The sequence below is a fragment of the Ixodes scapularis genome, unplaced genomic scaffold (genome assembly GCF_016920785.2).
Source record: "Ixodes scapularis isolate PalLabHiFi unplaced genomic scaffold, ASM1692078v2 PGA_scaffold0__279_contigs__length_252992795, whole genome shotgun sequence".
NCBI classification, from domain to species: Eukaryota; Metazoa; Arthropoda; class Arachnida; order Ixodida; family Ixodidae; genus Ixodes; species Ixodes scapularis.
This window is the reverse complement of record NW_024609835.1, coordinates 214,958,923-215,031,011: the sequence shown is the minus strand read 5'-3', so window position 1 is coordinate 215,031,011 and position 72,089 is coordinate 214,958,923. Positions and strand designations below refer to the sequence as shown.

The window sequence follows — 72,089 nt, the reverse complement described above, 5'->3', positions numbered from 1 at the left end:
TGTCTTGCGCCAGAAGGAGGGGCAACGGTTTAAGGTAATTGCCTACGCGTCAAGGCTTATGACAGAGACCGAACGTCGATATGCACAAATAGAAAAGAGGGCTTGTCACTCGTGTGGGCCAGTGAAAAGTTTCGAGACTACCTCGTAGGAAGAGTCTTCACTCTCGAAACTCATCACAAGTCTCTCATCTCACTTTTTGGGTCCAAAGCACTCGATGACTTGACACCAAGGTTACAAAGGAAGGTTATGCGACTCATGCGTTTCACGTATGTCATCGTCTATGTCCCCGGCAAGGATCTAACGGCAGCCCACGCTCTGTCAATGTCGCCTATTTCACAATCGGAGCCTTTCGGCTGCGAAAATGAGATCGATGGCTACATCAAACACATCGTCTCCTCTATGCCGCTGACATCATACAGTGTTCAGCAGGTACCCAGTGAACAACAGAAAGACAGAGTATGCGCGCGGCTTCGTCAACGCATTCTAACAGGGTGGCCAAGAAGAAGAGATCTCGAGCAAGAGCTCAGACCCTTTTGGAAAGATAAAGACAACATCTCGCTCGTTGACGACGTAATAGTTCGTACGTCTGGAGTGATAATCCCTGAGAAAATGCGCGACACCGTCCTTCGCCAACTTCATGAAGGTCGTTTCGGGATTGACAAATGCAAAGGACGGGCAAGGGATTCTGTTTGGGGGCCTAGAATTGACTCTGATATTGAGCGGCTCATCAAAAACTGTCACGTATGCCTCAAACAGAGTGTCAACCGCAAAATGCCTCTTCTGCAAACAGAATTCCCACAGCGTCCCTGGGAAAGAATAGCAATGGATCTGTTCTTCTGGAACGGAGCCTGGTGGCTAATCATAACTGACTATTTTTCACGGTACCCAGAACTGGTCCGCCTTGGTGGTCTCTCATCGGGAACTGTGATCACCCATTGCAAGTCTATTTTTGCGAGGCGGCATGGGATACCGGACGTGGTGGTATCTGACAACGAACCGCAGTTCGCTAATCACGAATTTGATGAATTCGCAAAGGATTATGGTTTTCGCCACATCACTTCCAGTCCAAGGTACCCTCAAAGCAATGGAATGGCAGAAGCCGCGGTCAAAATAATAAAGTCGACTCTGAAGAAAACAGAAGACCCGTACAAGACCCTACTCGCTTACAGAACAAGTCCATTGAAAAATGGATACAGTCCGGCGGAACTCCTGGTGGGCCAGAGGTTACGAACAAATCTCCCGGTCTCGTCTAGCGGCCACGTTCCCTGCCTTCCAGATCTCAACAACGTAAGAAAATTTGAAATGTCTCAGCGACGAAAACAAAAAGAAGACTTCGACCGCCGGCATTGTGTCCGAGACTTAGTCGACTTTGACGAGAGAACTGACGTGTGGGTAGTCGACATGCAACGACAAGGAGACGTCCAAAGCACTGCAAATGAACCCAGATCATACTGGATCGACACTGACGCCGGACACTCTATCTGCAGAAACAGAACACACCTGATTCCCTTACCCAGTCAGGCTTCTGGATCAGAAGTACAGGTACCCGAGAATGTGCAAGAAGACTATGCTGATTCACCAGAGGCTGGGCCTCATTGGGCCGATGGCGGCCACGCTCACACAAAAAGTGGAAGATGTTTTCGAGTACCAAAGAGGTATCAAGAACAATGAACGATGCAGGTGTGACTTAGAAGGAGAAAGGTGTGAGTGTTTGTTGTGAGACTTAGGAGGGGAGATGTGTGATTGGTTGTTGGTGTGAGACTTAGTAGGGGAGATGCGTGAGGTAATGCACCTCTCGTATCGGTTTGGCCGACACGAGGGAAGAGGAAGAAGTGAAGAAAGGGCTTTTTGCGTGCCTGACTCCATGTTGAAAGCTTGCCCTTTTCCCACATCGAACATTCAGACGTTGTAGGTGTTCCTGTTTAGAGTAGAAGGAGTCACGATCTCATCTTCAACGCTTTCGGGTAGCTGAGGTGTGGGGTCCATGCCGGACGTTTGTCAGAATGAGTCACTTGAGATAAGCGTGCCGCAGTTCCAGCTGAACCGTTCGACTTGTGAACAACGCACGTGACTGTTGCTCTCGAGAAAAGAAATTCCCTTTCAAAAGAACATTTAAACATGTTTATTTTAAGACGGTAATCAAGTGTAAAATAATGCATTTGTTGAAGTTGATTTAGGTACGTTATTGCGTTAATGGAGAATTTAGTGCAGAGTTGCCTTTGAGACCTGGCAATGTTGTTCCTCTTTCTTTATCAAATCACTGAAGGCGTCACTATCGTATAGTACAATTAACAATAGACCGATCTCACCGGTCAGTTTGAATACGCCACCGCTGCCGCAATGCATCGAGAGAACTTTAGTCTTTTTGCACGTGCAACAACCTCGCTGGAGCACTGCGCGTGTAAGGCACGAGAAGGTCCGAGCCCCCGCGTGCACGGCTGTCTGCCTCCTGAAAACTAAAGTTATGGCGGCATCACGCATGCGCCGAACGCTTAGTGTGATCGGTCTGTTGGAGGCGACACCCGCTCTTGAAAACGCACTGAGCCTGAATTCAGCTTCCACTCCCACCCCCCCTGGTTCGATACGGAAGAGCCGTGTACCGGGGTTTTTCTTCTGCTTTACGCACGTTTCAGACCCCAGGCTGGCAGTTGTACTGCACTTTCTAATTTTTTTTTTTATTTATAGTGGGTAGCAGTGTGGCATCTTTTTTTAGCAAACAACACTCCTGCTTTCTAAACAACTAACAAATATTTCTTTTTTTATGCTGACGGGATATCGTTGGCTCGCTCTTACTACAGGGGCTCTGAGTGGGGTAGTTGGCTCACCGCGCCCGCTTACTGAGGTGGTTAATGTCTAAATTGAGAGATGATGCTCCGATCGACTCCTCCTGAAGCTTTCATCCGTGCTTCTGTAATCGCGTGCTTACCAGCTCGTGAGTGCGTCAGTGTTTTCTTTGACAGATAGCTCGGATGATACGAAAGAATCGCAGTAACTGCATCGGCCGAAAGCAATGGTTTCTCACGCTGAACGTGCACCTCCTCACCAATATTGACGTGCATATAATCTCTAAATCCGTACTGTAGCTCAAAATGTAATTTGCGCAAAGCAGATGGTCTCATCCAACGTCTAGTCTGCTCGATACAAGCTCTTATCCCACAGTTTTCGCCACTCCTACTCTTCCGGTACCCCGAACAAAGATACCTTGGTCAAGTCCTCCACGCTAGCATGTCCCGTTTTACAGCCAAGTGGAAAACGGTAATTCCACCGGCGATTTCAAATTCTTGCATTTGACTCGAAGATACGAAACCGCAAGGCAACAGTATAATTGCAGTGACCTCATGGCGAAGGCACGCGGACGAGCACACGCGAACTGCAATCAACCACTCAACGCCAACACCTATAGTCGGTTGCAAGCTAAGAACAATCTTTTAGCTCCACCCACAAGCGCATTGCGCCCATCTAAAGTGCCTCCACCATCGAGAAAGTAGTTCGCTAGCAACGTTACTTTTTCTTCCTCCAGGAAACGTGTCTTAAACTACTACAATATTTACTTAATTCATTCAGGACATTTAAATAAGTTAGAATACGTTTTGTCAACTAAATAGCTGTTTAGTAAAGAAAGAAAGTCATGTACAATGTACCGTCTTCCCATTTCATTTTCTGTCCAAGATACTTTCTAACATACCGTCTTCCAGCTCTCAGCAGTGCTAATTCTCGCGCCCGCTTCGAAATTTTCGTTGGCGATAGCGTCGCTGGATTCTCACGTTGTCGCGCAAAAACTGCTGCAAACGCAAGCCGATACCTTTAAGATTTCGTGGCGTAACCTCGGGCACGTAAAACACGGTGCAAAAAAGCAGAATAATTGTCACGAGAAACTAGCGTCGCGTTGCTAAGGCCAGCAGCCATGTTGAGTTTTTTTTTTTTTTTTTTTCAAAAGGATCGCGATTGGTCCACGGAATCGTGGCGTCATGAAAACGATTGGCTGGCGTTTCTCGGCGTAGGATTACATTTTCCTCTGAGAGGCATTTCCGGTTTTTTCTTAGCTTGCAACCGACTATACAGCCTTTAAGGAGCTGAGCTTAGAGTATCGGCAGGTATCGGCACTCTACTTCCGATATTGTTGTTGGCGCCACCATTTTGGTGCTTTTGCAGATTAAATGCAACCGCCGATTATTATTATTAAGAAGTTCGATTTTCTGAGGATCTTTGTCGGTGTTAGGAAGCTCATGCAATATAGCTTTGCTATGTGGCGAACCATTTAAACATTTATGGAAGACGCAGAAGCGTTTCTATTGATTTCGTATGAAGCTTCAGGTAACTGGCAACCATGATTTTAAGCCACAAGATGGGTAAGTGTCGTTACTCTGGAGCGGAGCTTATTTACCCCCGAATTCAGGAAGGTTCCTTTCCTTAGATGAGCGCCTTTCCTTTCGTAAGTGGCCACACTTATGAATCATGAATCAACCTTACCTTAGGTTGGCTCCTTTACTCAAAGGTTTCCTTAGACGTTTCCTTATGAACGAAGGAAGCGACGTAGCTACCGTCGATGCTTCCTTTCCTTTTCTACTTGCGACATGGCGACGTTTCGGGAGCTCGATGATTACGACGATTTCGAGAGTGTTGTCGATCATTGGTGAAGGGCAGCCGAATTGTGCAATGGAGAAATCTACCCGGTGCCACTTATCGTGCGTTCTTGGCTCAGGGATAGGCGAAACCCTATGGAGGTTTACAGTGACCGGGAATTCAAGGCACGCTATGGCCTCTCCAAATTGACGGTGCGAGAACTGCTGTGCCCTTTGTGCATTCGTCCGAGCACCGACAATTGCGGGAAACCTCTCTCGCCTATGCTCCCGCTGTTAGTGGCACTGCGTTTTTATGGGGCAGGTACCTTTGAAACAGACATCGGCGATCTGCTTAACATGTCCCAGCTCACTGTGTGTTGCGTCGTCGGCAACATCACCGACATAATCACACGGGAACTCTTCCCAAAAGTGGTTCAGTTTTCCGATGCTATTGGGCGCCGGCAGCGTAACGCACGCTTTTTACAAGATCGGAATGTTTCCGGGAGTGACCGGCAGCATTGATTGCACGCAAGTGAGGATAAAGAGCAGTAAAGTTGACATTTGGGCTAGTCGGTAGTCTAACCTATTGAGGTATTTAGCGCACATTATGAAGACCTTTGCTGAGTACAGACCCGGCCTTCAGTTTACATTTGAGGTGCCCAAAGAAAACGTACTTCAGTACCTGGATCTTTCGCTCCTCCTGGTGGACACCCATGTTTGTTGGTCGTACAGCCCACGATCCAAGAAAGCCATTCTACAGGGTGAAACAAGGAGGCGCCAGGCTCTTTAAATGGACGGAAAATTCGGTTTCTTAACCTATCGCGATACGACTTTGTGCAGCGCTGCCCACTGATGGTGCATTTTTATGTAAAATCTGCGAAGAGCGTACCTACCCGTGGAAAATGTAAAGAAAGAAAAAGACTTAGCTCCTATGGAAACGCAGCGACGCCACCGGTCTGCAAACAACACGGCGCCGTTTCGCACGGGAGACAAGAGATGGCGCAACAAACGTCGCCAACGAACGAGCATACGGCGCCGAGAGCAGGCCTTTTTAGCAGACGATCTTTTCGACTCAAAAGCGGCGCGCGTTCCGCAGGCGGCGACAGTCGCAGAAACAAAAAAGTCAGGTGCTCCAACAGCAAGGAACTGCAGTTCCTTGTCTGCAAAAGGGCCGGCCCTCGGCGTCGTCTGCTCGTTCGTTGGCGGCGTTTGTTGCGTCATCTCTTGTCTCCCGTGCGAAACGGCGCCGTGTTGTTTGCAGACCGGTGGCGTCGTTGCGTTTCCATAGGAGCTAAGCCTTTTTCTCTCTTTACTTTTTCCTCAGGTAAGTTCGCTCTATGCATATTTTACAAAAAAAAATGCACTATTTGTGGGCAACGCTGCACAAAGCCGTAGCGTGATAGGTTAAGAAACCGAATTTTCCGGTCGATTTAAAGAGCCTGGCGCCTCCTTGTTTCACCCTGTAGACTACGGCTCGGCTCCCTCAAAAATCATCAAGAGGAGCATAGCTCTAACGTTTCTGGGCTCGGCACTAAAGAAGTCTTGTCTTCATACTATGTCATCCAGCGTCACTATGCAAGTAGAGAGGCTAAGAAAAACCGGCTATTCGTCAGCCCTACTGGCTGATGTGGCAAACGCTCTGGTGAAGAAGGCTAAAGGCTTCCAGTCCAACAAGACCAGTGTCAAGAAAACAAGGCCAGTAGTAATATCATACCTGCACAGTATGACCGATAATTAAAAAAAAAACGTTGCTAGCCGCTATGGGATCAGAGTATAGAGTGCCTTCATACACACGCGCGCTTTGGCTTGAGTGGTGACATCTCGGCCATTTTTCCGCCCAATCGTTCTTTCTATGCATTTTGAAGTGCGCGCAATACGGTGTCACTCAGCACGAGCGCGTAGCTTTGGCTAATGCATAGACGCCATTTTACCGCCCAAGTCACGCACCAAGTGCGCGAGAGCGTCACGCGCTGGCACATTCAGGGCAACAATGGATGTCTTCACCCTGAGACAGACAGACATGTAGGCACCCTATCAGAGTAGTTCTTTCAGCACCACAACAATAGAGAGTTTTAGTAAACCGTTTTCATCTTCCGCTCCGCTCTGAGGGTGCCAAACTGCGCATGCGCGGCCCGCTTCGCCGGAATGGAAAGCGCAGGTCCAAAAACGCGTTTTAATAGAGCGTTTTTCTTCAGCGTAAGAGCGTTTTGAGCGGGTTCGAAACATTTGCTTGCGTAGCCCCACAAGTGGACGTTTATAGTACTAATAAGACAAAAAAACCTAAGCGTTAACACCAAGAGAGTAAAAGGGAGCGTGATTGTAGAGGTAGTAAAAACGAAGGCGACAATAATAAACACAAAAGAGTAGGCACACACCTGAAGAAATATTAAGCTATAAAATATAAATATAATCGTTCCACCTTGTGTGCGAGTAAAGCCGAAGGTATAAGCATGAGCATGTTGCTCTAAACGGTACTTGCACTGCACGAGCGCGTGTGCTTATCAAGGACGCTGAAAGGCCGGCACTCGCTGTTGTAGCTTCTGCTCCACTCGAATTAAAACTTTAACAGATTTACTTATTCGAAGTAGAAAAATAAGAGAAAAGGACGAAGTTTGCGCATTGCGAGTACATCCTTTTGCGTAGTACGAGTACAGTGTTGCTCAAGGCTAGCAAGGCATCTGCACGATGAATCCCCGCTGTTCTCAAGGAAGGAGACTTCTACTAACGAGATTAAGCTGGCGAGACATCGAATCTATGAATCGTATCCCTGGTGCCATCAAGCGCCGAAACTTCCTTTCCGAACGCAGTTTGCTGGATATTTCCAACGTAGAAAAGAAACCCTTTGGGAAGCTATCCTGCTTAAAGAAGGACCTGCCTGTTCTGCATGCGGGCCTCCAAATACCAGCACCCGACAGATCGGCGCAGGGTGTTGCCAATCATGCGAGACGCTTTGCATGGTTCTTCCTCGACTGGCCTATCCCAACCGTCTGTTCGTACTTTGATGAGCGTTTGGACGGAACTTGTCGGTGTTCTTCGTTTCTGTGAACCTCATCGTGGGTCACATCAACGAGAGGTTCGGCCACCTGCTCGCTGATATGAACAAACATAGGTGGTTGACTCTGGCGAAACTGGAGCTGTGCTCACAGGTGAGACCCTGCATGGTTTGTGTAAATTTTGCGTTTTCATTGTTTCTAGCACAGCTGCTCTGTGTGGTGAAAAGTTACTTATTTCTATACGCCAAAGGTGTACATGGGCAGTGTCAGGACAAGTCACGACGAGCGCGTTCGTAATCTGTGAGCATTAGTAGGCCACTTTTATGAGCCCTCTTTGCTCTACTTTACGCTCTGCGAGAAGCATCGTCCCCACCGCGTATGCGTGGCCCGCTCTGAGTTGGAGCGTATAGTTAGCGGAGTGAGCGTGCGCTCCGCTTCACAAGTTCTAGAGCGGGCTGTCCTCAGCGTCCTTAGCGTGATCGCTTAGATCTCAAGATGGCTGCACTTACTCAATACGCGTCGATGTTTTTCACCGTTACCTCAGCTTGAAAGAGGTCGAATCAAGAAGAAAAGCGTACGCCCCACGCGTAAAAAGTAAACCATTCGATTTGAGTTCTATGTAACACAAAACAGCATAATCAAACGAAGTGAACGAGTATCACTTTGCAACCAGCACGGCGTCGGTAAAGTCGCCGCGTTTTGTGGACGTCCTATGGCTATGCAGTCAGATGTACGGGTGCGCGTGCTTGAACGCCGATTATATCTGTGCATGCGCCCTCCTGTCGAAAATGCCACTGAAAGTTGACCATGAGCATAGCGCTCGCATGCTGCACCAAAGAAACCATTCCCTCTCAGCTTTATTGATTCACACTCGCTCGCAACTTTTGAATTGTTTAAATTTCCTCAAGAAATGTTTGCATTGGATTTCCTTGGTAGATTTAGAAAATAATAGAAACTTGAATGCAGCCTTTTTAAAAGTGCAACCCATGGTGCCGCTAGTCTTCGAGGCCGCGTTATTTTGGCCAAGTGTCTAGGGAGCAAGAGAGCTACGTCATTGTTTGACGCGGATGCGAGTCTAAATGTATTAGACAATACTGAATATGAGATGGGTTCTAGTCACAAGTCTCGCACTAAAAGCGATGCCCAAAATATGGCGGCCGAATATGTTACCCGGTGGTGTTTTGAAAAGAGTTACCAATAACGGTCGAAAGAATATTCCACGTCAATTTTTTGTCTGGTGAAAACCAGACAGGCATAAACAATGCAAAATTTAGCAAACGCAACCCTGGACTTCTAAGCAATAGTGGTAGATTAGAACAGTTTTCAGAAGTTTCGTTTTGAATTCCGGCGTAGCGGGCCTCGCATGCACAGTTTGACTGCCTCAAACCTTAGCAGAATTCAGGAACAACTATATATATATATATATATTAATTTACGATACCCAGTTTTTTAAAACCCTACAATGGAAATACCCTTTATCTTAGAGGAGTGACAAGTCCCATATCACATGTTTTGGTAGTGTTTAAATACTGCCGTGTTGTAAGAGTGTTTTTCTTTGTCTTTTTTATTAGGCCGTCAAGGACAAGGGAACACCCCTGAACAACTGTTGGGGTTTTGTTGACCGCACAGCATGCCCACATGCCGTCCATCAAAAAAAGTCAGAAGAAGACCACAAGAGGGTGCTCGTCGTGAAGCACCAGGCAGTGATGTGCGCAGACGGCATAATTTGACGGCTGGACGAAACCTACAAAGACCACGGGCATTTTTTTGTTTGTTTAATATTAGAATGCATAAAATTATCACAGTAAATCATATTCAAGCTTTTGTACTGAGCGAAATACCTGTCCAACAGGGCTGAAAGGCATCTAGAAATATCTTAATAAAAAAACGTTTACTAACGACTCCCATTTTACTTCTCAGATGTGCGTGTGAATATTGCATCTAACCAAATTACTGTGTTACTGTTGAATTCAGCATGGTAAGAGTAGCCTATGTTTCGTGGCCTTCTATTCCAAGAAAAGACCGTAGCACAAGTGAGGCAGAAACTAGGCAGGAGCTTAAAGGGGCGGTGCAACGATTTTATGATTAAAAGAATTTGCATCTCGTCATTTATACGTTGTTTATCGTGTCCCGGAGGATAGAGAAAACATTTCCTTCATTAAAAATGTCGCGATTCCGCTGCATAATCGCAAAGCAAAAGTCGAGCTTTTTCCCCCACCTGCAGCCCCAAGTGGCAGCCGAAGGAACTACGGCGGAAAGATTACGTGACCTCGCTCGGCTCTAAGCTGCAGCATAGCGCCCGCTAATGTACGCAGAGAGAAGGAGGGGAAGCGTCCTCCGAGATAGCACACGGGAAGCTACACGGCACTCCGAATGACGTCACTGGGAGTGCGACCAGGTGTGACCCTGAAGACTGGGAGTGAGTTGAGGGGTGCCCGAAATACCAATCTTTATCTTTTTTTTACGCAAAAACTAGGACACGCAGGCGAAATCGGTTTTCTGTTCTTTACTTCAGAAGTGTCAGGGGGCAACTTCCAGAAATCTTTGACCGAAGTCCGAAAATCGTTGCACCGCCCCTTTAAGCTGAAAAACGCGCTTCCATAAACACACAAAACAAATAAAAAGAAGTGCATAGTCAAGCAAAATGGTTTCATGTCACCCCCTAAGGCAGATATATACACTGCACTCCCCTGTTAATACGAACACGAAAAAAATCGCTTTTATTTGCAGTTTATTTCTTTGACAGCTATAGAAAAAGCTGAAAATTTGTCACTCAGATTAGTGCCCCAAACGAGCGCTTTATTCCACACCAATAGGCAAATGTCAGCCCCTCGAATTTAAGGTGAAAAATGAAAACAAGATATTGAATGCTCCCGCTAACAGTGTCGCGCAGTGTACATAAACACCAAGGCACCATATCACAAACCGAAGCATACGAAGAAGAAAAGACTCATTTCATTGGGAAAAAAAAAGTAGAGATATAAATGGAGCACTCGCTTTCGCTAATTTTCACTGTCTTGCTGCCTGAAGTAACCAAACAAAATATCTGTCCGTTTGCCGACTGCTTTAGTCTTTGGTCTTTAACCTTTAATTTTTGGCTCTGGAGAGCCGCGGCACCGCGGAAAGCAGCAGCCCGTACCACCGAGGCCCGCGGTGCCGCGTCTAGGGAACATGGTAGTGCCAGTATATACGTGCAATATGACGACGATATGGGCTGTTGGTATTAGGGAGGGTGGCAGTCCGATGTGAGCAGCGAGCTATGAGCAGTCCGATGTGAGCAGCGAGCTATGAGGATCTTGCACGCCGTTCGATCAGTGCATGAAGGAGCACCAGGAACATAATGGCGCTATTGCTCACTGGGGTCCACTGGGGTCAAAGAATCATGCTCCAAGGTAGTAGTCCAACCGAAGTAGATCGAAGCTGCCGCCTCCGAGGAACCGAGGCCCAGGGCTCAGATTGAGACACCGCCGTCGCCCGGTGTGTCATCCTCTCAACGTCGTCGTCGTCATCCCGCATAGAAAAATCGAGCCCGCTGGCTTAGACAAGGCAGCACCTGTTCCCACCGTTCAGGGGCCGTGAAAGGATTGCGGCCAGCGATTTCTTGAAGCAGCCAGAGGTTGTTGACCACCGTGAAACGTTTTCTGGGGGACGCCTTTTCAAACAAAGTCTGCGCAGCTTCTTAGTGCAGCGAGGTTCATAAGGGTCAAGCGCGCTCCCAAGCATGATTTCAAATAGCGAGTACCCAAGTTTCCACAAGAGCACCATCTAGTGAACCTTTACTGAGAGTGGAACGTACTTCTTAAAATGGCGACGATAGCGGAGCTGACGCTCCACGCTCAAATCCCAGAGCGGGTCGCGCATGCGCGATGGCGACTCCGCTTTCCATAGAGCGGAGCGGGAAACCGAAAACGGTCTACTAAAACTCTCTAATGAGTCAAATTTGCCCTAGAGTGAATGTGCATGCTGAGGGTACCACAAAACCCACGTGAACCAAGAAGCATGCAAACACATTTTTTCCATGCGCTTCGGGCGTCGTATATAAAATACATCTTTTGTGTGGCAAGAGCTACATAGGCCAAGCGGGCAGATGCCTCAATAACCGACTCCGAGGGCATGGTTACCCCTTGAAGGCTACGGTGGGTGGAAATCTTCCTCTTCATTGCAGGGAATGCAGGTGCAGACCATTATTCCTTGAGACCAACATCTTGGGGAAAAACAAAGGCAAATTGACCCGCGAGGTATTGAAGGCCTTCTACATATTTCGTGAGGACAGGAACTGTATTAGCGTTGAATCCGTAACTCTATGAAACAAGGAAAGGGAATTCCTTGAACAAACAATGAAGGGCCCACACGAGCCTGGATGAACTGGCCGCTATCATTCACGGGGTTGTGGTAGATGCACGAGTCCACGGCGGATTATTTGTTTGTTTTTTTTTCTCTTCCTTTCTTGTCAGTAAACGTAGTTGTGAGTAGCGCTCTTTTCTGTCCTGTTCTTCTTGTCTCCACCTTCTGGGCTAAATACCTTAATATGTGCGGATAAAGATTCCGGCGGCGACGACGCTGAAGTATTCTGTAACCGGAAAGGGTACTTCTCCATCAACGTGCAGGAAAGAGCGACTCAAGAAGTTTTGCGATGTGCGCTAACGTCTCTTCATATCTTTTTGTTAATTTTTATGTGCTCGTAAAAAGCGCACATATGTCCCGCGTCATTAATTGTACTTTTTAAAGATGCTGCTATAAAAGTAGTGTTGAAGCAGGGAAGCACTCACTTGATTTTTTTAACCAACCAAACACACACCCAGACCTGTGTTAAGTAACTTCCACTGAGTAGTTTATTTTGCATGTCCACATCGAAAGGGAAATGTCTGCAAACTTCTTAATATTTCTATTTGACACATCAATATTTTAAATTTTTACACAAGCCAAATTTAGGTAACAAAAGAGTTCCAACCTTCAGTGTCAAGATGTTACTCATTTCAAGGAAAAAAATAACTCGCCATTTATTCCCAGTGTGTATCTGCATCTATAGGCCATCACAGGACCCGAACTCCAGTTCTTCGACGTCGTCGCAAGCTGGCCTGGCTTCGCCCACGACAGTACGATTTTTGACAACTGTAGAACCAAGGTCCTCTACGAGGAATCAGTAATGACCGGGGTGCTTCTTGGGAAAATGAGCTATGCCTGCACGCCGTATTTGGTGACCCCACTTGCAGATCCAGGCAAGGCAGGCAGCCCTCATGACAAGTAAGCTGTTCGCGCTACACCCCAGTAGTAAAATAGGTGTCAGGACTGCACAGCTTATTTATGCGTATAAAGTTTTTATGCTTATATGCTGGCATTTTCGTACGAAGCTCAGGACGGAGGTGACGATGCGCTCGTGAGTATGCAGAATTGGAGTCCAAAGTCGTGATTCCTACATCTTCTCATCAATCATGCATTGGTAGGCTATACTCTGCTTCATTCCACTCTCGACTCCAGCTACAAGCTACTGCAAGCTTATAAAAATAGAATGTGATGGGAATTAAGCTCACAGGAAATGAAGACAACTGGAAGGAACACATGAGTTGCCAGTACCGAACTTGTCCTGTCGTGAGTGTGTGATCCTTCCGCTTTCTTCGTTTTTAAAGTTGTTAATTCCTATCATGGTAAATTCTTATACACAATGTGAACTTTTATTTCGACGAGCTAACACAAGAATAGAACCATAAGCGGCATTCCAGAAATTTAAATCTGCGACTACACACTGACAAGTAAGAGTAACAAGGAAAGGAAGGCATAACGGGACAAAAAAGGAACACATGCTACACGAGCCGTAGTGCCCCTTTTTTGTCCTGCGTCTTCGGTGCTATTACGTCTGTCATTCATATACGTTGCGTCTTTCAGCTCAATTTAAAATTTGCACTTTTATGTGTGGCCAAGATAAAGTTTCGTCTGTTTTATCGCAACACAGAAGGAACCTGAGAATACAAGACTACTTTCACCAACTTGGGGAACTTGCCTATACACAAAACGAAATTTCGTATGCAGGTACAACAAGGCCCAGATTAAAATTCGAAATAGCATTGAGAGGGTATTCGGGCTTTGGAACTGGCGATTTTCATGCCTCGACATGAGGCTTCAACACAAGTCCGAGCTATCTGCAGGCATCCTCACGGCCTGCGCCGCTCTCTACAACCTGGGACGGCAACTGTTGGACCCTTCTCCGCTAGCTGTGCCCCTGCCCCCACTTCCAAAGCCCCGGCGCAAAAGGCCCTTGCAACCGCTGCCCCGGCTTCCGGCCGAGACAGGAACACATTTGAGAAACGCAATTATTGTTAGGCACTTCACTTAAGTTCTTGTACCCTCTTTCGGTGTCCCCCAAGGATCAAACCGAAGGTCACTTCTTTTTATTATTTTTATCAATGAGATCAACTTGAGCGTAAACAGTGTGGATACTTTTATATGCGGATGACATCAAACTTTTTATGAAAATTCAATCACAAGATGACTGTGCTTTTTTACAGGATGACGTATTACGGATTTTTGCAGGGTGCTCTGAAATGTTTTACTTTTTAGCCCAGTAAAGCCCCAGTTAAAACCAATGTACTCACGGTGTGTAGAATACGCAAAAAACATTTCTTACCCGTACACACTTGGCAATCGTACTTTTCGATGGGTTGAACAAGTACTTGACCTTGGCGTGTATTTTGATAGCAATCTTTCTTTTTTAAGCCATGTTACTCAGATTGCTGCTTCAGCTTTTCGAGTGATGGGAATGATATCACCTGAGACGCGTAAATTTTCCAATTTTTTATGTGTCGTCCGCTTATTTTGCTCCTTGTTGCTAGTTAGAGCTGCGTTTTGCAGCTGTATGGAATTCGCTGACTGCAGCTGATGTAAAGCGAATTGAATGGATTCAAAAACGATTTGTTCCAATTGTTGACAGGTATTTTTGGGAGGAGATGTTATTACGACTATGAGTACGTTCTCAGAGAACTTTCCTTGCGCAACTTGTTAAAAAGACGGAGTGCTCGTGATGTTTTAATTTTACATAAAGTTTTTCGCGGCCATGCAGATAATGAATTGGTGACATCGCTGGTATTTCATGTTCCGGGTCGTGCTATTAGAGGAACGAGTGTATTTTATCTTTCTGTGCATTCGCAATTATCACCATTGGTGCGGATGCAAATTTGTGGTAATGAATTGTCGCCTCATAATGATGTTTTTTTAAGTTTTTTTTTTATTTTTTAAAGGAGATCTTGATTTATGCCGTTTCGGCTATTGACCCACACCATATTTTGTAACAGTGGCAGACATCTTTATGAAATTTTCTTTCGTATTATATATTATGTGTCACCAAATTATAACCTATTGGTTGTTCTGGGGCACGAATAAAATAATGCATGATTATTATTAATATTATTATAATTAACTTGGCCAGTGTGTTTGCGGCCATGTGCTTTAAAGCTGCCATCAGGCAACACAAGCAATCAGGGAAAGAACGTACCTCAAAGATTCTTGTCTCATGAGCAAGGCTTTCATCCTGGCTGAAGGTACGGGTAAACATCTTTTCCAGTGACCCATGCCACGGCATATATTGTTAAGTATGTAACTCTCGTAGGATGCTCTTGTGGAATGCCATTTTTTGAAGAAATCTTGAACGAATTAAAGTTCTGAAAACAAAGGGTATATAACTGTTTATTTATTTATTTATTTTTTTGCCCAAACAATGTTTCACGAAACGATTATATTTGTGGCCTCTAAGTTTTGAATTTCTTTACCTTAGCAATCTTAAGCAGGACGATCCTATTTCGTTTCTAATTCTCTTCACTTTATGCTTATGCTCATTTAACCTCATTTCGTGGTCGGCTTTTAGGATCTTAAGGCGGAGGTCATGTTCTTCGTCCTTCCTCTCTTGGTCCCGCCTGAGATGACCGAGCCGAACATCTTGTTCAGCAGCTAGCGTGCGCTCCAGCACTCCAAAGCGCCCTACAATGCGGGTAGGCGCCTCCCGGTGGGGACTTCCCTGGCGATCACTCGCTGCTGCAGATGATGCAGCTGCAGCTGTGAGGTGCACCGTTGCTGCGAGGGGCACTCCAGCTATGGGGGTGGCACCACCACTAGGCACCACAGAGTCTTGGCTCTCTGGCTCACCCATAGCAGAATCTGCACACAGTATGAAAAACAAAGAATACATTCACATCACATGATGATCTCTAATATGTGAAGTCTGCTGAAAAACTAAAAACTTCATGGATTTAAAAAAGTTCGAGGCTCTATTCGCTAAAGTGACAAGGTACGCAGGACATCCGTTTTCAACACTAATTTGACTTACAACACTAATTAAGGTTACATATTGAAGTGCAAGATACCCTTTTCCCTGACTTAACACGAAACCCATTGGTCAGGTTTGTGGTTCTCCTTAGGGCCACTGCCTTTGGGAGTTCCACGTTCGCGGCGAGACGCTCTACCGCGAAGCGGGTTCGTGCTCACGTGGCATGCTGCTCGTTGAGCGCAAACAGACACCAGTCACGTTGGTAACGGTGATAAACTGTTTATTTACAATGAAACAAAATAACAACAACACAGCGGCTATAAGCTGGTGAATGCCGTCGGTGTGGAGATCGCCCACGGCCGAACGGTCGTTCACAAATGTACAAAGGACCGGGTAAACGCTCACCGGTGCATCGGACGGTTCCCCGTTGTCGCCGCCGCCGAATCCCAGGAAGACGAGGCCAGCGAGACTGCTGTCCGCTGGTTTTAAGATAACGGCGGGGGCGAAGTGGCCAATCAATGAGCGACGCGTCGATCTCCTTTGTGCGGGGGTTCGTCACGGAAATTGCCCCAAGGGGGAGAGGAGGAAGCCACTCACAGTGGTAAGCAGCGCCACCTCTCGCTACGTCGGCGCGGCCGCCACGGCGTGCCAAGACGCTGACGCGACAGAATGTTGAGGGATCACAATCCCCACACTCCCCCCTCCTTAGCCAATAGTCACCCGCAAACGGGTGGACCAACACAAACACACAACAACTAGACTAAAATAAGAAAAAAAAAAGAAAAAGGCCGCCACGGGACACAACAGCCCGGCTCATTGGTCCATGGTCCAAAAGTTCGTACAGCGGTCCCTCACCGGCGGTACAGCTCCCAGCTGCAGTCGATCGGTTGCGTCAACCCGTGACGGTCGCGCACTTGGCGGGTCACCTCCTGAGCGCCCAGGCCGGGGTGGGGCGTCGAGCCCAAAGTGACGAATGTCCCACAGCAGCATTCCGCCGAACGCTCAGACGTCGTACTTGAGGGGCGCCCTTGGACTTTTGGTGGTAGACATCCGTCTCGGAGTCCCTACTGCTTTTGGAGAGTCCGGAGTCGGCAACCCAGCAGCCGTGTCCGTCGACGAGCTCGTTCCGGGCGAGCAGGTCCCGGAGGATTATCTCTCGGCTGCCGATGTAGTGCGTGCCCTACGAGCCCTGCTGGGCGAACTGCGCCAGGTCCCTGGGCCCCGGGGACTTGTACGGGACGAACGGGAACAGCTGGTCCCTGGTCGGCGAGCTTTCCGACCGCGGCGCGGGTCCCGAAGATGATGAGCGGGCCGCCCCTGGCCTGATGTCGATCTTGACGGCCCACGAAAACGACGGGTTGCTGGTTTGGCCCGCGGCCGACTGGGGTAGCGGGGCTGCCTGACGAGTCACGAGCAGCCGTGGTCCCTGGACGCCGCTGAACTGCCGCAGCCAGGAGACAGCAGCTCACGAACGGCGCGAAGCAAAGCCTGGAGGCCCTCTTCGTAGGTGCGGAACGTACTGCGGTAGAATGACCTCTTGGTCTCCGACCGCTTGTGACGACGCTCGCACCGCGCTCTTGTGTTGACATGGAGCACACGTGAGCGTAGGTGGCAGTAACTGACCAATGGCAGTTACGCGTACCCTTTCCCTCGGAAGCCGTGTTTGGGGGATTCCCCTACGGGTTGATCCGGGAGCGAACGCTGAGGTGACGTGGTCACTGCTTGCCAGTAAACAATGGTGTCTGGCGCGTTCGCGAAGGCAGCAGGTGTATTGTGCTTTGCACTTCCCTTAATGTGACATTTCGCCGCTTACAGGGGCTGCCTCTACGAAAACTTCGGATAATAGTTCCTCCGTCTACGCAGATTGTAGCGAGACGCCTGTTGTTCATCGTCGGCGTTATCTCGCGCTGCGTGTGCATGTTTCTGCGGGGGCTGAGTTTTCTCGTTGGCCCCGTTTTCCCTCTCATGGTAGGGTTTCAGATCGCACACATGTACCGGCCCACCGACTTTTCTTGATTGCAAGTTTGTCAGCTTGTACACGAGTGGGGAGAGAAGTTCCTGCACTCGGTACGGGCCACACCACTTCGGAGCCAATGCGGCCGAGAAGCCTTTGCTGGCATCACTCAGAACATGGTTCCGTGTGAGGACGAGATCGCCCACTTTGTAGCGGAGATCTCGATGCGAGCGGTCGTACTGAGCTTTTTGTTTCGCTCGCGCTACCCCGAGATTGCGACGCGCCTCCGAGAAGGCTTCCGTCATCCGAGTTTGTAGCTGCCGCGCGTGGTCCGTTTGCGTCGGCTGCGCGTGTTCCACCCCGGCGCTCCCCCCTAGGACACGGTCCATGGGGTTCGGAAGCTCTCTCCCGAATGTGAGGAAAGCGGGGGTGAAACCCGTCGAACGGTTGAGAGTGGTCCGAAGTGCGAACCCGATCTCGGGGATATATGCGTCCCAGTCACGGTGCCTTTCCGTGAAGGCGGCCAGCATTGCTTTGATGTTTCTGTTACATCGCTCCGTGATATTCGACTGCGGGTGGTACGGCGTGGTTGTTCTGTGCTTTATGCCAAGGGCCTTGCACGCGTCCACGAATACGTTCCCGACGAAGTAGCTCGCTCGATCAGTCAAAAGAGCTTCGGGGAACCCAAAACGGGTGAAAACCTCCATGAGCTTCTCTGTGATCGCTCGGGCTGTCAGCTTACGGAGCGGAAAAAGTTCCGTCCATTTGCTGGAGTGGTCAGTTACAACCAGTAGATACTGGTGTCCTTTAGGGCCCCTCGGTAGGGGGCCGACCACGTCGCAGGCTGCCAGAGACCATGATTGCTGGCTCGGAATCGGTTGCATTAGGCCCGGCGGTTTGCCGCCTCTCGGTTTGAAGCTTTGGCAAGTGTGGCAGGTGCGGGCATAACGGAATACGTCCCGTTTCATGCCCGGCCAGGTGGCGATGCGACATAACTTTGTGTAAGTCTTGGAGCCGCTCGCGTGTCCGGCCAAGTGCGAGTCGTGATAGTAGCGCAAAACTGCGTTTCTCAGACTGCGGGGTACCACTACCTTGAACGCCTCGTCGGAGTCGTTCTCGGAGGGTATGTACCTCAGCAAGAGCCCGTCATTGCTCAGCAGATATGAATCCTCCGTGCCCGCACCAATACCAGATACGTCCCGGCACTCGGCGCCTACTACAATACCAGTAGTGTTGCGCCCGGCGGTCGCACCGCCCGCCTCCACGGCGTCCGACTCTTCCGCGAGTCCGTCGATCACCTTTCGACAAAACGGATCGTTCTGCTGGGCTTTCAGAAGCTCTTCTTTGCTGAACACGATTCCCACGGCGCTCACTGCGTCTAGGTGGTTGATCGTCTCGTCCGGGGTGGTCAGATCTGCTGCCTCCCTTTGGGACTGAGTCACGGCTTCGCCTGACAATGTGGATGTCGTTGGCTCGGCCTGGGTCTTTGCGGAAATTTGTGTGCAGTCTACGGGGGCTCGTGACAATGCGTCCGCCACCACGTTTGTGCTGCCTTTCCGGTACCGCACGACGTAGTCGTATTTTTGCAGCCTCAAAGCCCATCTTGCCAAGCGACCAGCGGGTTCGCGAAGTCGGGAGAGCCATATTAGGCTTTGGTGATCTGTTTCGATCACGAAAGTGGTCCCGTCGACATAAATGTCGAAACGCCGGAGTGCAAAGACGATGGCCAAGCACTCTTGTTCGCATGTGCTGTAGTTCCTTTCCGCCGGCGTCAACGAGCGGCTGGCGAAGGCCACCGGTCGGAGTACACCTTCGTGCTGTTGGAGCAGGACCGCGCCCAAGCCAAGATTGCTGGCATCTGTTTGGATCAGAAAGGGCTTGTTCAAGTCGGGTAGCTTGAGTTCAGCTGTGTCCGCGAGCGCTCGGGAGGTGCGGCGAAAGGCCGCTTCCTGCTCGGGACCCCAGCTCCAACTCACGGACTTTCGCAATAGGCGTGTCAGTGGTGCTTGAAGCGTCGCGCAGTTTGGGATGAATTGGCGATAGAAGTTCACCATTCCCAGGTAGCGACGGAGGGAGCTCACGTCGGTTGGCGCAGGAAACTCCAGGATTGGCTGTAGTTTGTCGGGGTGTGGCGCAAGGCGCCCGCGATCCAGTTCGAACCCGAGCAAGGCGATGCGGGTTTCGGCTATTTGAGCCTTTTCGGGGTTCAGGGTCATTCCCGCGGCTTTTAGCCGGTCGAGTACGTCCTCGAGATGACGTAGGTGATCTTCGAAGGTATTGGAGTAGACGACAATGTCGTCGAGATAGGCCATTGCGTGTTTCCATTTGGTTTCTCCCAGTACTCGGTCGATCAATCGCTGGAACGTCATTGGCGCTCCGCACAGACCGAAGGGCATTCGCGTGAATTCGAAAAGCCCGCGGTGACAACAGAAGGCTGTTTTTGCCTCGTCACCTGGCTCCATCCGAACCTGGAGGTAGCCTCGGCTAGCGTCCTGGGTGGCGAAGTACCGCACACTGCCCAAGTTGGACAGAATCGAGTCGATGCTCGGTAGCGGCTAGGCGTCCTTTCGTGTGACGTCGTTCAGACGGCGGTAGTCCACGCAAAGACGTGAGCTGCCGTCTTTCTTCGGGACCAACACCACGGGGAATGCCCAGGGGCTGTTAGATCGCCGGACAACTTCGGTGTGGGTCATTTCGTCCAGGGCACGGTCGATGGCTTTTCGTTTAGCCAAGCTTACGGGTCGCGCGTTCTGCCTTCTTGGCAGTTCGTCGCCCGTGTCAATGCGATGTCGCACTTCGTTTGTGCAGCCCGGTCGGTCCGTGAACATTACGTCATAGCGGCGCAACAACGACGACAGTCGGGCTTTTTCTCGCCCTCACACGCTGCATGATTGCGTGAGCAGTGGGTGCGTCATTTCCCCGATGGGGGCGGCGCTCGCTGCCATCGGCGCTGGACTCGGTGTCTTGGGGTCAATGACCCGGTTTAGGGAGTCCCTCGCTTCCTCTCGACGGTTCGTCGCGTGCGCCAATGGTGGCGTTGGCGGTATGGGCGGGGGTTCGCAGAAGGGTTTCAGGGGTGCAAACGTGCCCTCCCGATAGCCTGTGCTGCTGACGTCGATTACAATGCCTGTTTTGGCAAGGAAGTCTCTGCCCAAAATAATGGGCACCGATAGGCCAGGGAGATGAACGAAGCGTTGTCGTCTTACTCGATTCTCCCATCTCGCGACCAGCCGCGCGGTACCAGCCGAAAGGGCGGTTCCGCAGGCTAGGCGAAAGGCAGTGTTGCATTCTCGGAGTCGGACAGAATTCTGTCGGAGGTGAGTCAACACTTCGTCGCCGAACATCGAAGCGCTTGCTCCGGTGTCGAGGAGTGCCTTGAATGCCTTGCAGGCGATCGTTACAGAAATGAACGGGGCCGGCGTGCCGGTCGGGAAGCCTATTCTGTAGGCGGTCGGCAAAAGAGTGGCCATGGGACCCTCTGATTCTTTGTTAGCCACCGGTCCGTCCGTCCAAGGGCCGTTTACCGGTGGCTTTGCTCGTTTCCCGCACGGTGCGATTCCGTGTTCGGCCACTCCGGGCACTGGCGAGCGAGATGACCGGGGCGATTGCACCGAAAACATCTTCTGTCGTGGCCTCGCTGGGGGTTCCGCCGTGCGTTTTGGTTTTCGCCGGCTCTGTCGTAGCGTGCATTGGCTCGCTGAGATTGAGGGATCCTCGTTTCCTCCTGCCTCGCTGCCTCGCTGGGGCGCGAGTCGGTGGTTTTGAACTGCGGCGTCGGCAGGCTTGTTCGTCTACCGTAGGAGTACGGGTCGAGCGCACGATCTGAGATTGCGTACGTGTCTCGGCCCCGATCTTCCGCATAGTCTGCGGAATCGTAGCGCCTTGGTGCTCGAGATGGCGTGTCCCCGCTCCACGCGCAGCGCGGTTCGAGGGCCGCTGACGCTGGAGGCGGAGGCCGGTACGCACGGGCAGCGAGAATGTCTCCCTGAAGGCGCCGGGCCTCGGAGGCGAGCTCGTTGAGGTCGCGGAAACGGCTGCCTCGAAGATACGCAGCGAAAGTCGGGTGGCTTTGACGTATGACGCGTTCCACTCGCTCTGCATTGGGAGCTGAGGGTTCTGCGAGCTCGAAAAGCTCTTGCATGGCTCGTACGAACTCCAGCAGGGACTCGTCCGGATGCTGGGTTCGCTGTTCGAGCTCCCGCCGCATCCTTCTCTCGTAGTCGACGGGAAGGAATTCGCGGCGGAACGCCTCTCGGAACTGATCGAGCGTTCCGGGTTGGTCACCGACAAGTCGGAACCAGCGGGCGGCTTCGTCGACGAGCGCGATTGGCAGTATGCGCTCAAGTATTTCACGATCGGACATTCCCATCGCGCGTTGGTACTTCCGTAAATCGTCAAGGAAGTCCGTAGCGCTCGCTCTGTCTGCGTAACCCCGATAAGTCGGGACGGGAATTCGGACCGGAGGTCGTTGCGCCTGTGGTGCGAGTGTTGTCATTCGCAACGCACCTGTCAGACTCTCAATCACACGTGCCGCGTTTTCGAGCAATGTGTGATGAGGCGCCGCAGCGGTTTCTCCGTGGGGAGACCGGTAGGCTTCGCTTTGTGCCGGCGGCGGAACACGTGCGTTCGGGGAACATCCGGGAGCGATGGCGCCCGTCCGCAATGGCGTCGGAACCACGCTCGGCTCCAGGAGTGCGTCGTAGGGCGCTTCACGTCGGAGGGTTGGCGTTTAGGCTTCCCGTTGAAGTGGGGGCCGCGCGAATGCGTCGGCCAGTCGCCAGCGTGAGCAAATCCGAGAAGTCGGTCTGCATTGTCACGGTAAGCGCTGGTTGCGCGAGGACTCGTCACTCGGCAGCAGTCGCCACACACAGACGTACCAGGGTTCTGGTCGTCAGCCCTTTTATTGGGCGCCAAATTATGGTTCTCCTTAGGGCCACTGCCTTTGGGAGTTCCACGTTCGCGGCGAGACGCTCTACCGCGAAGCGGGTTCGTGCTCGCGTGGCATGCTGCTCGTTGAGCGCAAACAGACACCAGTCACGTTGGTAACGGTGATAAACTGTTTATTTACAATGAAACAAAATAACAACAACACAGCGGCTATAAGCTGGTGAACGCCGTCGGTGTGGAGATCGCCCACGGCCGAACGGTCGTTCACAAATGTACAAAGGACGGGGTAAACGCTCACCGGTGCATCGGACGGTTCCCCGTTGTCGCCGCCGCCGAATCCCAGGAAGACGAGGCCAGCGAGACTGCTGTCCGCTGGTTTTAAGATAACGGCGGGGGCGAAGTGGCCAATCAAGGAGCGACACGTCGATCTCCTTTGTGCGGGGGTTCGTCACGGAAATCGCCCCAAGGGGGAGAGGAGGAAGCCACTCACAGTGGTAAGCAGCGCCACCTCTCGCTACGTCGGCGCGTCCGCCACGGCGTGCCAAAACGCTGACGCGACAGAATGTTGAGGGATCACAATCCCCACAGGTTTCAGCTTTGAAATCAGCTGTTCTCTATGAACTTACATCTCTTGGTTCTAAATTATTTTTACCTTCCTCTCTTCCTCCGTCACCATACCGGACAAGTTTTACAACTGTATCGGAAAGTGTCTATTCTTCGGCGATTTGGTATGAATATTGTATTGAAGTCAGACTCGTAATATTTGTATTGGTTATTTGTACTATTAACATTATTTCTTTTGAAAAGTTTTCAAACTGTACCTTAACCGGCGTCATCTAAAATGTTTAGGGTGCACTGTTCGGAACAGCGAAAGCCTCATCATGGATTGTTGACATTTCATCTAAGGTAGCTGCTCATGAAGCATATCGTTAACCCTACAATGCGACAGTGTGGGCCTTGATATTCACTATTTTACAGCGTTACAGCGTGTTCAGTTGTGACCTGTCAAAAAACTACTTTTGTAGAATTATTCATATGTACTCAATGGACTTTCTATGCATTCATTCAATTCACACAGGTGAAAGGTCGGCTTTCTGCAGCTTGTATGCCGATAAGTGAACATCTCGCACGGTAGTCATCAGAAGATTTTGTACCAGCGAAAAAAGTAGAGTGTAGGAAAAAGCTTGGCAGATGTCGATCAGTGGACAAAGTGCTTTTTCACAGCACTTTCGATTGAATATTCCTTTCGGTGTGACAGGTCACGCGAGCTATCTCGTTCGCAAAACAAGCTCAGAAGTTACGCTAACATTTATAAAAATACGGATGGCAGTAGCATTGGCAGAAAAATATGTCAAGGGTGTTGTAAGGGATGTATATCTGGTACCAGTTGTGCTGATTTTGGTTTAAGTAAGACGACCTTTTATGAATAGAGACATTTTAGTACTTGTTATTCTACTTTACTTTCCTTCCATAATCCACTAGCCAAAATTGCAAGTTATCTTGGTCATAAATGCACAACCTAGTAAAATATCACTTGCAAACTAATTATCGAGCCTCAATCTGATTTGCGTTTGCGCAAACCACCGGCAAAAAGAAATTGTACCGAAAACAGTGGAATAAACGGAGAGCAATGCGACCAAGCATGTAGACTTTTCTATGCGTGTGCTTTATTTCTTCCCTCTGCGATCAATCTCTATTCAGTTATGCTTCTCCGAAGTATCTACTGGACTGAGGGACGTGTGCCTCTCAGTCCAGGGTAGCTAAACTCGTGGAGCAAAACATTCTTCGCTTTTCGACGTAGCGGGGGGAGTGACCAAAAGAACGCCCCAAAATTTCCTCCTCCCTACGCGCGCTCAATTCGCAACTTTTGACGAAAAATCCCCTGCGATCCCTAGGCGGTGCACGAGAGCACGACACAGCGCAGGGAGGCAAGCGTTCACGCCGCTCGCTGTGCGTTGTCTTTGAGCTCTCTAGTGCCAACAGTCCCGTCATGCCTCGCCTAGGCAAGGAGCGAGAGCAGACGACGAGAGTTCGTCTGCTACGATGCGGCATTCGCACAGCGGAACTGAAAGAAAAAGTTGGTTTTCTGCTCGAAATCGCGTCCCGTGGGCCACAAACTCAAACGCGAGCTTGAATTGTAAGCGTCTGATATTTCACGAAGAGAGGAATTGACGGCCCGTGTTTTATTTCTAAAATTTGAGCCGTTTTGTAGCCGTACAGACGCTGAAACCTACCAGTGTGTAATGAAAGGCCCAGGACAACCACAGAGGCCGCGAGATCTAGCATCATTTCGGTATGGATGAAAAGTTGAAAATTTTTCGACAAAGCTCCCACAGCAGAAACCTGTGACGCATTCACTCAGCATCCGGGAAGGCTAAACATGGAGACGTTGCCCCAGACTCAAGCAAAGTTATATTTGAACAGCCGCTATCTTGCCCCGTCATATTTTTTTTTTTAGAAAGCTCTCGTTCTGAGTGCTTTCACCAGGGAAATAAAAAGTCTTACGAAACTTATTGCTAGATGTTCCAAAGAACTAGATTTAAGCCGTATCCTTTCAGTGGTTCACTCATAATACTATGCTCAAAACGAAGCAAGCTTTTGCGCGTACAGTGCCATCAATTTTCTCAAGTGTATGCTGTTTTGTAGTCAGCTGGTTTCGGAAACTTACGCCGTCTGTAGATATCTCTGACAGCCGAGTTGCTTAAGTGGCAGTCATCTCAAATGTAAGTTTAACGTTGCAGCAACCAACGTTTATATAGATAGACGATGGCAGCGACTGCACTCTCGCATTCCCACCCATCACGTCGAACAAAAAGGCGCTAGTTTCGGTTTGATGTCGGTACTTTTCTACAACATCTATCGCGACAGCATCAGTCTGCACTCGGTGCATTCGGCAAGTTTGATAGGGGCCTGTTCTCCGTGCAGCACTCAGCGGGTGTGATGCATTAGAACTCTCACAGTGCAAGTCTGGATCGCGAATCGGGAGCCCGTCACTGGCCTCACCGGCGGCCATTGCTTGACGACAGGCAATACGCCGCGTCCTGTCTAGTTCTCCCTTCGTTGTCGTTCTTGTTGCTTTGGCCTATTACACCATGACGCAATACATGCAAGTCTACGGGAGAAACACACAAAACTTGGAAGCTTGTACGCGGTGCTCGAGGGCGAACATTTTATGGCGTGCTCTGATGATTATGTCGGGTTCTTGGAGATCAAATAGACATTCGTCAAGTGTTTGAACATCGATTAAAAAATAGGCCGGAGCACGATTGACTTTAACGACGTCGCTTGCTTCGGTTGCTAAATAAATGGCACGTTCAGCGACTGAACGGCACGCTCCGAGTTTCAGTTGGTCACGGAAGCCCTCACAGCAGTTGAAAGAAAAAGCTTTCACCATGAAGTACTATGTACAAGCGGTTAAAACGATGCGAATGTCCCCAGTAAAGGCCTTCCAACTTATTGTTTGCTGAGTTTTGATGACTCCGAAATCACGGATGACTCTACAATAACTCTCGGTAGCCTTTGTCTTGTTAAACACATCACAATTACCACCCGACAAAGTCGCCCTTGACCCTCAACCACACAACATTTAGTTAAACAAGATTGGTATTCTAACGCGTTTAATATTCTTGCCCACAATATTAACTGTTATTTGCGGAAAAACGATATAAGTTTCATGGTAGAACAACCTACTAATGTAATAAAATTAAGTTTTTCCGTTTCTCCTATAGCACGCATAAGATTGTGTCGAGCGATGACTGCCCGTGGTGCCGCTCGACCCCAGCAAAACAGGCCTCTAGCCGCGATCTAGCCTCCTTAGAAATCAGTGGTGCCAGGGCTATTAGACATAAATCGTTTATTTGCATCGGAACACCCATACATGCCGGATGCCGGGACGAGGGGCAAAACCGTGCATCCGGCCAATATCGAAGCCGGTTTGCGGCCGAAATTACTTTGACACTCGCCAAGAAGCAACGTGTTGTTTCGGCGACTTATTTGTGTAATTTATTTGTTCAGTCATATTATTGGGTCCCGGGCCACTGTGTACACCCCCCAAAAATGTACTGTGGTAATTACACCTTGACGTGAAGCAGGCACGTAGCCAGAATTTTGTTTAAGGGGGGGGGGGGGGGGGGGGGGGGGCAACGCTATGACAAAGTGCTCAATGAGGGGGAGGGAGGAGAGGAGGCCCCAGCAAAATGGAAGATTTCGGGGGGGTGGGGGGGGGGGCTTTGGAGCCCCCCCCCACCCCCCTCCTGGCTACGTGCCTGACGAGAAGGGGTATTGTAGTTTTGCATCTTTATAAAGAGGTGTTGTGCATTATCACACGTTTTAAGAAACGTGTTTAAAAAATCACTCATTTTTGAAGGTGTGAGGTTTAGATTTTTCCATACGGTCTATTGCTACACTTATTAGGGTGTTAGTTATGGGACACCTCACTTAAATGTATAGCCTGACGAGAAGGGTTATTGTAGTTTTAGATCTTTATGAAAAGGTGTGGTGAATTATCACACGTTTTAAGAGACGTGTTTAAAAATCACTCATTTTTGAAGGGGTACTCCGCCGTTTTCTTTATAGTCCCCGATTTGCCTAAAAGATTGCTAGACACACCAACAAATATCGCTGAACTAGTAACCCGAATATTTGGACAAAATAACTTTTTTTCGCGCAGTTAAAGAATTTACAATTTTGGTCCTCATCGTGTTTTTCAAAGTGAAAAGCTCTACTGGCAACATTGAAAAAGTGACGTCATGGGTGGGCAGGAGTTCACTCTTTGGGCTGTAGACTTTGTTCCCAACAGATTACGAACAGTTTTATGGTGTCAAATGGATGCTTTGGAAGGTTGCTCTAGCTCCCGCGCAGCAGCACGATACAAATGCTCGGCATGGTTCAATTTCAGACTACCCGCTCGAACCGCAAGCCAGCCCACCCGTGACGTCAGGGCAATGAAAAGCGCGGGTATATGCGAATCTTCGTTTTGGCGTCATTTTCATTTGCCGATTTTACAATAACTATTTTGAATTTCGCGATACTAAATAACATACCGAAAAGAGTTAAAGAGGGCGTTTTCGAAGATATAATTAGTTGGGGGTGCTGGAAGAATCGACGGAGTTCCCCTTTATAGGTGTGAGGTTTACATTTTTTATAAGGTACATTGCTACGCTTATTAGGGTGTTAGTTATGGGACAACCGACCTAAATGTATAGCCTGACGAGAAGGGGTATTGTAGTTTTAAATCTTTATAAAAAGGTGTAGTGCATTATCACACGTTTTAAGAAACGTGTTTAAAAAATCACACGTTTTTAACGGTGTGAGGTTTACATTTCTTTTAGAAGGTCCATCGCTACACTTATTAGGGTGTCAGTTATGGGACACCCCACTTACATGTATAAAGGTGTGAAAATGTTTAATATGTATATACCTCTAACGTAAAAAAAATCTCTTTCACGTGATTACATCGCGTGCCGACGAAACGATCTGTCAATGACACGCCATTCGATGAATTGATTTGACCGCCAATGAGTGATGACTGCCAGTAGAATTTCGGGGAAATAATTCTGCCGGCTGCCGGGAGACTCGATCCTACCCAAGAATTACCCCGATTCTTGTTTGTTTCCCAACATTCTGAATTGTATACGAGCTTATAACCTCTTCGGATATTACAGAAAAAACGAAAAAAAAACAAAACGATGGCAGCCGCGAAAACTCAGACAGCCCGGCTCACAGTCATGTGGGAGACTGACAGGTGCTCGTCAGTCGCAGCCATGCCTTGAAAGCTACCGATTCCGAAGAACCGGAGCGCGCAGAGAACTTATGGTTTCACGGTCCGAGGCGGCGAAGGAAGCTCGTTGCTGAGTCAACGCACAACGGCTTTCGATAGCCGGTACTGTCGCCGAAAGTCGTCGTTGGGGAGTTGAGGGCGTCCCCGGTGATCTCAGTAGCGACGCCGACGGTGGCGGAAGATAAGCTCGGCCGCAGCGTACGGCACCGCCATGTTGACAATGTTTAACTTCGCCTCGATTCCGAAGCGAAGATCTCGAGCTCAAACCACGGTTCTCGCAAAGTTCGGAAACGTCACTTTGACGTCAGCAACAACTTCGACAAACGAGGTTTCTTTTTTACACAAACTTCGGAGGGATTTTGAGTGACACCAGGTCACCTAGGGACAATCTGCAAAGCATTGATTTTAGCTTGGCGCTGGGATGTAGGGATAAACGGGCGCTACCCCAGGCAGCACACTTGCCCGGACAAGCTGGGGCCAGGATTGGGCCTTGGCCGTAGTTGACTGGACCGGGACCGCCCAGGGAATTCGGTGAACTGCCAGCCTGGCGTCTCACCGTATTTCCCGGCCACCGGTATGCCACGGAACTCCCAGGGAAGGGATTTCCTTGGAGTTCCTTGTCTTTTCTTGGTCCGAGCAGACCAGTGTAGACAGGCGGCCGCCAACATTGGCGCTTCAGTGTGTTCCTTGGCCCCAGGATTTTACGGAACTGCCAGGGAAGTGATTTCCTTGGCGTTTCTTGTATTTTCTTGGCCCGAGCCGACCAGGGTAGACAGGCGGCCATCAACATTGAAGTCTTAGTGGCGCTTCAGCGTGTTCATTGGCCCCGGGATTCTATGTAACTGCCAGGGAAGTGATTTCCTTGGCGTTTCTTGTATTGTCCTGATCCGAGCCGACCAGGGTAGACAGGCAGCTACCAACAATTAGGGATTCTGTGGCGCTTCACTGTATTCACTAACCCCAGGATTCCACGGAACTGCCGGGGAGTGGTTTCGGGTGTCGTTTACTATTGCAAGATTCAGCGCGTCAAGGAACGACGAGCAATTATTGTGGTTCACTATTTTTCTAGCGTGAGCTTTCTTTTTATCGAGCCCTGAAGTACTCGATACGGCCACTTTTATTCACATCAACTTAAAATGGGTTTTTACGTTGCGCTTAAATTTGACTTTTAGGCTACGATCACATAGCCCGTGTCATAGCTTCGTCCACGAGTTTCTGCGCTTGGATCTTTGGCCAGGACCCGTTTCCTCCTTTTCTTTTTAAGAATTCTGCGTATGTCGGCGTGACTCGTCGGGCTTTATTGACACGGCCGTGCCGACAGTACATCGCAACCGCAAGCAGGGTTCTTAAAACTGCACCATGTCTCATTTCACAAGAAGAGGAAACTGTTGCACTGCATGTGCAAATTAGAAAAGACAATAGAACACATTTCGTCAGATTCCAGAGGCCGTTGTTTATTCCAAAACAAATTAACTAATCGCGAATCAGATGGCGCTTCAAGAAAATAACTTGAAAAAAAAAAAAAAGAATTCTACTCAACTAAATCTGCCTACCTTGCAGCAGCGTTCAACACGCGTGTTCGATTTTCCGTTCACTCGACCCCGAGTTCTTTCCAGACTGAAAAGATTGACCGGGTGCCTGAGTCAAATTGATCGTCTCAACTTTAAATAAACAACAAAAATCACTTTCACATGCTACGGAATTGCAGCCTGGCGGTGCGTTTTATTCGCGAAAGCGAACTTGCCTCAGAAACTTGAAGCAAAAAATGCTTTCTAAAACCGACATGTGCTAAGCCTTTAGTTTTTTTTCAAATGAAACACGACACGCGAAACTTCGACACGAGAAAGGCTTAGATGTTGGCTGGTATTTAGGCAAGACTGCTTTAGCTGCACCCACGTCAAGACTTAGTGACGCAGTATGAGAAACTGATTCTTAGTATTTATTTAAAGTGGGAACTATCCATCTAACTCACCTCAAACCGCCGCCACACGTGGGATGCGGTCCGCACGGACCGCACCACAAAGTTGCGAAAGCCTTGGCCAAGCGTCGCGTACTGCAAAATGTATGTGCAGGTGGCACTAGTAATGAGGCACATAAAAAAGCTTATTCCACGTAACATCGCATACACTGATCAGTGATCGCATTAATGCCACTGATGCGTACAACGTAAGGAATGTACACAAAATAAGGGATACCGCAAATGTATATATTGGTTTACATTTTTATTTTTATCTCTAAATTAAGCAAGCCGGATTTTAATCCGCGTTTGGATAGGTTCCACGTGGGCTCATGCTTATCAGAATTGGTAAATACGAAATAGGCTTTGCACGGGTGGTCAAAACATAGATCTACCCTGCCATCTATTACATAACAGAAAATACGTGGCAATAATGGACCTTTTGTAGAAATACGCGGTGCACATGGGCGGAGTATTTGATGCGCCTGGGTTCGAAAGTATCTAGTACTAAACAATCCGCCATCTTGCTTTTCTCGCCTCTGCGCGCCTTGGAGACCATCGAGACTCAAGTTTTGATGTTGCGAACAAGGTGAACACGAGTCATCGTACTGACGACGCCCGTTCTAGATTACGACGTGCACCGCATTCATGCCGGTGAACTGTGTAGCCTTCGGCTGTCGGAACTATTATCGCCCGGGTTGTGGAACTAGCTTTTTTCTCTTCCCGTGTGCTCAGCTTCATCCCGTTAAGCGGGCAGCCTGGATTCGTGCCGTCAGGAGTCCGACAAGTCCGACCCCTCCAAGAACTGAAAGCCGAGTCAGCTGTCCAGACTATGTAGCGCCCATTTTATTACAGGTAAGTTGACTTGTAATTTTTGCAAGCGATAGAGCTCTGCGTTAGACAAGGCACACCCGGACTATGTCCCTACACTGTTTAGCTACTCGCGTCCACGGCCGTCAGCCCTCGGTCGGTTTCAACACTGGTCCTCCAGATCATCAACCCAAGGTGAGAACTTTTAGTTGGCAATCAGGTCAGCTGAACATGAAAAAAACAAGTACACGAAGGAAAGAACTGGGCAAAGACAACGCTGACTATCAACTGAATTTTACTTTGTCTTCTTCCCGGCCTAGGCCCTTTTTTTCTTTCTTTTTCTTCGTCTAACGGCAGAATAAACACTTATAAAAACCTTTTAGCCTACTATTCACCGGGGTGTGGCAGACCGCAATGTTCTCCCTTTTCTTCGATGGCCAAGGCCTCCAACACTTCACGCGCGAAGGAGTTCTTGTTCCTATGAAGGACGGTTATGCTGGTGAGCTCGGCATCGCATCCACAGGTCCGGCAATGAGCTGACAAACGTCCTGCTGATGTGCTTCTCACCGAAGCTCCGTGCTCCCTTGCTCTATCATTTATACATCGGCCAGTTTGGCCGATGTATAAATGCGAGCAGCGAAAGAAAACGTAATAGCAGCAAAAAGAAAACGAACCGGTAGCACACAAGAAGCCTAACGTGGACGTTGTTTTCTCTACAAATACTCTCCAACCAGTGCACCTCAGGTTCGTCCATCACCCCATAGGTGGCACCACATATTCGCCAAAAGGTCCGTTCTTTTGTTCTATGGCTCTTTATTCTCTCTCCCACCACAAATGCAAGCGAAGGAGGGCTCGTGAAGGTGTCAATTTGGTGTCAACATCGACCTCGATCGCATTGCTTTTGCTCGCGCTGACCGTGAAACAAAGTGTAGGACATGTGGGGCACGTTTCGGCGGTGAAAGCGTCAACGTGTTCAGAACTACTTTGTTCTGCGTTGTCAAGGTTAGCCCGTAACTTCCGCAGGGCTCCAATTTTGTCGAAGCTAGGGTGAGCACGTGCAAATGAGAGGCAACACGAAGCCTCGTCGGCGTGCTCTTGTTCTTAGTTTTCTGAATGCGCTGATCACGTGCGTTGAAAACAGCCTGTAGCTATGGCTCCGGGGAAAAATTAGGGTGCGTGTATGTTTATACAGCCTAAAATTTGGTCTGCCTCAACGGCCGACGAGTCTCCCAGCAGTAGATGAGAAATTTAGCCAGTTCAGTACAACCGATAGCGCGGGGTCTTTAACGTGCATCACACAGCAGTGATACACGACCGCGCGCCGGTAGGATGTTCATCCAGATCGAAACGGGCAGGGCGCGGTTTGAACCCAGGATGCCTGGGTTCTGTACCGCGAGATTTCGCTCCCCGTGCTCCGAGCTGGTGTGCTCTAGCCCACTCGGCCGCCGATACTCCCTATGGCTCCGGAGATAAACATGTCTTTTTTGTAGACGCGCACAGCAAGTTAGCAACTACATTACACCGCTGTATGCACTGCGAGCTGTAGCAGTTTGGAAAGTGCACGAAAAAAAAAACAAAAAAAAAACATTCTCGGTTACAGGTCAAAAGTAAACGCTAGGGAGGGGGTCACCTCCTCTCGAGCGTTCGCTCTGCAAAAGTGGAAAGAGATGGGAGGAGTTTTCACTACATGTCACTAACTATAATTAACGCGCTTCATCTCAGAACTGAAAGTCATGCACAGCAAATCCTACGCGAAGCACAACATGCACGCCTCCTTCTATTTGTGTCTAAGTTTATGAGGCAAAAAAACTAGCGACGCAGCCAGGAATATTTTCCAAGGGGGGGTGCGACCCTGGAAGCTTTTCCCGCCTCCCTTCTGCCTACGTCACTGGTGTATTGTCGGCTGTACGTAATTTTGAATTTCTCAAAACAACCTGCTTTACTGAGCCGCGAAACACGGCCTGTAATTCAAACCAAACAAAAAACAAAAAAAAAGAAAGAAAGAAGAGAAAAGTATATTTTATAACAAAAACTTAAGACAATTATCCAGTGAATAATTAAGGAATTACATGTCTTCACAAATAATAAATAAAGTTGAATTAAAATACTGAACACCGTATGTTTGAAGGACCAGATGGACATAAAGTTATGTAGATTTCAGTCAGCAAACAACGGTTATAAAGAAACGTATAACAGGAGAAGAAGCTAGGAAATTATGTCTGCTCACCTTCGATTGACTTTAAAGTTCGTACAGAGCACGATAATTGCAGTAATGTCCACGGTAGTGACATCGGCCACAGATAATGAACTGGTATAGAGTGGGGTAGAAACCGAAACTATTCCGTCGTATTTCAATCCTTGGCTCTGTGCCAATCCAAAGCCACAGCAGCTTCCGGTGCTTCCGGTTTCTTGTTCGCCTGAGGGGAGACAAAGGACAGAGTGCGTCGGTCGATTGAAGTTTAGCCACTTTCATATTCATATTGAATGCTACAAGAATATCCAAATATGCTAGATCATCTTCCGGACACCGTAGCTCACGTTGCCACCGTAATTCGGATGATTTTTCACTTTTTTCGACGATTTCATCGGATAAAGTGGAATCGTCTCAGCACTAGCCGGCGGCGGCGGCGGCGCCGCCGCCGCTGCCGCTGCTATTTTGAGAATTCCGTGAATGCTCTGTGACATCGGAGCACTGCAGAGACTCTGATTAGATCGTTTCTAAAATGCGCGTTGCTATCAGAGTGAACTTTTCTTTGTTTCCAAACGCTCAGATACGGATCTTAAAACAAACGCAATGCGTGTGTTCGGAAGGGCGACACTCGTGAAGAATTGGGTGGTTTTTACTTTGGTGTGTCGTCTCGTCCTTTCTCACGCTAGCGACAGCATTGAGTTCTGCCCAGTATTTTGAAACTCCCGGTCTGCGCGCACTGGGTTTTCGCGCCGCGTACAGCGGGATGGTGCGGTTCGAGTGGCGGTTTGGCGCTGGCGTCTGGCGGATTGATATAGACACGCTCCCCAGGTAGCACACTTGCTTGGTTTAGCTGGGGCCAGGGTTGGCACTTAGTTGTGATAGCTAGGCCACGACTGCCCAGCAATTTACGTCTGTATGCCTGCCTGGCGTTTCATAGTCTTTCCTTGCTCCAGAATGCCACGGAACTGCCAGGGAACGCTTTCCCTGGTTGACCAATCAATTTCCTTGGTCATTGATGGCCAGTGTAAACAGGCCGCTGCCAGTATTTGATGTACCCTGGCTGTCTATTGATTTTCCTCGGTCAGAGATGGCCAGGGTAGCAATGCCTCTGCCAAGCTTTGGGGTTCCATGGTAGTTCGCAGGAATTCCCTGGTCCGCGCAACGCAAGCAACAGCCAATATTCGGGCATGTTGCCAGGTCAAAAATAGGGTGAGCCAAGGAATGTCAGGGAATTGCCGCTATGCAACGTTCCGTGGCTCAAGCTCATATTTTATCGGACCCAGAATGCCCACTGAAAGCCACTGTTACTCATAGTTCGTTTAACTTTTTCCATTTTTTTTTTAAAATTCGTATGAGCGTTCTCTTAACATATTTTTGGTGCTTTGTGGCAAGAGCCCTCGCACTAGAAAGTGACGTTTGAGTGCAAGAAGTCTGTTTTAGCTTAAGAAATAAAGAAGAACACGCTTTCCCCATTGAAAAAAAAAATCTTTTTGGAAACAGTTTGGATATGAACAGGCCAAACCCGAAATTAACTGGTTGTAGTGAAATTGCACCGGAGAAATTGGAAATAAAACTATCGAAATTGGTCCCACTCGAACTTTATCATTTCCCCGCTTTTTACCGCGGCCTTTATCTACCCTGGCTTGCACGGAGAAGCCGCTTCAAGCGCAAGTGCCCGAGGCGGGGTGCCTGGAAAAGCGCGGGAAAGATCCCGCACCCTCCAGATGAATCATGCGCCTGGAATGCGCCAGTCCCCCGGGACCAGGGATGATGCAGTCTCCCTGCGCGCAGCGCGGGAAAGAAGAGCTGCTCACGTGCAAGGACAGGGAGCGCGCGGGCCAATCAGCGCGGCTCTCGCGTCCGCTGGAAGCGCCAGTTTTGAGACGGCGGCCGGCGAAGTTCCGAAAACCAAAAAAAGAAAGAAAAAAACCCGGATCTGGCGTTAGTAACGCGAACTTGGGTCTTTGTTCGCGCTGCTGTTCTGCTCGGGGAGGTTGCAAGATAGTTTGCCGGTGCCTTGAGTGCTGCCTCTGCCGATGGTTCCTGTGGCTGATGACGTCCTCCGCCTGACTTCGCCTGAGTTCCGCTCACTCGCGGGCGAAATGGCTGCATCCCAGAACGGCGTGTTCGGAATTCGCTGCGTCCTCATTGCAGCGCGGGCACTGGCTGTCTCTGTCTCGGCGCCAGCGAGCCAGGTAAGCAGGCTCGACCATTTATATTCATTTTCATAATCAGGGTCAAGTGAATCCGAACGTTTTTGCAACCCCATTTGGAACAGCCATGCTAGTAATACAACCGCCAGTGTATACATTCAGCTTCAGAGATCCTCTACCGGAGTGGTTAACCAATGTGGTAGAGGATCCTGCTGTTGTTGCTCCTTCCTGCCTTCCTAGTCTGTCGTCCGCTATGCAACGTAAAGGCTGAACCGCATGTAAGCGATTAAGCGAGCGACCAGAGTCGGCGACGAGCGGCGGAGATATCCCACGGTCGCTTGTCGCATCGCTCGGTTTTTGGATTTCTAGAAATCGTCGCTCATCGCCTTGGTCGCTTGCTCCCGTCACTTTCATGCGGTTTGCCGCGTCGCGCGAGTGACCGAACGACAGTGAAGCGGATTGTCGTCGCTTGTCTCGTGGCTCGTCAAATCTCTTACATGCGATTTCTACTTAATTGCCGCGAGACTGGCACCACATGTACGATTGGCACAAGCTTCCATATTCCCTCTCATACTGTTTATGATAGTGCATATTTTTTTATTAGTGGCATTAGTTATTAACCATTTTAGAAGAGACGGGTGCAAATAAATCTGCCTTGATTCTAATTACTGATGTTTATTCTTTTTTCAGATGCCTTGCGGTACTATGTTAGCCACCACCGGAACCCCGACACTCCAGAAGGTGTGGAGAATCTCGCCAACCGCCTGGGACACATGAATAATATAATGCCAATCTTTTTGCATTGTACATATGTTTTTATGTTTATTTTTGCAGCCTGTAGTATGTATTTTAGTGGAAATAAATTGAATTTTATTAATTTACGACGTGTGTTGTCAATATGACCAGTTAAACTGGTTTAACTGCATGGTGAATTTCTATTGTCTAGCCAAGCTTGGCTGACCACCCGGCCACTAACCTGGCCCATGCTGTATATACAATAAAGAGCCAAGCTTGGGGTACCACTGAGCTTCCCGCCTGGCCCTGGCCATAATTCCAGTGGTGAGCCAGTCCATGGTTACACAGGGAACTGCCGGTGGTCGCCAGACTGGCATACCAGGATGGAGCTGCCTAGCGCCATGGTGCAAAACAATCTAGGCCCAGTGAAACTTCCCTGGCTACCCAGTCTGGCTCAAGCTTGAGCCGGTCGTAATGTGCTGCTTGGGTCCTAGCTGGGCGTCGTCGTCGTGCTCGTAAACGGCGTGTGCCTCGCGCTGGCCTGCGGCGCCTGGCGTTGGGTTTGAGGTGCGCGGGCCTCAGGGGCAAATCCAAAACTCCGATTTTTTTTTTTTTCTGTGGGGGGGGGGGGGGGGCGGAAAAATTTTAAGGATACTATGCTCCCATTCTTTCTTTTGCAAGGGGGTCCACCCATATCAAATTGCCCTCTGAGAGGGGCAAGGGAGGGGGGTCAACTTTGTTTGGGAAAGAAGGAAAAAAGGGGGGGGGGGGCGGCCGCCCCCCCCCTCCCTCGGATCCGCCACTGGCGGGCGTAGAGTTTCTTAATTGTGTTGACCGGAACCTGTTAATCTCATCGTTCTTGTTTTCTCCCTTGTTGCCTGTTTGTTATTTTAATAATCTTGCTTTGGTTGATTGACTAGCAGACGCTCGTGCGCACGGGCCCCTGCATATTTGTCCAGCCTTGCAAGCCACCCAAAGTATTACTGTCGCAAATAAAGATTATTGTTGCTTGCCTTAGAGACGTTTTAATTTACCCCGGCATCATTCGTAACTTGTAGAACTCGTGGGTGCAGAAGTAGTTTACATGGCTGAGGAAAGGGGTTGAATGATTTGATTAAAATGCTCTGATCTGGTATAGAATGTTTAGCGGTACAAGGGTTGCAATGGAAACGCACGCATCTGGCAGGCACTCTCGCATGTACTGTGGAGACACATACAAATCAAGGAGATCCAGCTTTGAATGTGATGGGTTTTAAGTACCTAAGGTTCTGGCAAAGCTAAAGGGAGTCTCTTAAAATATTTGTGGAAAGACTCAATGCTGGATACAATTTTAGTCTAAAAGGTGGCCCACACTGTTGCACCCAACTAGGACTGAGTCCGACACAACCAGTCTTTAAGCCTCTTTTGACGGATTATGACCATGCCGCACAGCAGTAATGGCAATCGTAAGCGGCTTAAAACCCTGTTTTGATCAACTCTGTCGTAGTCATTTGCAACAGTGTGAACCAGCTTTAACGCCTCTAAAGGCCCGTTCACACTCTTGTGACAGAGTAAGACCGAGAGAGACCAGACCGGTTTTTAAGCCTCTTGCGATCTCTTGGGACCAGCTTCGCTGCAGCGCATCCGGTCCTAAGACGTCGCAAGAGGCTTAAAAACCAATCTGGTCTCTCTCGATCGTACTTGGTCCCATATATGTGAACGGCGCTTTAGGTGCATGCACAAACAGTAGCTTCAGGATAAGCTTGTGCAATGCACTGACCCCAAAGGATTTCGATCACATCCCCGGTGTTGATATTTTATCTGTGTCCCTGCACTGCATAACACGTCAAGAGGCTTTTTAATTGATGTGCGTGTGCCTATCAAGCGAGCTGTGCTATTTTTAAGTGGTGTTTAATTTCTTTTTAGCTTCCCGGGATTTCTTAAAGTACCAGTAGGTATCGAAGCTCTACACGCACACTGTTCCTAGTACAATTACGTCATGAAGAAGCTCATTTTCCTTATTTGGTTGAGTTTAATGGCGCTATCATGTATCATCATGGTATTTGCACTGTCGACAACAAGAAAAGCGTAATGTTGGCACTTGTTCTTTTGTTGATCTGTGAAGCAAGTTCTGGTTTCTTTTTGTTCCAGAATGTCAGTCTGATTTTTATTCATGGTGTTGCAGGAAGTCTGTATGATGGGAAGAAAAAACTGCAGGTGGCTAGAAGCTGCCGAGGAGCTGCTAGTCTGATTAGCAGCCATCAACTCAGCAAAGACCCGCAGGCGAATCAGCCCCACCCGTTTCTCTGCTGTCATTCGAGACAGGATGCTTTGTAAAAGGTAAAACAAGGCCCATGTACCGCTTCTGCAGGGTTCTGCTGGTATTTATCTGACATTTAGTTATTCTAAACAAAAATTACCATTACAAACTGTAATATACCGAGCAAGCACCCACTCTAAATTGGGGATGATCCTTGAGAGCTGGGGGATAGGGTAGGTAATAAAGCAAAGGTGCACATGGTCGGGTGGTCCCTTGGTCCGACCACGGAATTACGAATCACTGCCATTAGCAAAGGTAGTTGACTGCGCAAACACGTAAAAACAAAGCGTCCGTTTGTTTTTTCTTTTGTTTTTTTCATTACAAAGAAGCACCTTAAAAATTATTGCTTACGCATTTGCTTGTTTTTATCACTAAAGCCTTAAATTTATTCTTCTGAGTTAGAACAAAAAAGCAACCCATCTTTTCTTGAGCACAACTTTCTTTGGCAATGAAGAGAGAGCTAGGAAGGGGAAGGGGGGAGGCAGGCGGTGCTAATGGTTCTGTATTAGCTCACCAAATAGTTTAGTTTTTTTTTGGTCTAGGTTTTAGTTTGGGTTTTGGCGTGTCAACCACGCAGTTGCTACTGTGCATCTTTTTGTATGAGGATTGTGGTTGAGGGAGGTGAACCGCGATCGCCAAGGATGCAGGCATATTCACATCTATTTCTCAGTTTCACTCATTTTTTAACGTGAGCCCACACTTTGACTGAAGCACTCAGACAGACTTGCAAGGTAAATTTCACCGTGGTCAATCTCCTAGAATTTTATTTGTCTCGCATCTAACGAAGATAGGCTGCGTCGATCAGGGAGAGCTGCAAATTTCATAATCGTAGATAAGCACCGGAAAAACAGACAGAAACAAAAAGTTGGTGTGAACACTGGCGCACTCGCAACTAACATTTATTCAAAACACTATTTCTTATATAGCCGTGAAAAACGTCAGTCATGACTACAACTGGTGTAACCCTCTATCAAGAAACTCGTATTCTTTTGCCGATAAGGTTATGAATGTGTCACTTGTACACCTCGAGCCTTTGGTTTTAATCTCAAACGCCTGGTGTAGCTCTCTAGATGCTTTATCTTGGTATCTGGCCAAAAATTTGGTATCATCTAATGACTGGGAGCAAAAGCAGCGTCTGCAATGTGTGGCGAGATGTCCTGATGGAGGTTGCTCGTGTTGCCACCTCATGTTCGTGGGCGCAATCATTAATACATAGGCCTCTCTGACCTGTGTACACAGAACCACGTGACATTGGAATTTCGCACACAACTCTGGTCGTGCATTCTGTGAATTTTTTGCTGTGTTTAGTTTTGCATTTGTCTCTTCCGAGGGCCGCGGCTGCAGCAACCACGCACATCAGCTGCTGCCCTTGTTTCCCGTCATTTGATGTCACCAAAGGTTTGGCCAGATACCCATATAAAGTATCTAGAAAGCTGCACGAGACGTTGGAGATCATAGAAAAAGGCACGAGTTGTACAAGTGACAGATCCATAACCTTATCAGCAAAAGAATATGAATTCCTTGATAGAGGTCAACACTGGTTGTAGTCATGACTGACATTTTTCACGGCTATGTAAAAGATTGTATTTTCAATAAATGGTAATTGCGAGTGTGCCAGTGTTTACGTCAACTTCTTGTCCCCGTCTATTTTTTGGCGCTTCTCTATGGTCATGAACCAACTGACCCAAATAGCCACATGAACAAATTTCATCAGTGCTGCTGCGTTTTGAGGTCATTAATACGTAAACTCTTCTGGTCTTCAAAAATTATTGGGGGGGGGGGGGGGCGGGATATGCCGAAATACGAGCACGCACACTTCACGACGCCAAGTCGCATTCCATTTGGATCGCATTCAGTTATGGCTTGCCCCAGGGGTCGCTGGCATACCACAGCTCAGAACATGTGTAAAGAAAGATTGCGCTGCAGAACCCAAGACTCCTGAGCTTGATCTTCACCCCTGCTCACTCACACCAGTGAGCTCGCTAACCAACCGGTTGACGGAAACAACTAAGAGTCCCGGTTCCCACTGCCCCACTTTTCGTACACGTCGCAGTCCACTTGCTTGCTTGTTTTGTTTTAACATTTATTGGTTGCCAAACTTTGTAAAAATCCCACACGTCAAACAAATGGGCGAGCTCACAGAGTGTACCAGCAATACACCACACTGATGATGCCCAAAGATGCACATGATCAAGATACCATCTTTATTTTGTAGGGAGCTAGAAAACCTAGGGTGAACTTAAACCAAGAAAACACAAAATAGCTAAAGAGAAAATGCTATAGGTTTCGCACATCCTGGCTAATGTTATGCTGACATTCTAAAGTCAAAGCTAAACAGAACAATTTTACTTATTTTTTTTAATTGGTTAAGTTCCACGCAGCAAATTATTATGCTTGAAATATATTCAGCTATGCAGTGAAATGGTGTCCTTTGGCTCTCTAGCTTTAGCTCCATTGCCACGGAACGTTGTTCCTTTTCTCTCCTGGTTTGCCGTTCTACTTGTTCTATCCCCATGCTCTCTGCCAGTAGCGGAGATAAACGCCCATGGCAAACGCGCGCTTGATGTCTCTTTCATATATTTTTTTTTTAAAGGGACCATGAAATGATTTTAAAATAGAATTTCATCCACCGCACGTCGGAAAAGGTGTGAGAAGAAACACAAAAATAGGGAGCCAAAAAAAATATTTTCTATATAACTTTTAAAAGGAAACTGGACTCTTTTGCGCCTTCTTTCCTTCGAAAGCTCTCTGCCTTTTCACTACGATGCATCTGCGGAAACGGAGCATGTCAGCCGAATCCACGTCGCCTATTGAGTAAGAGCCTACATCACCAGCACTGCGATCGTAAACAATAAATAGCCGGCGAATGTTTCCTAAACGTTTTGTTAAATAATATTCAGATCCACATTTTGTAGCATAATTAGAGATGTGTGGCGAAAATTGCCAAATTTGACAATGCTGAGAACCAAGCGCCATCTATCGTGTGGTAAACGAAGCAACTACTGCGCGTGCGCAGTAGGGCAGGGCCGACCTCAGTTACTTGGGTCGTGACGACCGACGAACGTTTATTTCCTTTGATTTCCTTCCTCTCAAAACTCTGACTGACTGAACGTTTATTTTTCTACGTGTTCTTCTCGCGCGTGCCGACTTCAAGCAGCAAGAAAAAAAGTACTTCAGACCACGACGAACAAGAACGCTGGACCCACAAACACCCGAGAAAAGCGACAATGGCCACGAATCCACCGACTCCGACGAAGCGAGCTGCTCAGAATATAGGCCTAGCAGGCACTCCGACTCCGCGCAGCGTTGCTTCGTCGCAAGACCGTCTGCCTACGACCGGCTGGCGTGCTGAATTAAATATGCCCGCGCTACCCTTGTGGACCCTTCCCGTATTATAGTCTGATCGCTGACTTTAATTTTAGATTAAGAGGTGAGGTCAATCTCTTCCCCTTGTTTTCCGAGGCAGTGTTGACGAACACTCGTCGAAACGGGACTCTCGTCGATTCTATCTTCTTGTTTTCTGTGATATAGAGCTGAAATAAACGCCGTATGGATTACCTTCATAACACGGTATTTACACTTTGTTATTGCTATGCTATTTTTATTCTGACAGACTGCACGTCATTGTCGAGCTATAACTGTTCGTGGGAGGTGGACGTGCAACGCCGGTCCAACCTTTCTTTGCCGAGTGTCGCGTCAGTATCGAGTTGCAATCGTAAAAGGTCGGTCCCAAAGCGCTTACCAACAGCGCGAAAACAGCACTTCCATCAAACGCGCGCGTCCGCTCCGAGTGTGAACAGGTATTTACGTGGTTCTTGCTGACACTCGTAGTTCGAACGTATTTTTTTTAACGTCGGCTAGCTGCCGGAAACAGCTCTGAGGCCGCGAAAAACGCCGCGGCAATTTGTTTCCATCTCCGTCGCTTTGCCAACGACTGCCACGGGCCGCCTTTTACCAACAATAACAGTTGGGTTGACTTCTGGAGTCTTCACCGGAAGACTCGCTGCACTTCCCAACAGGGATACCGGCGTATGGGACTAGTTCCATGCTGTCGCTGTAGCGCAACATATCTCATTGAATTTCGCTCAGCTGCGATACGGCGATGGGAGGCGCCGATTCAGAAAATACGTCGATGACATCAGCGCTGTAAAACCTACCGGCGCACCCCAACTCGTCGCCGCTAACGCTCCCATTCTCCTGCTGCCGTGAGAACTTCCGGTTCCGGAAACAGCGTACGTCACGGCTTTGTTTTGCGGTCAGTTGGAGAGAAAGAAAAGTCGATATTTCATTAATTTTTTGTGTAGAAGTTAATAAACCGAGACGAAAACTGATGTCTGTTCGGCATTCAGTGAACATTGACGGTTTAATGTAAAAGCTATCTGGCAAAAGTAAAAAGGTCATTTCATGGTCCCTTTAAATAGGGGAATAGGCTTTCATATGTCCTCTGATGAGTTGACATGCTTCAAAAGTAGGGGTTGAGCGCTTACTCTGTCATGGGTGGATGCTCGGTGTTTTACGGTAGTTTGATGTTGTGTGTTACTAGAATAAATTGGGCTTTAGTATAGTTACCGCATATCTATACAGGTAATTCATGCAGTTTTTATTGACCATTAGTACCCAACTCAACCTTGTGCAGGGTGTCTATGAGCTGAAAAATTGGTAATGTTGAGGAATTCGGCGATTGGAAAAGTGAAGATTTCCACCCTAATCAGCATCGATCAGGGAAATTCAGCCTTCCTTTCTCTGAATGTCAGCAATAGACACGTGTGGTGTGACACATGCACAATTCAACTCAGCAACTTGGCCGGCCTGCCAACATAAATCTCTGCTGGAAATTAGAGTCTTGGTAGAATCCAGAGATATAACGTCATATCGAAATGTATGAACAAGGCAAACATCAATACTCTCAATAAACTGCTGCTTATGGCAGATTTGTGGAATGGCTTCATAGTGCGAGAGCTTGCTCTATAGTTACCCCAGTTGCTCCTCAATGGACTTTCTAGGGGATCTTTTCCGGGTTGTGAACATCATGGCACTTGAGGTAGTTTCTGCTGGGAGTATCCCTCAGCTTGACAGTCAATAGAAGCTTTGTTAGCCAGGATTTTGAATGTTGCGATAACAGTGACTGTTGCATTAGCTGATATATTTTTTGCCAGAAGTTGTACGACCAACCGCCAGGATTGCAACATCCGACATCATGACATGCCGTCTCCTGCGGTGTCATTTAGTTTTCTCGCTTAGAGACCACTTTTGGTACATGGGTGGTATAGAACGCTAAACACACCAGTTGGAGGCACATTCCAGACCGTACCGTAGCATCTGCTGCTGAGATGTTCTTATGGCAGTTATAATTTCCAATATTGTTTCTTTTGTTCTTCTGTGGGAGCTTACGTAGGTGGCACTGTGTACAGAGGGCAGAGTGGCTGACAGTGAGCTGCCCAAGCAAGCTGCTGGCTCTCGTGACCGTCTCCGAAAGCCTGTGGATGGGCTAAATCACAGACGTGCCTGGACATTTATAAATGGTAAACACAATCTACACTACCTTTGAATTATGCCTTGGTCTAATGGCTGTAGCTTGGATGCCGTGGTTGGCTGCTAGAATTGAACTGGGTAGTGTTAAGCGACACATGTCATCAAGTAGGCACACGCTGGGACGGTTATCCACAAACGCTGCTTTCCAGTCCGTGAGCCACCAAAGACTCAGCCAAAGAGATCCCGAGTCACCCATGATTTCATGTTTCATACGTATATGATGGTTTTACTGTAAGAGCTCTTCATACTATTTGGCATTCTAAAGTTTTCCATCACTAAGGGTACATTGTTGTGGTGCCATCCGTGTTGGTTTTCAAAAGCTGTGTAATCTGGGCCTCGTTCTGTTAGCTGCCATGAAAACTGTGAATCGCTTGCCAGTTATGCTTTTGCCGTTGCCGGCAAATTTTCTAGGCAAGGCATTTAACTATTTCTGGCTTTATACTTGGCTTCACTTGATCGTTGAGCCACTGACTTTCTGTTTCGACGCTGGCATTGCCACCACAATTGTCCCATCACATACACTGGCACTACTGCCCCTTACAAAACGTACAGCCGTTTGCATTCATCTATCCATACCCTAGATGGTCTTTTTTCCTATGCCATGGTGGCTCTTAAGGTAATCTAGCTCTCCACTTGCATTGAAGTTCTTCACATCAAGTTAAAAGGAATCTTTCACATTCTTTTAGAAGATACTTCACTTCAAGGGTAAAATAAGCATTTCACATTCCTTTAGAAGGTTGGTCTCAATATAGGAATGTTGCTTGCCCCGACATCTCTACACCACCTCTGTAGTGATTTCTCGATGTCTTAATATGCAGTGCATCGGAACGCGTTCTGTCGCGCTTTTATGTCGCACCGTTTCTTGAGCACCCAAAGTGCTTTGAAAGATCTTGTGGGCTCCAGTGACACAAGACTTCTTGTCTCCTTCTCCACATGCCTTATTATTTTGAGCTTTGTTGCAAATGTCAACTTTGCCCTCTAGACATTCAGAGCCATGACAACTGTCACAGAATTCAGCGTTGTTTTTTTTTTGCTGGTTTTGGTTTTAAGCAAAAATGCGCGACCGCCGAAAGCACAAGCTCAGAGGAAGGAAACAAAAAGAAAGAAGGAGGGACCCGCGCACGGTGTGGTTGTGGTGGAACGCGAAGCAAGGCATCGGCGCTATGGCTAGTGGAACGGCGAGCAAGGCTTCGGAGGTTTGGGTGGTCGAACCTCGAGCAAGGCTTCGTCAAGATTGTTGGTGGGCCCCGAGCAAGTCTTCGACAATGTCATTGTGCTTATGAGTGAGCACTGTTTGGCACTGTAGCACCCAAGGCACCACCGACATCTTGGGATCATGATTGGACTCTCCTCCGCACTGTATGGCATCTTTGATTTGGCTTCCGTTCCTTTTCTTATGCTTTCGAAGCTTTTGTGTCTTTCTTGCCACGGTTACGAAAAGTGGAACGCTTGCAAGATATGTTTTTTTTCCTTTATTTATTTCTTTTATTTTACGACTGTGCGCGTCCTGTGCACGTTTTCTTTACTTTTGAATTTCATTACTATTAAATAATGTTCCGTAACGCCAGGTTTGACTCACTCTCAATTCCCACCGCCTCTCAGAAAGTCCATCGCCTGGGTGTGGCCCTAGCACCTAGACAGCGGTTCAATAGACCCTTTGCAAAACATACAGCGCCACGACGGCAGGGAATTTTGGGAACCCTCGGTAGAGATCACGCGCTTTCCCGTTGTGCCTCCGCGATTGCGCGCTCGTCCCGGCAGCTACCGCTAGCAGCCGCTGCAGCCATCCCTCCCATCTGCCGAGTCGTGCGTCGTCGGCGGCGTACCGTATCTGTGGCAGCGTAAAGGCACCGAGACAGGTGAACTTATTTAAATACGTTATTTGTCGTAACTTACCTTCACGTATTAAAGTGTCACCGAATCCATTTAATTTGCATCGCAACTGTTGCAGGTTTTGACCAGGTTCGACAAAGCGTTGGTGCAGCCGACGACAGAGCCGGTACAGAGGAGAGGGACGAGGAAGGGGCAGCCGTTGTTCGTCGCTCGCACGACTAAGTCGCTCCAAAAATCGTTGCCGTGGTAACCTGTGCCTGCTCGTGTAAGCCACATGGTCACGTGGTGGCGGGAGGAGGGGCATACCGAGGATTCCCATCAATCGTCGTGCGCTGACTTTCGGGATTTTTGCAAAGGATCTATTTAAATTACAAGTTTGTTTATGGGATCTTTTCCAACCGAACCTGTGACAAACTTGTGACAGGTTCGAGTCCTGTCCTGGATGCCAGTTTGTCACAGGTTCGGTTGGAAAATATGCCATAAACAAACAAACTTGTAATTTGAATTGTACCGCTGTCCAGGTGCCAAGGCATTGCCTATGCGATCGACTTCCTTAGAGGGTGTAGGAATTGAGAGTGAGTCGTGTCTTGCGTTCCGGAACACTATTTATTAGTAATGAAATTCAAAAGGAAAGGAAAGGTGCACAGAACGCACACACAGTCGTAAAAAAAAGTAAAAAAGGAAAACAACATATCTTGCAAGCCTTCAAATCTTCGTAAACGCGGCAAAAAAATCACAAAAGCTTCGAAAGCGTAACGAAGGGAACAGAAGCCAAATCAAAGATGCCATACAGTTCGGAGCAGGAAAGTCCAATCATGGTCCCAAGATGTCGGTGGTGGTCCGGTCCCTTGTGCCACCAGTCGGAGCCGAGAAGTCGTAGTGGCTTGGGTGCTTCTAGTGCCGAACAGCCCTCACTCACAAGCGCACGCACATCGTCGAGGCTTGCTCAGGGCCCACCAACCATCTTGACGAAGCCTTGTTCAGGGTTCGACTACCCACACCACTGAAGCCTTGCTTGTTATTCCACCAGCCATAATGCCGACGGCTAGCTTCGCGCAGCTTCCACCTTATTTCTTTTTTTCTTTTTCTTCCCTTCTGTGCTCGTGTTTTCAGCGCTTGCGTATCTTACTCAAAACGCAAACCAACAAAGAACAACTAAAATCGTTGAATTCTGTGACAACATGTAGGCCTATTTGATGGTTGGTTCTAATGTCAAATACCTATGATTGTCCACATTGGATATCATTTGCCTGTGGTGCGTTCTGCAGTCACAAACATCTGTCATGCCACCACTACGCATTGGTGTTCGGTGGAGAAGCCTGCTACGGGACTTCAGAGCATGCAGTCATTAATTTCAACACTAGGGAAATTGATACTGAGGTCTCATGAAAATGGACACCTCCATTCCTACCCAAAAGCGTCCATAATGTGAGCTGTGCATAACAACAGTACAAAATGCAGGTATTTACCCGGTTGGTTCCCGAGAGTGCATGGTTTCTATATAGCAGAGTATCCACGTTACTCAGACATGGTAATAAACCCTAGACTCAGGAACACAGAAGGGGACGAACACAACGAAGTCCCCTTCTGCGTTCCTGAGTCTCGGGTTTTATTACCATGAATCATCACCAGCTCGCTTGTTTTTTAAGTATTATTGCAGTTATTGAGACATGACGGTTTACCCACCCTGCCCGAGTCCTACTAGAGTGACAAAGAGAAACACCTGACACCGATACGCCTCAAGACAGGATAATACGCCAAAAAACACGGAGTAAATGAAGGAAGATCTGGTGATAGGAAGTAACACTTGCTATCAGAACACTGTAAACCTGATACGCAGTATGTGATTTTACTTGCGATTTAGCTGTTGCAACGTCACTCATGCAGCAAAATTAAAGCATAGGGGAAGCTGCAGTGCCTGCAGCTTCCCCTATGCTTTGTTTTTGTCTTGTAGCAGCCCATGACACTAGTCTTTTTCTAAGTTGGACTTGCACTCAGAATGGTCACAGTGAACTGCTAGCTGACCATTGGCATAAGATACCAGGTAACAACTCTTGTCTGAGTGCACCTTAGTGTCATTGTCTGACAGAATTTCACTCTCTGTAGAACCAGTGGGGCTGGTTCCTAAGGGAGTGCATTTTGACCTTACAGTGTTCTGCCAGCAGATGTCAGTTTTTATTTGTGTATATATATTTTTTTAACTAAACCATTCAGTTGAAAATTATGCCGTGTCCTGTCCAGGTCTTTCTTCGTTTTGTCTGTGTTTTTGGCATATTATTCAGTAGTGAACAACCAACTAGCCCAACTTGCCATTTTAAGCCCCAAGACCACGCAGCATGCATGCAGAGATATCTTTTGGCAGGCTTGTACTCACTTGTGCTTACTTCATGAGCCCCCAAAAATGGCAAGCCTGCCAAAGGTATATTCATGTGCATGCCAAATGTATTTAAGTCATGTCGCGGTCAAGTTGTTTCTGTTGGTCACTCTAGTAGGACTCCTGAATTATAAGTCTGATCCCATTTTACATTGAAAGTTTCTAATACATTTTCACAAGAATGTGGCTCGCATTCATTGTATTTATCGACTCAATATAATCAAGTCAGACTGAATGTTTTTCTGATCGGAGTTTTTTTGTCGCTTTAATTACTAGGGAATTTGGTTTTTGTGTGTTTATAGCTTCAGGTCTGTCCGTGGAAATTGGCAGCACTTTATATTGCAACTTTGCAGGTAGGTATCATAAATATCAAAAAGTACTTCTATGCATTTAAAGAAAAAGAAGATAGAAAACATTGTCTTTATAGTGAAGTTGTGCTCATGGCTTAGCTTTACTATCAAGGGAAACAAAACATTTCCCTTGCGGCAATTCAAAGTCCACTGTCAAACGATCTGAGCCCCTCCGTTGCACTGCATGTTATATGTGGTGTTCACATTGAGGTAATCTAACTGGCTTTTATTTTGTATTTACTGACAGTAATATTCTACAAATGGAGGGAAATCAAGCTTGTCACTGTCGAGTTCTGTAGTTCCTGTGTTATGTATTGTCCTGCAGTATGAAAGACCCACTGGGAGTGCCTGGCCGAGGCAGTGGCTGGTTGGGGGCGGTGTGTGTGCTCTGGGAGATCCCAATCTACCCAAGGGGAACTCACTCAGTGCTCAGCTAATGTGCAATGCATGCTTATCAGTTTTCGGGTTCATGGTGGAAAGCTGTTAATTCGGATTATGTCACTGCCACTAACTCTGAAACGGCTGTCTGAGAGAAACTGGTTCGAGTCAAGACAATTATTTTCACTTTTAAATTGCATGGTTCATGCCATCCTTCTAAGTAATGAATACGCTCTTCAAGACATTTTATTTTTCAAATATGAGACTCGGGTGTAACATTAATATTTTTGCCTGTTTTCAAATCTTACACCTGAAGCAACTGATAACAAAAAGTGATGAGCATGCTTACATCAAGTGATGCCGATAAAGCACACTCCGAGGCTAAACCTAAACCAAAAACTGTTAGCAAGTTCAGGACCAGTTGAGCCCCGAGTGAGCGTCCTTTTCTCGAGGCAGAGCAGGATCTCGTGGAGTGCACATAGCGCCCCCCGCCACCGCCGTCTCGGCCACGCGCTTTCAGTAGTTCCTTTATATTGAAGGAGACTAAACCTACCACCAAGACCTTTTGGGTGGCTTCTCGGCTGTGTTATTATTTAATTAGGAGTATGATTTATAGTTCATGTAAAACATATTTACTAAACATGCATCACTGCTTATCCTGATTCTTCTTCAGGTGCTGCTATCCAGCTCTACGTCACAACCATGAAGTCTCCATGGGGTAAACCATCGACAACTGATAATGTAGTGATTGCGCAGGCGAGCTGGTGGATGTTGACCATTTTGTTCTTAGCCCCAGACTGAGGCAGGAAAAGAGGAAAGTTTCGAAGTAGAAGAAAAATGAACAGTCGAAGACACGTCTCTAACACAGCTCTAACACTCTCTAACACTGAAAACGTCAAGGTCGTTTGACAATTGTGGTGGAAAGATGTGAGACCTTCGTTATCTTTTGGCTTTCGAGATCGGGAAGGTTCTGTGGTGAAGTTTGTGGAGTGTATATAAGAAGGTGACCAAATAAACTTGTCTTTAGCTGTGTTAGAGACGTGTCTTCGACTGTTAATTTTTCTTCTACTTCGAAACTTTCCTCTTTTCCTGCCTCAGTCTCGGGCTAAGAACAAAATGGTTATCATCGACAACTGCTGTCATTAGTACTCGGATCGGCAGAGCCACCTGCTAGCTGTGAAGCCCAGTTACCAGGCAGCAGATACTCGACCTGCAACCAGCCTTTGTCACTCTAGTGGGACTCAATGATTATGCCCGAGTCTCACTAGAGCGACAAACAGAAACAAACGACACAGACAAGCCTCCGACCCATGCAGCATGCCCGTGATGGTACCTTTTGCAGGCGTTTATTCGTGCGGTGCTCGTGAAATAAGCATGAGTGATTGTAAGCCTGCCAAAGAACCCTCGCGTGCATGATGCTTATGTTTAAGCATAGCCTCCTTTATTCTACAAAGCTTGTCAGATCGCGAAAGACTCAGGTTTGAGCCTTGTCGCTGTCGTTTGTTTCTGTCTGTCGCTCTAGTGGGACTCTGGCATAAGTCAGCACCATGTACCGAACACGAAATAAGAAACCACTGTATCAAACTTGATTTGATTTTGCAGCTTCATTTGCATGCCGACCACACAATAAATACAGCAGCTGGCACATATTTTCAACTTCCATTCTATTGTTCAAATATTCTGAGAAAATTACTGAGCAGCTTTGCTAACCGTGAGGCACTAAACATCTCCAATTTCTCGTGCTGTGTGCAGAAAAAACTGGTTGCTACTTTAGTAGCAACCAGTTTTTTTCTGCACACAGCACCAAAAATTTGAGATGTTTGGCTATATGCCACAAAAATATCCTTTGAATGACACAGAGGCTTCCTTGGGAGAAGCCTGTATATTGCCCGTATAGCGAAGATTGAATGACCAGAGAACTCCCACCCTGGCCCACACTGCATTTACACCGTTTTGCCAAGCTTGACTGACCACTGAACTGCCAGCGTGGCCCAGGATGCATTGAGGCCGTTTTGTCAAGCCTGGCTGACCACTGAACTGCCAGCCTGGCCCAGGCTGGTATTACACCGTGAAGCCAAGCTTGGCTGTACAAGGAACCCCCACTGAACTGTCGGGCCGGCTAGCCAGGCTGGGGCTGCCTAGCGCCATGGGGCAAAACAATCTAGGCCCAGCGAGACTTCCCCGGCTGCCCAGTCTGGCTCAAGCTTGAGCCGGTCGTAATGTGCTGCTTGGGACGTCATCAGCGAAGCCGTTCAATCAACGGGCTCCTCGCGCCCCTAACGCGCCGGACGCGCGCCTCGATGAACTTTCCTACGTTTTGCCTCTCTCAAAGAAATGAGCGTTCAAATGATTGACACCTCGCTCGGCGCGACGTCAGCGTCGCGAGAGTCCAATTAGCGCGTTCCGCAAACTTCGGACACACAGTTGTGCTTGACGAGTTTAGCGACCCAGTACAAACAATTACAAACACCTTGTAGAACATAGCAGCTTAAGGTTATCGCCCTTCAGCAGGCCGACCTACAAAGAACTCTGAAAGGTTTCCTCCTTACCTTAGAAGCCTTCCAAGGAGAGCTCCTATCAGCCCGTTGAACCAACATGGGCTCCAGGATGTCGGCCACTCTAAAGAGTGCTTGGCCGGCATGCCTGCCGTCGCTGTCGCCGCTGTTGACCAGCCACCTGGCCATGTGTGGGGCTGCAGCCCCCACAAGCATGGAAAGCTGGCTCAAAATGGTGGTCCTCTTCCTAAACAGATGTAATACTGCACACGCCACTTTAAAGGCAGCTGCCATAGACTTTGGGAAAACAGCAAATATTACAGCGAAGAGTAAAAGCGCAGCATACAGTCACACAAATTTAACTTGGGAAAGGTAGCTCACAACAGACAACACCTTGCCCTAGTTTGTGTGCTGCACAATACACCGTTATCATAACAATATGTCTGTTCGATTAGTCTGAATAGGCTGAACTAGTTCGCGCAGCGCAGGAACTGGCGCATTTGGTTCAACCGGAAGTGGCATGGCCCCTGCATGGACGCGTGTTATTCATCCCAGTGCTGCACGAGTTATCGTCGGCTTGCTTTGCTGCATACCCGACCAGGAGGAATAACACAGAGCCAACGGTTTGAACAACAAGAAACTACATTTAATTGGAGATGGACGAGACGATGATGAATACTACCAGAAAACCAACGAGCACCGGCGGCGCTTGAGTTTCGCCAGCGACTGTCTGCGCAACGCCTCTGATCCGCGTTACCTAGGCGGCGCGTGCCAACTGCGCGTGGTCGGCTTGACTCCGCCACCACGAGGGAAAGTTCGCCACTTGTGCCCTGTAGTCGGGCAACTGGCTGGGGAGCTGCCATTCCCCCCCCCCCTCAAACTTCACTAGCATGTCGATGGCGGTGTCGTCGTTGTGGGCGTCGGGGTGGATAGCGCTGCTGGGCAGACTGGCGTAGAAGGTCCAGTCGGCGCCGCTAAGCGAGCGCGATGGCGCGTTCGAGGTCTCGCTGGCCTAGTTTGTTGAACCTTTGCCTGACAGAGGTGTAATCCTTGAATCCTTGAGCAAGGTCCAGCTATCGGTGGTCCATTGTGGCCATCCGCTGCATTGCCGTTAGGGTCCGCGGGGCCGTCCTGTAGAGGGTACCACGAGTCCTGGCAGATAAAGAAATCACCGATGCCGCTTCTTTCCACTACACAGAGTCTGCAGCTTCATAGCTCCTCCAGCTGTTATCGCTGTACTAGAAGCGACCTGCCAATGGGTTTCGCATTCCCAGAGGTTCGCAGATATCAAAAACGAAACCCCCTACAAGCGAGATAGCGGCCCCAAATCCAGAAGTGCGACAATGGGAACATCGAGCAGTGAAATCGACTTCGGCGGTTCAATGATGTTAGTTTCGGGCTGGATTCAACATACTGATGGAATCCGTGCCACGACCCTGCTGCCCCCAGGAACTGTAACGGCCGTCGGCCAGTGGGTGTCTGGTTTCAGCGTCGCCGGCCGTAGTAGTTTCTCTGGTTTTTCTGGTGCCGGCTCTTTGCCGCCGTCTCGTGCCACCTCTTGTTTGTAGTGTCGAGAAGTCTTGGACGCTGTTTTCGGCGATGACCGGAGTGCTCGCACTCATGGCAGCAATCCGACGACGACAGCTGCCTGCCTAGGCCACCCGCACCGAGGTGCTCGTCCGACCGCCTTCAATGATTGGGTAAAGAACCACTAGCAAAGGTTATCGCGTAACACTAGATACCTGAATCGGAGACTACCAATATGCAGCTTCCAGTACATAAACTAAATCCTGAAACGAACAGAACACGAGGCGAAGTTAAAACGGAAAGCTCCACTAGGCTTGCGAAGGGCTGTCGTGGCGAGGTTTTGTTCCGTTATGGTTGGGTCGATGCTGCATGGCTGCGGGATTTCGACCGTAGCGTGCCAGTTTTTCCCAGCACTTGCAGGAGCAGACTGATGAATGTGGTTCGCATGGGGTGGTGATCTCCGTTGGGCCCCAGCGTTCAATAGGGCTCGTCCAATGACCTCCCACCTGTCGTGGCATCCCGTGCTAGGGACTTTCGTGGGCCCCGCTGTGACCTCAGGGGACCCCTCGATGAAGGCAAACATCCGCTTAGCCCGCACGGTAGAACGCCATGCATGCCGGACCAACCCCCCTGGCTGACGTGGTGGGGAAGGGAGGTCTCGTTCGGACAGTCCACTTGCGTGGAAGCCTCGGGGCCCCGCCATGCCGGTTCGAGCGTGTGTATGGCTGTTGGCGGCGGCACAGTTCCGCTCGGCATGAATAGTTTCCTCGATGAGGCAGGCACCCCGGGCTAGCTCTTTAAAAGTCTCAAAGGTGCGGCTCATGAGGTAGACGTGGTGTCTTCGGTGGTACTGTCTTCTGACCTGAGCTACTCTGTCCGACTCTGGTGAATTCAGTTCCCCCATTTTAAAGAGGGTGCTGCGTCCTTGCCTTGAGCTCTCGGAGAATCTGCGTTCCGTAGCCTGCAGGCAGGAACTCTTCTCGAAACTCTGTCTGGAAGTCCGTCAGGCTAGCTTTGAATCGCCGCTGCACGATGCACGACACCTGCACTGCTCCTACACCTCTCTGAACTCGCACTGAACTAGTTCCGACCTTTGTGGTGGAATGGAACAGACCTAATGTTAACTTGATACTGTTATTCCTCATACTCCCAGCTGAAAAATCCTATTAGTACCCGCTAGGTATTCGGAAAAAAATAATCAGGAACCAGTTAGATCCAGTTACAATCAGAACTCATGTTAATGTTGAGTTTTTGCTAGGGTTGAATTTTATAAAAAAAAATTTGCCCCAGCTGGAACCAACTAAATCACATTGGTTCCAGTTAATACCGTTTGAGTTCCAAGTGGGTTTAAAGGGAATTTTTTTACTGGGTATCCATAATCTACCGTTAAAAATAAACGACCTAACGCGATGTAACTATTCGCATAGTAATAACACACGCACAGACGACGGCGCCACTGCAATGCGGGATCGGCACCTCTCGGAATTCACTAGTACAACCTATATTTATCGATAGCAAAGGTTCTCGCGTAAGACTAGATACCTTAATCCGACACTATTAATATGCAGCTGCTAGTACATAAAATAAACACTGAAACGAACAGAACACGAGACAAACCTAAAACAGAAAGCTCTAAACGCAGTTTCCTTTCGATCCAGGGTTTAGGACGTCCAGCTTTACCGGATCACACGCACTCCTCCTTCAACCTAGTTATTAAAAGCAAACTCACCCGTTGCAATGCGGTCTCTGTTATCGGACGATACCTCCTTTTTCCTTTATGTTTTCAAGTTATCCCAGCACTTCTTGAGGTGTTTGAAATCGCGTCCTTGGACCCCGTGATTGCTGTTGTACTCAATCGTAAGGAGTTCCCAGAACTTCACCCGTGCCTCTGCCGACGACTTGTTAGCACATCGGTTTTCGATGACAGGATACTTCGGTACTAGCTCCGCAAAAAAAAAACTTCTCATTTTCAGAAAAAAAAAAAAAAACCTTTTTGGGCTCGGTTATGGCGCTCAACGTAGATACAAAATTTAAGGCAAAAAGAAGACTGGGAAAAAAAGAAAGAAAAACTCCAGGAAAAGCACCGAAGGAAAGCGATCGACCAGCAAACAAAGAACCGCAATAGCAAGAATAAGAGACGCGACGCCGAGCTGCGCTGTGCGTTGCCAGACGAGACGACGACATGGTCAAAACCCGCTAAACATTCACGTCTTCAAATTATTAGACTCGCATTTTAACGTTCATCAAACCCCAGAACACATTACACTACAAATTATTTGATATCGTATTTTTTTTTTTCAACACGGATCTTAGAGTACTAACAATAAAATTTACTGTAGTCTCGACCCCAGACGTGCTCATGGTATCCTTGGACGACGAGAGAGAGAAGTGTTGAAAGGAAAGGAAGCCTGGAACTTATTAACCACACCGTCGATTGAGGGCAAGCCAGTTCCAGGTTGGGGATGGGGAAAGAGGGGATCAAAAGGAAAGATTAGAAAGGTGAAGAGAAGAGAGAGAAGGCATCTTGGATGAATTCAGAGTTACTTGATTAGGTTTGTCCACTACTCTATATCTATTCACAGCACTGTCAGCACTTTTACAAGCGGTCCAGTAGGCAGGTATCTTCCAGGAATACAAGAAGAGAAGAGAATGTTCTTGCGGCATCACGAACGGAGCCGGGGGGGAAAAAGAATGTCTTGCGTAGTAGAGCGGGCAACTCCCGCGATCTGCAGTTTGTCGAAGAAGATTTTTCTCTCGTCTGCGTAATTGGGACAGGCCCAAAAGAGATGGTCCACATCCTCAAGAGAGTCACAAGTAGAGCAGTTTGGGCTCATCGTTGCGTCAATTCGGTGGATGGCAGATGCAGTATAGGCACAGCCTGTGCGAAGCCGGTGTAGTACGGAGGCGCTTGCACGTGGTAGCTTCGTAGGGACGCGTGGGGGTGGTCTCCCGTCAGCGACCCGTGTGTCCGGATGATTCTGGATTATCGCTTGGTGAATTAGCAGCTTGGCTTCATGAATCCTCGTCACCACAATAATGGGAGTACCAAGCTGGTGTGCTGCAGCGGCAAGAAGGTCGGCCGTCTCATTACCCAAAATGCCTACATGTGAGGGCAACCATTGGAATGATATTTCCCAGCCCTTCGCTTGGAGGTTTCTTGCAAGGTGTGCAATGTATCGGGCATATTGAGGGGCATCATCAAGATTACCGAGATGTTGTAGCGCTATTTTTGAGTCGGTCAGGAGCAAAGCTTTCCTGCAGTAAGGAAGTTTCTCCAGGGCGTCAAGTCCAAGTCTAAGGGCCACCAGCTCAGCGGTTGTTGATGTGGCGTGGAAGCTGAGCTTTCTGGCATGAGACACATTCAGGTCAGGTATATAAATCGCTGCGGTAGATGACTTGCTGCTACGAAGAACTGAGCCGTCGGTGTATATTCGCATCCATCCTTGGTACAGTGTCTCAATACGATCCTCTGTAGTTGTCCGGGCAACGACCTGTGCTGTGTTGCGTTTGCTTCTGAGCATTGGAACAGTCTCATTTATGTTCAGTGGAGGGGCATATGGTGGCGGTGCCGGGTAGTCGGTGTCCGGATCACCAATAAAGGCCATAAACTCCGTTGCCAGAGAACCAAGGCAAGAAAGGGGGCGTTGGCGAAGGCGATTCAGAAGAGGAGCAGTTGAGCGACAGACAGTTTGCCTCGCTATGTGTCGGAGTGTTAGTTCTCTACCGTGATTTTCCACTAGGTTTATCCTCGCTTCCACTAGTGTTGGAACGTTTGTTGAATATCTGGGTAATCCAAGGCACAGACGAACTGCCACTCTCTGAAAAGTCTCTACTGCTGAACTCTGGGTATTGCCGAGGTTCACCAGTGGCAGTGCGTATAGCAACCTTGAAAGAATAAGACCTCTGTAGAGATGCATCACCATTGCCTGTACGGTCCCCCATCTGCTGCCAATGGTCATGCGGATAGCGTTGAGGTGTCGGCGACATCTGATAATGGTTGTCTTGACTGCTGGTCGCCAAGAGACTCGATCATCCAGGAGGAAGCCTAGATAGGAGTATGTTCAAACCCTTGTCACGTTTGTCCCATTGATCGTGTAAGTTCGGTTGATGGAAGACCTGGCCGTAGGGTGGTACTGAAGAGCGGCTGTTTTAGAGGCCGATAACGTAAGACCAAGCCTAGATATCACGTCAACTATAGCGTCGAGGCCTAGCTGGAGTGTTCGCTGCATGTTACTGTATGAGCTAGTTGGGGCAGTAGCCCAGAGAGCAACATCGTCGGCGTAAATTGCGATGTTTATGACTGGAGAGGGGTTGTTCAAGGGCTGCAGAGCCTCCGGCAGAGCTGCCATTGCTGCATTGAACAGAAATGGGCTAATGACGCTGCCCTGAGGAACACCCTGGGCTACTTGCCGTTGTGAACTGCGCACACCTTCTAAGCGAACGCACATTGTACGCCCTGTCAGGAATGCACGAACGAATGCGAGTGCTCGGCCGGTAACACCAAGCCTGATTAGCTGAGCTAGAATGGTTTCGTGTGGGATAGAGTCGAAGGCCTTTTTGATATCAAGGAATATGGCCGAGGTTGCTTGGCGAGTTGCCTTTGATTGTTCCATGTCTGACACTAGGTCACCAATCGCGTCTGTTGTGCACCGCCGTTTTCGGAAGCCTGATAATTGATGAGGTAGAGCGCCAGATGTCTCAAGCTGCCAGTCAAGGCGTCTTAGGACCATCCGCTCCAGAACCTTGCCGAGACAACAGGTGAGGGAGATAGGCCTGTAGGAGCTGATGTCACCGGTTGGCTTCCCTGGTTTATGAGCGGGAACTACTTCAGATGTGAGCCATGCGCGTGGCAGAACTGCCGAGCGCCAGATGTCATTGAGATATTCCAAAAGGCCCGGAAGGGCCGTTGCATCTAAATTGCGCAAGGCCTGAAAGGTGATCCCATCTGGCCCTGGAGCGGTGCGTTTGCGAGCAGAGCGGCGAAGAGCATGTTGGAGTTCCTTCAGCGTAAAGTCCACGTCGTTCGCGGTCAATGTTGTTGGTAAAGTGGTAGTAGTGGTGCTATGCGCGGTATAGCCTTGGGGTGAGACAGGGACAGAGGTGAATTCATCGGCAAGGAATTCTACTGCTTGAGCCACAGTGATGTTCTGGGCGATGACAAGACCAAGAACGGGTGACCGTGGAACAGCGTGCCCGGCAAGGGCACGGGCCATGCGCCACGCTTGTTTTCCTCCACCAGGGGAGTGAAGCGACTCGCAACGCTGCCACCATTGTCTCCTTTGTAATCGTTTGGTGTGCTTCCGGAATGCTCTGTCTATCTTTCGATATCGCTGAATGTCCTCTTGCTTTGATGTTTTAAGAGCTCGGCGCTGTGCCTGGCGTCGCGAGGCACGTAACTTGAGGTACTTTAGGTCAGGGTTTGGCCGATATATGGGAATGATCACGGTTCTGGTCGCTTTGGATAACGCATTGGAGATGGCTGTGGTGTAATCCAAATTGCCTAGAGACATTATTTCGGCAAACAACACGCGGTAAGCATCCCAGTTAGTCACTTTGCAAGTCTTGTGCGTGGTGGGGCCTCCTTCTAGTGAAGTAATTTTGATTGGTAGGTGGTCACTGCCCCAGCTATCAGGTTCCGCTGACCACAAGGCTCGTACTGGGGACGTAGTAAAGCTAAGGTCTAGTGCACTTCCCTCCACGCCAGGTCGTACGAAGGTGGCCACTCCGTCGTTCAAGCATTGAAGACCAAGGGCAGTTGCGGCATCCTCAAGCAGTCGCCCGCGAGGTGTTGTTTTCTTATCCCTCCAGGTCTCGTTGTGGGCGTTAAAATCCCCAAGAAACAGGGTGGCTGGTGCGCATCGTGAGAGAATTGCACGCAATGAGGAGGGGTCCCACTGAACGTTAGGTCTAATGTAGACTGAGATGACAGTGACGTCTGAGTTCCCTTTTTTGATTGTGACAGTGACATATTCGGCGATGTTGTCGCACAAGTCCGACAGGTCCACTTGTAATTGAGGTAGATCTCGGTGTACGTACAAGGATGCCTTTGGAGGATCTGTTGATGTGAGAGTCGTCCGAGGCGTACTATTGTAGATAACATAGGGCGACAGACGAATCGATTGTGGTTGGCAGTTTGTCTCCTGGAGGGCTAGTACTTCAATTTGGTGCCTTTGTAAATATTGCCGTAAGTCGTCTATCCGATTTCGTAGTCCATTAACATTCCACTGAAGAATCTGAGGTATTAAACAGCGTCTTGCGCAGCGAGGAAGATGATTTTGCGTCGATTGCAGTCCGGCCTTATTAAGGCGAGACTACCTAGACCAGGAGCTGGCAAGTGGCAGGAGCATGTCGATTACTGTAACCAGTGCCTGAGCGAATGGAAAATTTAGAGACGTGAGAAAGGTACGTAGCTGTATGGCTAACGTACAAATCGCACTTCCGAAGCTTTGAGGCTTAGGTGTTGCATTAGGTATTGGTTTAGGATCACCAGGTGGCTCACTGTGCTTTCGGGTTGGCCGGGTCAGACCTCTTGAAGGGCCTTTTTTGGCGGTAGCTGCTGAAGCACTAGATGGCTGAGTGCTTGGTCCAGACTGTACTGGGGGAGCTGCTGAGGCGTCTGGAGCAGTTTTGCCTGTCAAGTTTTCCAAAGGAGGGAAGTTATCCTCGCTCTGGAGTGGAATGCATGATTGCTTATCTTCTTTTGAGCCTTGTGATCGTTTTCGAGGTGTCCAGTGTCTTCCAGTTCCACGCGCCTGTTGGTCGTTTTCGATAGCAGATTTAGCGGAAGTGTAGTTTACATTTTTCGAGCTTTTGTAGTTGCTGATTTGTCTTTCTACTTTGTAGATGGCGCAGACTTTTGATGTCGCATCATGGCGCTTCTTACAGTTGGCACATTTAGGCTGCTCCGCTGCACACTCATTTACTCCGTGGTCGCCGCCACAACGACTGCAGCGCTGCGCCTTAAGACAGGTGCTTGCAATGTGGCCGAAGCGATTGCACTTCGGACACTGCCTTGGCTTTTCAAGGTAGGGAAGAACTTTGTAACGTGTATGCCCGGCAGTGACATATTCAGGTGAGGATTTTGTTGCGAAGACCAGTTTGACAATTTCTGACTTTCCAAGTCTTCTCACCTGGATTACTGAAGCTTTTTCTCGCATGGCTGCCAAGAGATCAGCGTCCTCGATGTCTGCAGATACTCCTCGAATAATACCCACAGATGCCGATGGTGGAGGAGGTTCGTAAGTTTGAACTTGAACTGTTCCCAGGTTCTTCAGTTGCAGGAGTGCTTTTGTGGATTCTACATTTCTAGCATCGATGGCCAGAAGATTCAATCGGTAGTTGGGCCGAATCTGGATGACACCGTCTGGGGCCAGACTGTCCAGCTATTGTTTTAGTACCAGAGGGTTCATGTTGGTGATGATCGTGGTTGGGTCGTTAGGCTTAACAATGACTGTGAGATTATAACCCGGCTGAGTTATGATTGTGTCCTCACTTGACTTTGAGCCGTGACGTCTCTTCTTCGACGTTTGGGTTTGCCACCCAGCTTCGTCCTCGAAGTCATCCATGACGCTATCATGAGAGTCTTCAGGCTTGTGATGTGGTTCGGCAGATCCAGATTCATCCTGGTTAGGCTGTGGTGGATTCGGGAGGCTCATATTACGTGGCCCCCGTTGGGCAGAGGCGTAGCTCCTAATTGGGTGTGGACAGGAGACGTCTTCTTGAAAAACCAGGGAAATATTCGGTCAATAAACCAGGAAATAACCATAAAATAACGTAGTCTTCCTAGAGCGACAAATTCGATCGTCCTGGCTGGAGCGTCGTCGTCGTCGTTCTCCCTTGGACGACGAAGGAGCCTTTCGTCTGCTCCTTAAGGTGTATCCACACGACGGACCGGGCCGCGGACCGATTGATCACGTGATGCGCGGCCCGCGGGCCGCCCGGCTGCAATGAGCATCCACACGGCGGACCAAAAGAGCAGACGACAGAGTGAACGGGCCGGTCTAACCCTCGACCTCACAGCTCCGCCAGACGCATGCAGCGAGCTGCTTTGAGGCTATTTGTAAGGAGCCAAGATGGAGGTTGAACGAAAGAGACGTTCGGCCGCGGTGGCCCTGGCGTTGACTATTGAGGACGAGGAGGACTTAAGTGAAGCGAAAAAGGCATGGGGACATCTTTAGATGATTATTTGAGTGGACGTCGCGACTATTGTCCCACAGAGCGGGGAATTGCTCCACGAGCGCGATGAAGTAAAAAGTTGCATCGTCGCAAAACAAAAGGTTCGTCTTCTTCGTCTTCAACAGTTGGCGCCAAAAGAAAACGGCTTTGTATTTGGATTCCAATCCAAACAACAAAAGTCAGCTTGTTGCCAGACTTAGCGCTTCAATTATACTAAAAACGCCGCGGTCCGCCGCCAAGGTCCGGGCGACAAAAGCGCTTGGCATTTCTCACAAGCGCGGGCCGCGGACCGCCGGCGGACCTCGAAAAGCGGTGACGTAAGATCACGTGATGCGCGGCCCGCGGACCAAAACAGCAATTTGGTCCGTCGTGTGGATACACCTTTACGTAAGGAAAGGGCGAGGCGCGTTTCGTACACGAAACGGCCCCTTTCCTTTCCTTTCCTTTCCTTTCCTTTCCTTTTCTTTCCTTTCCTTTCCATTTCTTTCCTTACGTAATGCAAGGAAAGGCAGAAAGTGAAGTGGCGTTCTTGAATTCGGCCGTTAGTAGCATTACCAACACCAAGGCCGAACGCAAACATGAAGCCAGGAGCAGTCAGGATGGAGAAAACTACATGATGAATGGATGGATACATGGGTGTCGGTTATTCCACAGCCGTATATAGACGATATTTTTTGTTGTTGTCAGTCACATGATTACATATCTGGTATACGGGCAAAAAAAAATAAAGCACTTCAAAATGAGATATGCGAGAAAATGCATCTGAGGCAAAACAAGAAGGTATGGTGATCACGCATTTTTCGTAAACACCTTCCAGCGCCATAGAGAGATCAGAACGATGTTTTACCGCATACGAGAAGTGACGACATTCAAGATGGCTGCGCCCTTGTAGAAAAGATATATAAAGAGAGTTTGGTCAATGGGGGTAGCGGGCAGAGCCAGGGCGTGTAGTAGACGCAAACATAAGACTTGACATACTTTCTTGGCCAATTTAGTAGCCGAAAATATTCATTTAGAGGTGGCAGCGAGAAACGCTTTAAGGCGGCGGTCCCACGGCGGCCATTTTGAACAAGCCTTTAGTTCAACCACTAGCTGGCGGCACTCATTTGTGTGGCCAGAAAGCAGGCTCGTGGAAGTGATGTCCCTCTTCTGCTCTTAATTTCCTCCTTTCTGCTGCTCGCCCTTGCACGTTCCGCACTCAACGCGTGCTCCCGCTAACACAAATGCCAGCAAACGTTTCAGTGGTGCTAGCAGCGCGCAGTTCGCACAGAAGCGGAGCCCAGCTAGCTCATCGACCCGATAAGAGTGCCTAGGTGGGAAAAATTTGTTTTTAGAGCGCAGCTCTTAGGGGCCCGTTCCCGGCTTGAGCGGCGTCGCCGTCGCCGTCGGCGTAACCAAGGTCATCCCAAGGTCACTTGACCACAAAGGTCATCCCAAGGTCGCATGACCCCAAGGTCACGTGACCCCTCCCCCAGGGTCACGTAACCCTTAAGGTCACGTGACACCCAAAGTCACGTGGCTCCCCAAGTCACGTGACTCTCGGGGTCACGTGACCCCCGATGACGTCATCAGTGACGTCACTGATGACGTCACCGGCATCCGCATCGTCATCGTCATCATCACTGATGACGCCACCGGCATCCGCATCGTCATTGTCATCATCGCTGATGACGTCATCAGTGACGTCACTGATGACGTCATCGGCATCCGCATCATCATCGCCATAATCACTGATGACGTCACCGGCATCTGCATCGTCATCGTCATCATCGCCGATGACGTCATCAGTGACGTCACTGATGACGTCACCGGCATCCCCATCGTCATCGTCATCATCGCTGATGACGTCATCAGTGACGTCACTGATGACGTCACCGGCATCCGCATCGTCATCACCACTGATGACGTCACCGGCATCCGCATCGTCATTGTCATCATCACTGGTGACGTCACCGGCATCCGCATCGTCATTGTCATCATCACTGATGACGTCATCCGCATCGTCATCGTCATAATCACTGATGACATCACCGGCATCCGCATTGTCATCATGGCTGATGACGTCATCAGTGACGTCACTGATGACGTCACCGACATCCGCATCGTCATCGTCATCATCACTGATGACGTCACCGGCATCCGCATCGTCATTGTCATCATCACTGATGACGTCATCAGTGACGTCACTGATGACGTCATCGGTATCCGCATCGTCATCGTCACTGATGACGTCATCGGCATCGTCATCGTCACGTGACCCCCACCCAAGGTCACTTGACCCCCCCAGTACCCTTCCCTCCTCCTCCTCAAGAGCTGCGCTCTAATTCGGCGTTACAGGAAGTTGTAAACGGCTTTCACTTTTAGAGCGCAGCTCTTAGGGGCCCGTTTCCGGCTTGAGCGGCGTCGCCGTCGCCGTCGGCGTCGCCGTCGGCGTAACCGCGCGGTGCATCATGGGAAATGTCCCATAATGCACCGCGCGAGTTCCCCACCGGGGTCACGTGACCCCCCGAGGTCACGTGACCCCCCGAAGTCACGTGACTCCCCTGAGGTCACGTGACCCCCTCCTCGAGGTCACGTGACCCCCTCCTCGAGGTCACGTGACCCCCGCCGATGTCGCGTGACCCCCCGATGACGTCATCGTCACTGATGACGTCACCGGCATCCACATCGTCATCGTCATCATCACTGATGACGTCACCGGCAGCCGCATCGTCATCGTCATCATCACTGATGACGTCACCGGCATCCACATCGTCATCGTCATCATCACTGATGACTTCACCGGCATCCACATCGTCATCGTCATCATCACTGATGACGTCACCGGCATCCACATCGTCATCATCACTGATGACGTCACCGGGATCCGCATCGTCATCGTCATCATCACTGATGACGTCACCGGCATCCACATCGTCATCGTCATCATCACTGATGACGTCACCGGCATCCGCATCGTCATCGTCATCATCACTGATGACGTCACCGGCACCCACATCGTCATCGTGATCATCACTGATGACGTCACCGGCATCCACATCGTCATCATCACTGATGACGTCACCGACATCCGCATCGTCATCGGCATCATCACTGATGACGTTACCAACATCCGCATTGTCATCGTCATCATCACTGATGACGTCATCAGTGACGTAACTGATGTCGTCACCGGCATCCGCATCGTCATCGTCATCATCACTGATGACGTCATCAGCGACGTCACTGATGACGTCACCGACATTCGCATCGTCATCGTCATCATCACTGGTGAAGTCATCAGTGACGTCACTAATGACGTCATCGGTACCCGCATCGTCATCGTCACTGATGACGTCATCAGTGACGTCAGTGATGACATCATCGGCATTGGGGGTCACGTGACCCCCAAGGTCACGTGACCCCCCCCCCCCCCTCATTAGTTTAACCCCCCCCCCCCAGTGCCCTTCCCTCCTCCTCCTCAAGAGCTGCGCTCCAATTCGGCGTTACAGGGAGTTGTAAGCGGCTTTCATTTTTTGATCCTGGTTTTGTTCCGCGCTACAAGGTTAGCAAAGCGATTTCGTTAGAGGCTCACAAACCAGTAGCCATCGTTTTAACTATTAAAGTATTAAAAACACAGCCAGTCAATCAATGAAGAATGTTATCAAACGATAAAGAACATATATAAAACATGCGTTGTCAGCACCTCGTGAGTGAAAGAGGTTTTGCACGACATAAAGGTTTAAATCCATTTTCGCTGTAAGTCGAAGCGCAGCCGACATTACAGGTCAATGAGGCCAGTCAAGCAGAGCCAAAAAACACCATGCCACGAAGCTCAACGTCTTATAGTGCGCCTGCTGTCACCGGTCAAAGCAATCAAGCGCAAACCATGCACCATGACCTTGCGCTTGTAGTATGCAGGTTTGTGCTTGTGTACCTTATTCTTTGACTGCAATTTGATCTATGATAAAACAAGCAATAGCAGACTCTTTTTCAAGACGGGTGTTCAAGGGACGCTATATATATAACTCATCATTTTGATGATAGCTTGATTAAACTTAATTAACAATTATCTGACGCCCGCACATCTCGAAAAACAATGGGGAATGAGTGGAAATCAAGGTTGGGTAAGCGGGTATTTAGATAGCGTAAACGGTCTGTGTGTCGAAGGCAACAGCCAAGTGTGCGCTCGGGCGATACTCAAGTTGCTCCAACAGGATACCTTGCGACGCCTCAACCACAAACAGAAAAGCAATAATCTGTGACTCGATGAAGGGGTGGAAGAGACGTATCGATCTTGGGAAATATTTTTATGAAATTCCAAGAGCGCCATAGAGTGCAAAAAGCCGCAGAGGTTTATTTGCAATAAGAACACTCTTGGTTTGAATTAGCGCACGTGTGTATGAAGGCACTCTAGTGTGAAGCAGCCAGCGCCGCCACTTAATGCCAAGCCGTCGCCACGCACACAGTTTCCAATAAAGAAAGAACTGCTGATTAGTCGACCGGCCTGCACCGCGATGAGATCTTGCCAATGAAGAGGAAGTAACACACGTTTTAAGATAATGGGAGTTTAATTAAAACAATGATTTAGATAGAAACAAAACTATTAAAATGGAGTTCAGGAGAACCGAAACGTGGCAATAAATAGCCTTAGAACTTCACCCTGCCAGTGTGCGGGCTACAAATCGCAAAAATACCTATCGGATACACACAAAAAAACAATTACTAGACAATCGAATGCTGAACTCCTAAAATACTGAATTACTACCAACCAGATTGCAATACTGAGGAGCTAGTGGGTGGAGGGAGTGTTTAATTTGTCACTGTCCGGGAGTTACGACCTCTTCCGTTGCATTGTCCGAAGGGGGTGGAACCGATGGATTCCACGGTAGGCTAGTGGGCAGCTCGATGAGGCCAGCCTCACACTCACATACAAACACTTCTTGCCAAGGCTTCCCCAGCACGGATCTGGCCAGTCACCATGGCTTTTCCCGTGCTCAATGCGCTTTTTCGCAGATTGAATATCGGGGCTCCAAGTCCAGAGAAGACTTCGCGTTCACTCAGGTCGTATTTCGTGCGATACGAAAAGAACGGGGTTGAAAGCGCGATATATCAAACCAGGTGCAGGAAGGGCTTGGAACCATTTGTCTTGCGGAGTCCTGTTTATATTGAAGGGCATAGAAATTTGGAATGTGATGTATGCCTGGGTCGGTCTCTGGGTAATTCAGCGACCGGAGTCTCTAATGTATCGGAGTGCAGCCGGATTTGATGACACAAGCAATCTACTATAACACGTTCAAGGGACTCGGGCTTCTTCCACTCAAGAGTCCGCGCTGCGTGCAACGTACAGAAAATTTTGCTGATAAAATTTTTCATATTTCCACATGAGAAGCCAGTAGATTCCAGGGACCCTGTTGGCGTCCTTCCACTCTAGTTTTTTTTTTTTTTTTTTTTTTTTTTTTTTTATTCTCGAAACGCCTCAAGCTCGCCATTCGTAGGCTTCGAGTTTTGCAAGCCCCCCTACCCCGCCGCATGCATTCTTGCCGTGCCCTCTTGCCGAAAAGATCCACTTCGTCGTCTGGAGCTCACTGCACTGCAACTAGTGAAGTTGGTACTGGTTCTTAAAATGGGCGTCCGCTCCATCGCTGACGGAAGTGAAGCGAGAGTAGATTGGCGCGTTGTCCTCGAGGTGTGCCTTAATTTTTGACAAGGCCAGCATGCATCCGCCGAGTCATGAGTTGGATCGTCGAAAAGCGCGGCATAGCTCCGCGTCGACTTCCGTGACATTGCAACGCACGTAAAGATGCTGTTTTGTTTCTTCTGCCAATGGTACGCCTGTACTTCGTTTGCAAGCACCACGGTTCAATTCTCAGCAAAGTAAAAATGGAAAACAATAGCACCCCTTTCACAGGACTGCTTCTCGTCATGTGTTGCCTTTGCTTGCACGCCTCTCAGGTAGTTATGAAGGATCCACACTATCACAGTGTTTTGAAGCTCCTCGATAAACGCTGCGGCCGTCAGCGTCTTCTTATAGAACTCCCCCAATTCCCATGTGGCTAAGTTTACATCCTCATCATATCCAATAGCGAATTTTTTTTCCAGTGTCGATTTTTCCGCTCTTGGGCTCTGGTCGCACTTGCCGAGGTAGCAAGGAAAAGTAGGCTGCGGACAAAAACAGAGACCCTACACATCTTCCGCAGAAAGTGAATCCCCTATCGTTTTTTTCAGCCCCACGAGATATAGTTGGAACTTGACACAGCAGGTCCAAAGACACACCTCTCGGTGTGGCAACAACTTGCCCAGTGAGGTCGCAAAGATTTGAACTTTGTGAGGCCAATCGCAAAGCTGGGGTGAGCAAGTTTGTGGACGCCGTATGCTTCGCGCAGGAACCGGTTCATGAAGCGTTTTGGAGCCCATTCCGTCTCTCCCTTGATTTTCACACGCACAAAACCTTCCTTATTCGGGCTTAGCCGTCCAGCTCGCCCGTTTTTTTTTTAGTATGCAGGCACTACATCAATATCCTCTTCACCAACCTTGCATCTATCTACCATGCCCCGCCTCCCCCGTTCTTCGTATTTGGCCTACCGTGGGGAGGGGCTGTTATGCCACTGCAGGATGAATCACTGTGGTATTTGTTTACGATCGCCACACGCCCTGCCGGTTATGTTTACACCGCGCAGGGGACGCCGCAGATGTCGCGTATCACTCCGTCGCGTCGGTGAGATACGATCGCCTTTGCGAGCGCGGATGTAGCCTTCGGCCTCACTTTCAAGGGGGGGGGGGGGGGAGGGGGTGTCACTTATTTAAAGTTGTTTTGTCGGCAGGTCTGCATCAAGAAACACTTGTTTTCCTTTAACGTCTTTAATTATGCTCTGACTTGGAGTCCAGCTACGCCATGCGGTTCAATGCAATAATGTACCACCGGCTTAGCGTTCCGTTCACGCCACGCCTTTTATCAGTCGGGCCAAAATGTTCCACAACATCGCTCGATCATAGAAGTTACTAGAATGACGAATTAAATAATTTCGTCATACAAGTACTCATATTAAAGTACCAATCTGAGAAGGTAGCACGATGAGCACCTAATCGGCCAAGTATAACACCCTAATGACGATCGGACGCGCCGTAAAGTTCAGTATTCATTGGCAATATCAGCCTCATCAGCGATGAAAAGAAGTTCACGTGTTAATTGTAGAGTGCTTCATGGCCCCTGGGAATTTGTATGGCCAAGTACGAATACTGTTGCATGCGTCGCTCGTGTACCACTAGTCGTGAAGACAGGAACGCCCCAGCGGTAACTGACGCGACCATGACCAGGTCACATATTTACATTTATTTATTTTTTTTTATTTTTAAATCAAAATAATTCAACCTGTTTTTGCATAATTGTAATTATCGTTCATGGAGGGCCCATCGGGTGAAATTTATAGGAAATTGAGAATGATTTTTTTTTTTTTTAGTTGCCGCACGAAAATCGCAAAATTTTGACTTTTGCAATTTTGATGAAATTTCTGGGCGCAATGCAGAAAACACTTTCAACAGTAGAACGCTGATTAATTTGGTGAAAAATTTACAAAGCATTAAACACTCGACACAAGTTTCAGCTTTAGAATATAAATTTGAAGGAACTTAAAAATCGCCAAGAAATGCCTCAGTAGGTAAGATTTGCTCAATACGCCAAGTTTGGAATATTATTTTTCGTGACATATGTGCTTATATAATTTAACTTTATCAGATTATGGCGTAAAATATGCGTGCATTAAGTGTAAAAAATTGACTATATAAAAAGCTGCACTCTTTATTCCTCCCGCCTTCAAAGTTGCGTCATCGCGCGGTTGAGAAAATGGTTGTTTCAACCTTCTCTCGAATGCGATTTTTCTCACAAATACAAGGAAATACAATCGACGCCTGGATCAATCGAACCACCGCTTCGTCCACTGGTTCAACACTGAAGCCCGAAAATTCAACGACACAGTCAAGGGCTACTGCAGGAAACCAGGCAAGGTGAACTTCCTGGACCACGACTTCACGTCGCTGCCGCCTCTTCGAGTCCTGGGCCCTGACGGGCTGCACCCAAGCTTCACGGGAGTCGCCCTCCTCACGGCACACAGGAAGTTCCTTCTACAACGTGGAACAAGTACGACGTCGCCAGGGTGGTCATCGCAGATTCCCACCGCCGCCACCGCCAACTGCACTGGGATAGCCCCATTAGAGGAACCCAGGCACCCCGAGAGTCCCAGGTCCTACAACGCCAGTCCAGAGAGTGCAGGGGACCCCGGCAGCACCGTGCCCGGTAGCCAGCGAGAGCGTCGACTACGTCGATGAGTACCCGACACCTGCCGAGATTGTGGCACCCAAGCGACGCCCGCAGCAGCCGAGAAGTACCCCAAGACAGCGCTACAACCTGTGAAAGCCCGCCACGGAGAGCTCCCCCCACCCGAAAGAAGATTGACGACAGTACAGTGAGTCCAGCTCCTCCGCTCTAAACTAGAGTACAACTTTTATGAAAGTACGGAAGCTCTCAGATAAACGCATTAGGCACGAACTTCATAAATCAACCTTGCTAGGGTACCTTAACGCAGGCATTACCCCGAGAGCATGTCGCTTTCCCTTCCTCCCGCCTGCACAAACTTTGACCAACATGACCGATCGGAATGGCAACAGGTTCTCCTGGAGGGTTCCCATTAACTGGTCCGAATAGCGATTCATCATAGTAACAAAAAAGTAAAACAGTTAACTACCGCCGACCGCTGCACTTCTCCATTCAAATGGCCCCTTATCGACATGCGAAATTTGCGCCCTATCTGAATTCGATACAAAGAAACGCCATGACCTCGAAACAATCAAGCTCCGTAAGCTACAGCGCGACAAAGTTAGTAACCCTGTTTTATTTAGCTGACGACATCATTTAACTATAGCGAACATACTCAATCGGCCATTAGCATAATAGACGACAGGTCAAGCACTAGCGCCCCTTGTGGCACTACAATTGTTAATCTATCTGGCGTGACTATATCAACAGAAGAGGAAAGACTTCTTTCGAGAGGATTACACTTTTGTACCGCCACAGGTTTTGTTGACGAATTTCAATTACTACGCTACCTCGACAACTTTGCTCGAAATTTATGATTGCGGGAATACTTCTTGGACAAAAGTTCTAGCTCCAACACCTCTCAGCAGCGTGCAACGAGCGACTGGACGCCAAAGCCTAACCGTGATGATTGTCTTGACTTATACATAGGCGCTGTGCAAAAAGGCATTACACGGGAATATCGCAGGCAGGCGGGAAAACGGGATAACCTCACTAAATCCGAAAAGGCTAGCTTAAAAACCCTGAGCAATAAGACAGACATAACAATAAAACCAGCCGATAAAGGAGGACCAATTGTGATTCTTAGCACTTCGGAATACATCCGAGAAGGAAAGCGCCAGCTAAATGACTCGAAGTTTTATGAACCTCTTGCGTATGACCCTACGGTGCACCAGACTCAGATTGTGACCTCGGTCCTTAAGGCTCTCCTAGACGAGGGGAGAATAACCACCAACGAACATGAATAATGAAACCAGTACAGCCTTCCCCGGGCCGCTTCTACATGCTCCTTAAGATTCACAAACCTGGTAACCGAGGGCGCCCAAACATATCCGGAATAGGCACAGTAACCGAACCCATATCAGGATATGCAGACAGTTTAATTAAACATATGCCTACAAGTTTCGATTCGTACATTAAAGACACAACTCACTTCTTAAGGGAAATATCAAAGTTATGCACACCAAAAGAATCATATCTGGTTACACTCGATGTGTCATCGCTGTATACGAATATCCCACACGATGATGGAATCATTTCTTTAGTTCACATGTACGAACCCCACAAACAACCGGAAACCCCAGATGGACACGTCGTCGCCACTCTAGCGAGGCTTGCCTTAGAACTCAACACGTTCGAATTTAACAATAAATACTTTAGACAGGACAGCGGAACCGCGATGGGCACCGAAATGGCCCCGAACTATCCCAACGTATTCATGGGAAAATAAGAATCTCACTTCCTTTCTGAATGCCTCGTAAACCCGCTAATATACAAAAGGTTTATAGATGATGAATTTTTTGTCTGGCCGCACACTGAGGAGGAGCTGGTGGACTTCATAGGTCGATACAACGCTGCTCATCCGAGCATCCGCTTTAAACATTCTTACTCTCAAACCGAAATAAACTTCCTAGACGTCAACGTTAAAATAGATGAATGTAAACTCGTCACGAGCCTGTACCCTAAGCCAACAGATCGACAGCAATACCTGCATTATCAAATCGACCACCCACTCCATTGCAAGAACAGCATTTCCTATAGCCAAGCGCATCGTTTGAAACGAATTTGCTGAAAAGAGACAGATTTTGATGCGAGCAGTCAAAATTTAGTCTGTGCTTGAGAAACAAAAGTATCCACCCCGTATAATCGACGATGCAATCAGAAAAGCCAAGCAACCGAACGACGCAGACATTATCACCCGTGCCCCACGCAACACAAAACGCACAAATCTATGTCTAACTTATAGCATGAACGAACCTAGTGTGAATACTATCTTAAGACGACATTATAACATTCTCGAAAAAAGCTAGCGCCTTAAACGCGCGTTTCTTCCCGCCCCTGGGGTAGTCCACAGACGATCGGGTAACCTCAAAGAGGCGCTTGTAAACTCTCGGATAAATTCATCGCCTCCACCTAACGAATGTAGGCCTTGCATGCACCCAGGATGTCTGATCTGTAGATAGATGCAGCACATAAGCACGACCAGCAGCACGCACTCGCAGTTCTCGATCAAAATTAAAGGGAACTTAACATGTGCCTAGTCAAATGTCGTGTACTTATTC

At 48.6% G+C, this 72,089-nt stretch overlaps 2 pseudogenes; both read right to left on the bottom strand.

Annotated features, from left to right (window-relative positions):
* Positions 1-15,294: 15,294 nt before the first annotated feature.
* Positions 15,295-57,412, bottom strand: LOC120848634 (annotated as a pseudogene).
* A 1,872-nt stretch (positions 57,413-59,284) lies between these two features.
* Positions 59,285-60,628, bottom strand: LOC120848627 (annotated as a pseudogene).
* Between the last annotated feature and the right edge of the window lie 11,461 nt (positions 60,629-72,089).